At 35.5% G+C, this 72,089-nt stretch overlaps 1 protein-coding gene across 4 annotated transcripts; it reads right to left on the bottom strand.

Moving 5' to 3' along the window:
- Nucleotides 1–31,206: 31,206 nt before the first annotated feature.
- On the bottom strand, nucleotides 31,207–51,030 carry LOC100916967 (adenosine deaminase domain-containing protein 1-like). 4 transcript variants are annotated; one of them, XM_031939228.1, is made up of 6 exons: nucleotides 50,894–51,030; nucleotides 49,548–49,732; nucleotides 46,295–46,483; nucleotides 41,905–42,072; nucleotides 40,708–40,766; nucleotides 31,207–33,002 (listed from the first exon to the last, which is right to left on the bottom strand). In XM_031939228.1, exons 1-6 carry the CDS (start codon nucleotides 50,992–50,994, stop codon nucleotides 32,895–32,897), a joined length of 810 nt encoding a protein of 269 aa, XP_031795088.1. In that variant the 5' UTR covers nucleotides 50,995–51,030; the 3' UTR covers nucleotides 31,207–32,894. The 4 variants fall into 4 exon arrangements, with proteins under 4 accessions (XP_031795088.1, XP_031795094.1, XP_031795095.1 ...); XM_031939234.1 differs by having other exon boundaries at nucleotides 31,208–33,002; nucleotides 50,830–50,897; XM_031939235.1 differs by lacking the exon at nucleotides 40,708–40,766 and having other exon boundaries at nucleotides 31,212–33,002.
- Nucleotides 51,031–72,089: the final 21,059 nt, after the last annotated feature.

Genomic DNA, 72,089 nt, shown 5'->3' with positions numbered 1-72,089 from the left:
TGAGGTGGATGGAAATGAAAGTGTATACATCTGGGGTTAGGAAAAGAAGTTTGTAGGAAAGAACTAAAAGTGAAAATGTCTTCATTGACAGATGAATGCTTAAACAATTTAGTACATGAATGTAATGGAACTGCACTGTAAGAAACATTAAAAAGTCAGAGAAATATAGAAAGACATGAACTAATGCAAAGACAAATTATGACCATGACAAAGCAAATGGAAAAACTCTTAATTTTTTAATTATGATGGCCAAACGTGACCTGAAAAAAAAATTTTTTAATGCTTTTCCTTTCCTTCTTTGCAGAAGTGAAGGAATATTGCATACAATGTTGGACAAAGATCATGTGGTTTTCCTGAATTGTTTTCTTCTTCTTTTCTTACTTTTTTGTTATTGCTGCTGTTTTGCAAGTACTGGCTCCCTGGCATAGAAAAGGGGGGAAGAATTTATTGAGAAATGAAAGTGATGTAAAAATAAGCAATGCCAGTAAAAATAAAAATAACAAGGAAATCCATATGATTGGAAGAAAGAGCATTATGAAATGAAAGTGATGTAAAAACATTTTTTTAAAAAATTTAATGCACTAAAATGAAGCAACCAAAACTGAACATAATGTTCCAGATGTTGTCTTACCAAGGTAAACTACAAATGGAACTATCAGCTTGATCTGAATATTAAGATCATAGTTTTCACTGCAATAGCTATTTTGGTCATTATATCATACTGTTGAATGTATAAACTACTAGAATTCCAAAGTGGCTTTTTGTTTTATTTTTATTTTTACATAAACTGCTTTCTAATTCATACATATGAGGAAAAGAAGAGGCAAAAAAGTATTGCAGATACCTCTAATGAAGAGGTATCTTATGAAATTCTGGAATACAGTAGATGTATTTCTGATATTTTACTTAATGGTACTACCTCCCTCTGGTGGGTAATCACTGAAATGAGGTTCATATGGAAAATAAGTGACAAATGGTTTGTTTGCCCTTCAGGTATTTTGAAAATGGCAAACTTTCCTTTTTAGGTTTGCTAAGTGGGTTGGGGCTAGACGTTGGGGGTGGGGAAAGGCATCAAGAAACAAAACAAGAAAGCATAACACTGGTCATCAGAAAAATTATCAATACAGTGAGGCAAGAGTGGACTTGGAAAAAAAGAAAAATTATCAATACAGTGAGGCAGGAGTGGACTTGGAAAAAAAACCCAACAATATTTTAGAGTTTCAAAAATATCACTTTTAGTTCCTTTTGGTTCTATGAGATTAGTTTCTCTTGTACTTTTAAAAAATATTTCTATTAAAATTATTTGTGAAGCATATTTATAAACTTGGATAGAAAACCCAAATCCTAATATTTAAAGGGATAAAAGGGAACAAAACATGGATTTTAGTTTAAAAGGTTGAAATTCTATATACCCTATGGCTGTCATACTATAAATGTGTTCTTTTTCTAAAAGAAGTGGGGTATGGGAAATGTGAAATATTAAACAAAAGCAATTCCATCAGTGAGCTGTGCTACAGATCATATTTCACTAAACACAAGGGATTTATTAGTTGAGCTCAGTCTCGTCCCAAATTGTTGGTTAGAGACATTTTACCAGTCAACACATAGGAGGCTCATTTGAGACAAACCAAAAAAGGAACTTAATGAACACCATGTTTCCTCCTACAAATATACCCTCTTCTGTCAGTTTTACTCTGCTTTTCATGTCTTCTAGTCTTTTTGATTGAGTTAACATAATCCTACTGAAAATAGAAACATTGTACACGCTTTACTATCATTTATTAAATCAATCCCTCCTCTAGTAAGTGCTATATCAGCCCTTTAGCAGGGCAACTATATAGATTTCCAAAAATAGTACTTCTTCCCATTCTTCCTGACACTTAACCCTCACTCTGCTCTCATTGATCTTAAAACTCAGACCTCATCATGTCATTATACTTACTCAATAAATTCAAGTAGCTCCCTATTACCTCCAGGATAATAAAATTCTCTATTTGAGGTTCAAAGCCCTTCATCTTTCCAGAGTTTTTAAATTTAGACAAACTACTGCCCTACCCCCTAACATCTGCCATCACCACCACTACTACTTGATGATCCTGTAACACAGTCTTCTTTCCTGTTCCTCAAACAAGACACTCTATTCTCACTCTATTTGACCAGCTATGGTGAAAATTCCAAGGTTGGAATAGTCTTCCTCCTCATCTCTACTTCTTGGCTTCCTTTGAATCACTAATAAAATCTCACCTTCTACATAAAGAATTTCCCATTATCTTTCAATGTTACTGCCGTCACTCTGTGGATTATTTATCCTGTATTGTTGCTTGTTAAATAGAAAAATTAAAAATTCACAATATGAAAATAGAAACTTAGTAGAATTTTGCCAAATTGTTCCATGATGTTTTTAAGTATTCTCATACTCTATGAATTCACTTAAAGCAAGAGTTACCGTTTCAATTGATCAAGGATGGACAGAAGCAGCTATATCCAAAGAAAGAACACTGGGAAATGAATGTAAACTGCTTGCATTTTCGTTTTTCTTCCCAGGTTATTTTTACCTTCTGAATCCAATTCTTTCTGTGCAACAAGAGAACTGTTCGGTTCTGCACACATATATTGTATCTAGGATACATTGTGACATATTTAACTTGTACAGGACTGCTTGCCATCTGGGGGAGGGGGTGAAGGAAGGGAGGGGAAAAGTTGGAACAGAAGTGAGTGCAAGGGATAATGTAAAAAAAAAAAAAAAAATTTACCCAGGCATGGGCTCTGTCAATAAAAAGTTATAATAAATAAATAAATAAATAAGCAAGAGTTAATTTCTTCATATGTAAAATGAGGCTGCTGGATTAAATGATCTCCAAGGTCCTTTTAGGCTATGGTTCTGAACTATGTGCATCTTTCTCTTCAAAGAAATAATCATTTCCTCAAAAAGATAAGACATTATTTTGATGAGGTTAACTTCCAAATTTTGATAACAAGATCTTCTGCTGGGAATGGAAATATATTACCTTTTACCTTGCCAGTAATGAGGGCTGTTAGAAAATGTCTATCACCAGCATATGAGCAACCACTTTCAGATTTGCTTTTCTCCCCCTGCCCCATATTGACAGGATGAGTTAGAGCAGAAAATGAGAGATGATGAGAAATAGAGAAAAGTGGGAAAAATAGAAATCAAAGGAGTGTCATCTCTATACCCATCTCTTTGGTTAATCTTGGCATCTCTGGGATTGATCCTACTGAAGTGATATAATTTTAAATGCATCAGAAGTGTATCTACCACAAAAAAGTCTTTCTGAAATTCCTACACTAGTTCTTTTCTGGACTGAATTTAACAGAGACACAAAGGGCCTCTGTTAAAATAAAAATGTAGTTAAAAATTTATTGTGTTAAGTATATTTGTTTGATTCAGTATTGATAGGGTAAATCACATACCTGAGAATAACCACATTGTATGCTAAGCTCATTTGATCCTCACACATTCTATTTAGGTTCAAAGTTCCATATCTGCTTTGTGGCTATATTCTTGAATATAGTCAGAAATTACCCCAAAAGGCAAATGCCCTCTATCTCTAATTGGCTCATTTTCCCCATGGACTTGCTTTTCCTCTGAATTACAAACTCCCATGCTTTCAAGATTCAATATTTCACTAGTATTGGTCATGTAATTTATTAGCATCCTTAGATAATATAGAAAACAAAATAGACAGTAAACAGACAAATGGTAAAATGGCAGAATCCAGGCAGAAACCCAGCTGAACTCTTAGAACATTCCCCTCCAAATCACTTTAAATTAACTCCTTAAATTTTGAAATAGCAGAGCCCATAAAAGGGCAGAGTGAGATATTTCTAGCTTAAGACAACTTAAGAGGTCAGCAGAAGAATTAGGATAGATCTGGGCTGGAGCACAGAGCAGGGCAACAACAGTAACTGTGGAGGGCCTTGGAAACATCTGCATTAGTGGAAGCAGTAGCTTTGAGCACTCTCAGCCCCGAGACAGTAAGGGCCAGAAAATAAATTACAGGGGACCCTTTTATGGCACTGGGAGCATCTGGCACTGGTGCTGATTGGCAACTCATCTGTTGCTGATTGGCCCATTACAATTCTGGGTCACAGAGAGGATCACCATCATTAGTGGCTATAAAGGAACAGGGTCCTGCCTGAGTAAAGTCCAGAGTACAGACCAGGAGAGTGATTACACCTCTCTTCAGATCATACCACCTTGGAAGCACTAAAAACTTGCAGTCCTTTAGAACTAACTCTAAAAACAGCAGCACAAAAAAAGCCTTAAGTTTGGAATAGTGCTTCCCCATCCACAGGTGAACAGAACCCAACTTTAACATGAAAAGTGGGCAAATAACAACAATAAAAAACTTAACCATAAAAAGTTATTATGATGGCAAGGAAGACCAAGGCATGAACCCAGAAGGTGACAATATGAAAATAGCTAAACAAAAGCCTTAAAGAAAAATGGTAATTGGATTCAATCCCAATAAAAATTACTGGAACAGTTAAAAAAAGAGAGAGAAAGATTAGTAGTAGAAAGAAAATTGAGAAAGGAAATTAAAATGATGCAAAAAAAATTATATATAGCTACATATTAAATGGGCAAACAGTGTTATCACCTAGCTACAATATCATGTTAGCTTCATAACTGGCCAGACGGATAATTGCTGGGGATATAAATAAAAGCAAAATCTGTTAATTAATTGTCCGCCACTTTTTTGTCCTTATTTATCAAGGAGTCTGAGTAACTAGCTTTACAGATAATTTTCTTTATAGCGCCTCATCATTCCCTGGGGCATTATTTTATAAACAGGAAGGTTGTACAGTCTTTCAACTATTTGGTATGGAGTCGTTTTCCACTGGTTAACTGGCTTTTGTTTCTCTGAATACCAAAATATCTCAAGAAATCTGTCACTATACTATAGATCAATATAGTTGGACATAATTAGTGGCATTTTTCTCTGTTAGATCTCTTCTTTGCTGAAATCATGACTAGTTGATAGGCCATTTGTTCCCTCTCAATGAAGACATTTACATCCTCTCCATTAACTGTGACTCAAAAGTGCAACTCAATAAGATGTGGTTGTCACCCAAATTTAAAAGAACAAAGAACAATTTAAAAGAATGATATCATTCTTAGTAGATTTTATGTTTGTCAGAAATATTTCATGTTGCATACACAGATTTCTTTTTCAGTCTCAGTGATCTTAGCATGTTCATTATTACACAACTGAGATGTTTATCTGTGGATTTCTGCAAGAATATAAGGAAGTTCTAGTCAGATGTTAAAGCTAACATGTCCTTGTGTATACTATGCTCAAAGTCTTTTCCTGGGTCAGAATGTATGCTGGTTGGGAATCCAATATATGAAAAAATATTTTTCCCATAACATTTTAGCAAATTAAGGCTTTCTGGTTCCTGTTTGGGTAGGTCTATATAAATAAAACTAGAATGATCAGTCACTACTAACATGTGACATAGGTTCTTCTACAAGTAAAAATTCCATGTAGATGACTTTCAAAGTTTTTGTTAGTATTTAGTCTCCAAATATTCACAAGAATTGTTAGTATTTTTCTTTGAACACAGCAAACCAAAAGTATCACAATTTTCTTAAGTTTTCAAATATCTGTTTTCATCACATCTTTTCAAAAGCTCAATTCACATAAAATAGCATCTAGACTAAAAAGCTGTTTTGTATAACAGCATTTCTGTACGATGGTCTTTCAAATGTCATGTAAGAGAATTAAAAAATACAATAACAACATAAACAATATCCTCTATTTAAAATATGAAATACAACTACAGATTACATCAGTTCGATTAACTGATTTCCAAAATATCCTATGTGAAAATCATTAGTCTTATTATCATTGACATTTTAAACCCACTTAAATTTATAGAAATTATGTTTAATTAAAGAAATAATAGCAATGTAATGTTTAGCAAATGCCAGTCACTGTGTTAAGGGATGTGGGGAAACTGGAACACTAATATATTGTTGGTGGAGTTGTGAACTGATTCAACCATTCTGGAACTATATCCAAAAGTTATCAAAATATGCCTACTCTTTGATCCAACAGTGTTTTTCCTGGGCTTGTATCCTAAAGAGATCATAAAGGAGGGAAAGGTACATACATGCAAAAATGTTTGTGGCAGCCTTTCTTGTAGTGGCAAGAAAATGGAAACTGAGTAGAAGCCCATCAGTAGAAAATGGATGAATAAGTTATGATATGTGAATGTTATGTAATCTTATTGTTCTATAAGAAATGATTAGCACGATGATTTTGGAAAGGCCTGGAGAGACTTAAATGAATTGATGATAAATGAAGAGAATAGAACCATGAAATCATTGTACATGGTAACAACAACATTATACAATGATTAATTCTGATGGACATGGCTCATTTCGACAGAGATGATTCAGACCAGTTCCAATGGTCTTAGGATGAAGAGAACCATCTACATCCAGAGAGAGGACTATGGGAACTGAGCGTGGATCACAACAAACTATTTTCACTCTTTTTGTTTTTTCTTGCATTTTGTTTTTCTCATTTTTTTTCCTTTTTGATCTGATTTTTCTTGTACATCATGATAATTATAGAAATACATATAGAAGAACTGCACATGTTTAACATATATTGGATTACTTCCCATGTGGTAAGGGGATGGGGGGAAGAAGGAAGAAATTTGGAACAAAAGGTTTTGCAAGAGTCGATGTTGAAAAACTACCCATGCATATGTTTTGAAAATAAAAAGCTTTAATAAAAGAATATAAATCATTTCCCAATTGACAAATGGTCAAAGAGAATATGAACAGATAATTTTCAGATGAAGAAATTAAAGCCATTATAGAAATATGAAAAATGCTTGGGGCAGCTAGATGGCTCAGTGGATAGGGTGCTGGCCCTTTAGTCAGAAGGACCTGAGTTCAAATTCTGCCTCAGATACTTAATACTTCCTAGTTGTATGACCCTGGGTAAGTCACTTAACTTCAATTGCCTCAGGAAAAAAAATTGCTCTAAATCACTATTGATTACAGAATTGCACATTAAAATAACTGTGAGGTACCACCTCATACCCCTCAGATTGACTAAGATGACAGGAAAAGATAATGATAAATGTTGAAGGGGATGTGGAAAAACTGGGGTACCAATGCATTGTTGGAGTTGTAAAATGATCCTAGCATCTGAAATTATACCCAAAGGGCTATAAACCTGTGTATACCTTTTGATCAAGCAATGCCATTATTGGTCTATATCCTAAGGAAATCATAAAAGAGGGAAATGGACCCACATGTACAAAAATGTTTGTAACAGCTCTTTTTGTGGTAGCAAAAAAATGGAAAAGGATTGAGTGCCCATCAGCTGGGGAATGGTTGATTATAGAAAGTCCTGGAAAGATTAAGTGAACTAATACTGAGAACTACTGTACACAATACATTGTGCATAAATACAGCAAGAATACGCAATGATCAACTATGAAAAGCTTCATCCTTCTCAGCAGTTCAGCAATACAAAGCAATCCCAATAGACTTTGGACATAAAATAGCCTCTGCATCCAGAAAAAGAACTTAAACTGAATGTAAATCAACACATGCTATGTTCACTTCTTTCTGACACAATGCAAAATAATAGTTTTCCTATAGTTTACATAGACACAAACAGACAAAATGATAAGACAGACAAGTAAAATAATTCTATTTTTCTTAAGGGAACCCAACTTACAAAAGGCTTTTTGCTTGGTGGCTTTAAGTAGCCATTTATTAAAAAAAACAAACAAAAAACAAAACAGCCTGAGTTTTTAATTTTCTTCCAGCTTTTTTTATTTTATTTGGATCAAAAGAACCCCAAGTTGGCAGTGATAAGGGTTTGAGTCAATTTCTGCCAATTACTTAGTTACCTGCAGTTTTGGAACCCACAATGTAGACTTAGAAATATCAGGACTAGATTGCTAATGTATACAGTGAGCTGCTGAATAGATGGAATGGCAATTATTAACTGGTTTCCTAGAGCTATTAATACCTATGGTTTAAGTCAAAGAGCTTTTAGAGCTGTAGAATGAGGACAGCCATAAGACTAAACAAACAATTGTAGCCATCGGAGTCATAGAATGGCTTTTAGCTCTCCGAACAGAGCTCTTATCTATAGTTTCTTCCAAATGAGTCACTTCCTAAGGCCTTTGCTAGTTTCTCCAACAAAGTTTTGCTCAACAAAAGCAGACTCAACCAAAAGAGATGAGAATCTGGGATTGGAGTTGGGGAAGGAGACTCATCACACAATCATCTGACAAAGACAGAACAAAAGAAGTACCCAAGATCAGTTTCTTTAGTCATAGGCAATAATCACAAATCCATAATCCAATCCCACTTTTGACACCAACTGCTTAACTAGCAACTCAATTGAGGTACAGTGTCTGCCTGAAATAAGGGAATGAAGGCATAGTTCAAGTGCAAAGCCAGAAGCATTTATTGGGTGAATATACTCAATTTAAATATGTAGAGAACAGGAGAATCTAGCCTGCAGTTCTGAAGCTTAGGGTTTAGGAAATGGTTTATATGGTTTTACACATACACACACATACACACACACACAGGAGGAGACAGAGAATAGAAAGACTAGAATGTAGCATACTTAGAACCAGGATCTTTGTGTAAACTTTTTGTTTAGTAATAGTATTTGTTTGAGCCTATGTCTGCTGGAAAACGTGAGGTGTTCTAGGATCACCCAGTTGATACCACAAAGGACTACTGGTATGGCAAATTCGAGCAACACTCATTTTGCCCCTTGACTGATTGATTTTGATTCCCAAGTCATTTTGGCATATCCTGGATAATAAACTCAAGCAAATCAAAGTGATTAGTAAACATTATTTATCCCCCTTCTAAAGTCCTTTTGACAATGGATTGATATATTAATATAACCAATACCATCCCTTTATGGACCAGACTAATTTTCCTTGAACATTATTAAAACCATCCTCAAGCCTTTTTTGTCAGAGTACTAAGGCTCAAACTATATAGATTCCTGGTGGTCTAAATACTGGTTAGTTCATGAAAAACCCATGGTTCCTCCTTCAAACTTGACACATACTTCTGATGGGCACCCCAGCTTCCAGAGAAACTGAGGCAGAGGAATTATTATGAGTTAAATTACTGTTATATCTTAATACCCTTTCTATGAGTAATATACTTTTATATCTGTTTCTTTTCTTTTTCTTTTACTGTGAGATTATCTTTGGATATTTTAGTTTCAATCCTGATTCCAAACCACTAGACCAGCCTGTGTTAGACTTCAATTCCAATCCAGTTCAATTCAAACACTTGGAGGGAACAGCTATTGAATCTCCTTTAATTCTTTTCTTCTCCAGCCTCAACACCTTTAGTTCCTGCAACTGATCCTTTTGTGGTTTGTTCTCCATCCTGGTTGCATTATGCTATAGACACATGCCAGCTTCTGTATTTTTTGCTAAAATGTAGCACTCAGAATTAAACACAGTATTCCATATGTGCCCTAAAAAGAGCACAGAACAGCAGAATCACTACATCCCTCTTTCTGGATATTATGCCTCGTGATATAGTCTAAAGTATTACTTTAAAAAAAAACTGCTTTATCTCTTTTTTTCCTATTTTTTTAAAAATTCATTTTATCTTTAACTTATAGAATAAAACAAGCATTTCTATAACATAGTACATAATTTAAAAAGATACATGAAACTGAAATTTTATTGTGTAAAATTTGTTACTCCTTTTAAATAAAAAAGCTATCATATAAATTTCTTTTCCTTTTTTTTTCCTTACCCCTCCTCCCCAAATGGCTATCATTAGACACAAATATGATATCTGTATGTAAAAAATTATTCTACACATACCTCTATTTTATCAGTTCTTTCTCTAGATGTCAATAGGGTCTTTCTTCATATGTTCTTTATTTTTAATTTGTGTGTTTATAATAGTCAAAATGACTTAGTTATTCAAAGTCATTCTTAAAACAATATTGCTGTTACTGTATACAGTATTCTCTTGGTACCACTCATTTCACTCTTCACCATTTCATTCAAATTTTTCTGTATCTTCCTAAGACCACTGAGCTCAAAACTTCTTATACAACAGCAGTATTTCATCACAACCGTATACCATAACCTGTTCAGCCATTCCCCACTTGGAGATCCCTGAAATTTCCAAGTCTTTGTCACCACAGATATCTGCTATAAATATCCTATTAATATTCAAAGTTATAATTACTATTTGTGAATTTCCTTCCATTTTATTTTTACTGTTTTTTCTCAGCCTCTTTTTACCTTACCCTTGTTACTTTATCTTCTCTCTCCACCTTCCCATTCCACATCCCACCTCTCCCACCACCCTTCCAATCACACTCTACACAGCTCTCTAAAAGTTCCCCTACTCTGTCTCCCAATTTTCTCATCTCTCTACCTGATCAGAAGATTTCTACATCCTTCCAGATACCAGAAGAGAGCAAAATTCCATCATTATCAGCTTTCCATCCTCACTTGCTTCCTCTGTATTAGTTCTTCCTTTTGTGCCCCATTTTTATAACATAATTGTTCCTTTTTACCTTTTCCTACCCACTTCTGTTTTTTAGTATCACCCTACCATACAAAATTCAGCTCCAACCTTTCAATCTTTTGCTCTTTGAAATACAATGTTCCAAAACCTGTGGTCTTTGAGATTTGAAACTGTTGGGTCCTGAAATCTTCTGCAGCATTTAAATCATGTGTTTTGTTTTGTTTTGTTGTTGCTTGTGATATTTTCTCCTTAACCTGGGAATTTTCAAACTGGGCTATGACATTTCTCTAATGGAGACTGGATGTCTTTCAAGGAGTGAACAGTAGATATTTTTTCTATTTCTATTTTATTCTCTTGTTCTAAAACTTCAGGGCAATTTTCCTTAATACTTTCTTGTAATATTACATCTAGATTATTTTCTATCATAATTTTTAAGTAGTCTTGACGATTCTTGTGTTGTCTTTCCTTAATTTTTTCTGAGATGTTTCAGATTTCTCTTCTATTTTTTTCTAGTTTTATTATTTCTTGATGACATATAATGTCACTTATTCCTCATGTGCAGTTCTACTTTTCAAGGAATTATTTTTTTCCTTAAAATTTTGTATCTCCTTACCACTACACATCTGTCAGATTGGCCAGAATGACAAGGAAAGAAAGTGCACAATATTGAAGGGGATGTGGGAAAACAGGGACACTGTTACATTGTTGGTGGAATTGTGAATACATCCAGTCATTCTGGAGAGCAATTTGGAACTATGCTCAAAAAGTTATCAAACTGTGCATACCCTTTGATGCAGCAGTGTTACTACTGGACTTATATCTCAAAGAGATTTTAAAGAAGGGAAAGGGGCCTGTATGTGCACAAATGTTTGTGGCAGCCCTCTTTGTAGTGGCCAAAAACTGGAAACTGAGGGGATGCCCATCAATTGGAGAATGGCTGAAAAATTGTGGTATATGAATATTATGGAATATTATTGTTCTGTAAGAAATGACCAGCAGGATGATTTCAGAAAGGCTTGGAGAGACTTACATGAACTGATCATGAGTGAAATGAGCAGGACCAGGTCATTATACACTTCAACAACAATACTATATCATGATCAATTCTAATGGACCTGGCCCTCTTCAACAATGAGATGAACCAAATCAGCTCCAATAGAGCAGTAGTGAATTGAAACAGCTATAACCAGTAAAAGAACTAACTCTGGGAGATGACTATGAACCACTACATAGAATTCCCAATCCCTCTACCCTTGTCCGCCTGCATTTTTGATTTCCTTCACAGGCTAATAGTACACTATTCCAAAGTTTGATTCTTTTTGAACAGCAAAATAACTGTTTGGACATATATACTAATATTGTATTTAATTTATACTCTAACATATTTAACATGTATTGGTCAACCTGCCATCTGGGGGAGAGGGTGGGGGGAAGGAAGGGAAAAATTGGAACAAAAGATTTGGCAATTGTCAATGCTGTAAAATTACCCATGCATATAACTTGTAAATAAAAAGCTATAATAATAATAATAATAAAAGATTTTGTATCTCTTTTTCCAATTGGTTAACTTTCTTTCCATAATTTTCTTGGGTTGCTTTTACTTTTCCCTCTACCCCCACATCCAATTTTTCCTCAATCTCTCTTATTAGATTTTTACATTTCTTTTTAAACTCTTCCAAGAACTCTTTTGGGATTTGTGATTACTGTGGTTGGACGTTATGAGAAGAAGGTGGAATAGATCAGAAATTTTCAGTCTCTCCAGATATCCTCCACAAGCAGACAGAAAATTATGAACAAATGAATGTAGACTAGCAAAAATTAAGGGGCAAAGCAGTTATCCACATAAGACAACATGAGATGACCTCAGAAAAGACAAGATTTCAGAGGGCTGAAGTTTGATCTGAGTGAAGTATATATATATCTCTAGACTGACTCCAGTAGGCCCTGAGGGCAACTCTTTGGGGAAGTAGACTAACCTCAATTTTCACCTTATTCACAGCCTCAAGAAATTTTACCTCATAATTTACCTCATAAACTTCCACCTAAGGAACAATAAATGACTGAATGGGGAAAGACACACACACACACACACACACACACACACACACACACACACACAGTGTTTCTGGAAGCCAGGCTTAGTAGTACTGACAAGTGATCCTGAGCTGTGGCTGTGGGCCAGGAATAAGCACATGCTCAGTAAGGATAGTACTCATAGGAAACAAGAACATTTTCAAGGCAGTGGAGTTGAGGTCCCTAATTGTGACTTTAAAGGGATGAAAGGAACCCCTGAGGCTGATAGGGTTACAATTCAGAAATTAACAGTAAGGGAGGACCTGAGGTCTAGGACAACATTAATCAGAACTCAGCATTAAAACCTGGTTATAATAATAAGCTGCTAAAAATAAAATTAAACAAAATAAAAATATGAGGTTAAAAAAAGCCACTCATACCCCCAAAATATCAAATGATCACAAGACCCAAAAGAATTCTTATCATATTTCACAGCTGAGGCTGCGGTTCACTAAAAATCATTGATATTTTTTAATAGAAACTACTGTCTCCCACTTTTCACTTATGAAGTTGATCTTGGAGCCAAATATAGATTTTTATAACTATATTAAATTTTATCTTATATATTAAAGATATGTGGATACAAAAAGAAGCATAAGTCAATCCCTTTGTCAAGGGGTTTATATTCTAAAGGAAAAAGGTTATATGCATAAAAGCTATAATGAGAATAAGATGTCTTACCTTATGAGGCTGTTGAGCTCTTATTAAATCTATATTCATGCATCCAATATTTTGTGCCAACAAAACTTCTTGATATTTCCCAATTTGCCAACTTCACAAACATGGTATCTAATCATTTATTCACATCACTGCTAAATTTTTTCACTGTCATAAGGACCAAGGAAAAATAAACTTCTGAAACATTTCACCGGTTACTTGTTCCCAAGTCCATATTGATCTAATTATGATTACTCTGAGTTTGATAAGACTTAATCCAACTTTTGTCATAGCTTGAAAGATTTTGTTAAATTCCTTGCTTTGATATTTATAGCATCCCTCTAGGCCACTAGCCCATTTAGATCACAATCCCAGCTTGCATGATTTTTGTCAATGTCTTCCCATAAGCATTTCTTTCTTTCTTTTGACAATTCAAAGATACCACTGAAAGAAGTTTGCTTCAGTTTTCTCATCTGTAAAATAAGCTGGAGAAGGAAATAGCAAGCCGCTCTAGTATCTCTACCAAGAAAACCCTAAATAGGGTCCTGAAAAGTCAATATTACTAATAACAACTGAACATTTTATATATAAATGTGTGTATACATACAAATAAATACATTTTAAAAAACTGTCACATGACTCTACAGCCCATTAATCTTCTTCAGCTAAGGATATGTTCTACTCAATCAAGTGGTAAACACACCATTGCATTTATATCATGGTATAGTTATCTCTATTATGGGAGAAATATCTTCTCTCTAGAGTTTATGTGGTAATTGTTACTAAATATGTATTTACCACAATGCAGAAATTATAGAGGTAAAAAAATATGCTCAAAAATAGGTTCAGGACTCACAGAAAATCTAAATCATCATGAAAATTCTAACAAGGCTTCTTACAGGCAAAACTACATCAGAGTAACAGAAATAATTACTTTATATTTTATAATCTTATACATTTCTCTCAGGTTAAAAAAGTTAAAAGAAGATAGATCTATAATTCAATATTTCCTTCAATTCCATAAAAGATGAATAAACTTAGACAAAAAGTCATAATTTCACACATTCCCTAAGGAAACAAAACTCATAAAATAAACTTTTAGGTAAACTAAGTAAAGTTCCAGAATAAACTACATATTGAGGGTTCATAAATAACTTGATTGAGAAGAAAAATTTGCATGTCTCCAAGGAGTCGGGGTCTGTTAAGATTCTTCCTCTGACTTCTTATCTAAGGAATGTTTAAGGCTCTAAAGTAAATTTTTCACATCCCCTAAAATAGGTCAGGTGAGGTTAATGTTTAGATAGATGTCTGGTTAACAAAAATCTGCAGAAATAATTGCCCTGAGTCCAAATTAATAAGAGGAAATCAAAAATTCCCTTAAAACCTCTAAAACTAGATCTCTGACTCTAGACTCTAAAATGAAGGAATGCAATTGTGTGAACAACTTGTCCTCCTTTCCAAAGGGAAAAGCCCAGCTGGCCATACTTCATTTTCTTCCCAGTAGTGCTTCTGATTTTCTGAATTTCAACACCATGCCTCAGCTGCAGTCTCACCCTGGAAACTCCCTAAATGCCTTATAATCCTGGAACATCAGCCATTCCTGTGACTTTCTCATAATGGAACATTCATCCCCCTTGCAGAATACATTCTCCTGCTGCTAACTTTCTCCTGGGGCCTCCAATTCAGGGAAAGGCCCAGACTGGCCATCCTTTTGGTTATGCTTCTGACTTTCTGGACTTTGACACTATATCCCCAGATGGATACTTTCATCTTATTCTCATTATAGCTTTTATGCATATAACCTTTCTCCTTTATAATATAAAACCCTTGAGAAAGGGATTGACTTAATGCTTATTTTTGCATCCACATGGCAGGTAGTTAATTTTTATTGAATGAATATAAATGTTTGCTGCCTGCTTGCCTACCTGTAAATACTGTATTGCTAGTGACTGATATGCCTATAAACATCTTCTGAAGGTGCAAGACTCCTACCTGCTATTTTAATTCCTATGTTACACCAAAGATATAGTAACACCATTATTATATCTTTAACAGGAAATGGAATATCAGGAATTAACAAGTGACAACCTATGAAGAATCTGTGAGGGGACTAAGTATAACAATGAATCTGGAATTTAACATGATATTGAGAAAGACCAAAAACAGAAGGAAAAAAAAAAAGGACCAAAAGTCTCATTCCTGAGAAACTAAGAAATTTATCTGTCAACAAGAAAGTCTGTAAATATCTTGAGGAAGAAAAAATTATGAATTCAAAAAATCTTGAGAATATACTTGAGTAGATAGGCCTACTGGAAGACCTGAGTTGCTAACTGATGGAATGTGGAGAAATCAGTAGTTGCAGTAATGGTTAGAAGTGGCCTACTGACCTTTTTAACCTAATTAAATTGGTTGCCTGGAAAGGAGTTCTAATCTCTATGGTTTGTTTTTTTTAGCCTAGAGGACTCAGTAGCTGAACAGTAAAGATGCTCCCTCTGGGTTCAGGCTTCCCCTTTGTCTGAATTGGGACCCTCTTCAATACTAAACAAAGTTATTAGGTCTCTATACATAACAGGAGTTTGAAAACTGAGACTGTAACAACCTTACAACCAGAAGGGAGAAATTAATCATGTCACAGCCTGCAACACACAGACAGAAAGAAAGAAAAGTATTTCAATAGATTAGCAACAAAAGTAAGACTACCAACTGAGCCAGCAATTGGTGGCACAGAGGCAACAGGTAAAAAGAAAAAGAAAAAAAGGGGCTCTGAGCTACAGCAGAGATAGGAAAGTTCAAGAAAGGTAGCCAGTATCTATTGGTATTTCAGAGCAGAAGGCTCTCATCATCAATTGAATCAACCTCTTCAAGTTCTGAAGGAAATTCCAAAAAAGACTTGTTTTTTCTCCAACTTCTGCTCCCAATATCTGTTCATTAATGAATATTATAGCACATTATTGCTTCTTTATCCAAATATTCTTATTAACCTAAATTTTGTCTCAACCATAAAGAAAAGGGTTAGACAAAAGTAAAAATAAATTTAAAATACGGTAGAATCCTAACCCCTGCCTAAATGTTAGAAACTTTATTAACGGAGAGCTCTAAGCAGACTAAGCACTTAATATATATGCCATAAAACATCAGAAGAAGGGATTTCATATACCTAAGAGACCACTATATTGTTCCTAGGTTAAAAATGAATTGATTATTATAATGTCTCTTTCTCTTTCTTTTTTTCTTTCTGCTTCTCTTTTTCTCAAGCTGCTTTTTCTGATTCTTCCCTTCCTCTCCTTATCTTGACTAAACTGGATATGCACCTGCCATTCATGGACCATTCTCAATGCTGATCAAGGCAGAAGTTTTTATCTTGATAGTTATCCCTTCTTAAGCACCCTTTTGGCCCACTGGTCCTATATATCAACATAATAGTGTGGAACTTAGTGTGGACACTGATCATTTTTAGCATTACTAGAGTACAGCACTTAACAGAGCTCAGAACTCCAGATTCAAATAATCTACCAGCATCAAGTTCCCCAATAACAAGTATTAAAGGTGAGTATCACTAGACATAATCTTTATCTCCTTGAAGCAAGACCTTTTATAGAATTCTTTGCTGATTGTGAAGCAAGTCAGGCTTCTTCATCAAATACCTACCATTGAGCTTCTTATTTTCCTGTAATGATTACATTTTGAACAACTTAAAATGTCTTTTTAAAAACTCACAATAATAATTTTTTTCAGTCTCTAGGTGTCTCTTTATAGTTACAATATATACATCTTGATTTCTATATGCATACATGTAAGACATAATACAAACTACTTTATTCCTCCCCTGTTACACACAGAAATGGTCACATCTTTTCAAAGAAAAAAAATAGTAATACTATATACTAAGTACAAGTATGCCAGAAACAATTTTATTGATTTTTTTCATTATTATTATTCAAGCATTATTCTGGTCAAGGAGAAAACGACAAAACTGGCAAAGTTCCCATATATCCTTGAATATGTCTCTTCAATATAAGACATTCTGAAGTAAATTATTCTTGAACAAGGACATTTTACAACATGATAAAACATTATTACTCAAGGTAAGGTAAAAGTTAACACAGCACTTCAACAGAACAACTTTCATTTAATCTTGGAGAACCATTTCTCTAAAACCATGTAATCCTCTATGACCTCTTCACTAAAAAGCAGTTTTTTTTTTTTTTTTTCAGTTGGCCAGAAGTGAACTCAAGAGATTTTTCAGTGTGACCATTACCTAAATGAGGTCAAGGCATTGAGAAAAAGCCTACTACTCTTCAGTACTGTCAAATACTGTTAGTATTGTTGTTGTCGTTATATCTAAGCCCGTTGTTACCTATTCATTATCCTAATTACTTCAGGGGAAAAGCACTTCTTGGGGTCAACAATGAGAGGGGAGTAGGATATTGTTTCAGAATTGAAAGACTGAAAAAGTTTTTTCTTTAAGATTAGTACAATCAGGATAGGGTAATTTTAAAAATCTTTCTTAATATTTCTTAAAAAAGAATTGACATCTGCTTCTATATGCTATATCTGACCACTACCCACAATTGTTCCACTTTCTGAATCAGATACTCTGAACTTCTATCTGAGTATAACCTTCTATCATTCTATTTCTCTCTAGCCTTCACACCTCCTAAGCCTAAACTTTGCTCTTATTGTAACATCTCTATCCCTCAGTACTTTCCTAAGCCATTATCATTACTCCACTGTACTCCTTTCCCAATCTTGGACTTACAAATAACCAATTCAATTTCACATTAAGTATCTCACCTTTTGGTTGTATTGCCACTTACCTCTTAATCACCTGCAGCCCTAATTATCCCCACTATCCACTTTCCCTGGTGCTACTAACACATCACAGAATGAGTAAACCACAAGTTATTATTATTCAACTTCAATTATCCTTATAGAAGCACAGTAATACTTTAATATTTTCCTAATCAAATCCTTATTTTATTTCTTACAAAGTTTCCCTCTCTCCCTTACTCCCATTCATTTTCTTAGTTGAAAAATTTGCCTCTGAGGTCCTTTGCCTTTAGCTCCTCTTTTTTTTATCTCTTGACTAGTATGTCCAAAACAAAACTCATTATCTTCTCTACTAAATCCAGCTCCACTCCTACGTTACACATTTTTAAGCAAATTTTAAATTCTGAACTCAAGAAATAAAACAAGCATTTCCACAACAAAGTAAATAGGAAAAATAAAAAAAAAAAAACTTGCTTTCCCTGTTAAATAAAGTTCCTATGTTTATTTTAGCAGATATGCTCCTCGGGATTTTATATTGTGTAGATTTTAAGGGGGATATTTCTTAATATCTCTTTTTGCAGGATTTTACTGGTAATATATTGGAATACTGGTGATTTATGTGGATTTGCTATTATAGACTACTACTTGCCAAAATTATTTTTTCAGCTAACTTTAAGTTGAGTCTTTAGGATTTTCCAAGTTTATCATCATTTCTGCAACAAAAGGATAGTTTTGTTATCTTATTTCCCATGCTGATTCCATTTATTTTTCTTTTCTTATTGCTAATGCTAGGATTTCAAATTTAATATTAATAACAGTAATCTTTGTTTCATACCTAATCATACTAGGAAGGCTTCTAACTTATCCCTATTATAAATAATATTGATGATTTTAGGTAAATATGTTTATCAATTTAAGGAAAAATACATTTATACTTATATTTTCAAGTGTTTTTAATAAAAATTAGTGTTATGCTTTATCAAAAGCTTTTCCTGCATTTGCTGCTATAATCCTATGATTTTTATTATTTTTATTATTGATATGATCAATTATGCTAATTGTTTTCCTTATATTAAATAATTCTTGCATTCCTGATATCCAATTTCATCATAATTTATAATCTTTGTAACATATTGTTGTAATCTCTCAGCTAGAATTTTATTTGGGATTTTTGTATCCATATTCATCAACAAATTTCCATTAATTTTCTTTACTCTTCCTGGTTTAGGCATTAATATTTCATATTAATTCATAAAAGAAGTTTATTTCATAAAAGAAGTTTGGTTGGTGTCCTTTCTTTATTGTTCTAAATATAATAATAATATATATTACTGAAATTAGATGGTCCTTAAATATTTGACAGAATTCACTTTTAAATCCATCTGGTCCTGATACATTTTTCTTAGGAAGCTCATTTCCAATTTCTTTTTTCTAAAATAGGTCTATTTGAACATTCTATTTTCTCTTTTGCTAAGTATTCTTCCATTTAACTTAAATTGTTAAATTTATTGACACATAATTAAACAAAATAATGCTTTATAATTGCTTTGATGTCATCTTTGTTAGTGACATATTAACCCTTTTCATTTTCAATACAAGTTTTGATTTTCTTCTTCTTTAACAATCATATTAACCAATAGTTTATCCATTTTATTATATTTTAATAAAACCAATTCCTATTTGTACTTATTAATTCTATATTTTTCTTACACTCAATTTTATTAATTTCACCTTTAATTTTTAGGATTTCCAATTTAGTGTTTAGTTGGGAGTTTTTAGTTTGTTCTTTTTTCTAATTTTTTAAATTGTATACCCAATTCCTTGGTCTGCTCTTTCTCTATTTTATTGATATAAACATTTTAGAGATATAAATATTGCTCTAATTACTGCTTTTGCTGTTTCCCATAAATTTTAATATGTTGTTTCATTACCGTTTCTGTGATTTGTTTCTTAGCCCACTTATTCTTTAACATTAGACTTTTTTACTGTCCAGATAATTTTTATTCTATTTCCATTATCCTTTAATAATTTTTATTGCATTGTCTGAAAAGGATACATTTAATATTTCTCCTTTTCTTCTTTTAACTATAAAATTTTTATGGTCTAATGTACAAACAATCTTTGTAAAAAGTACTGTCTACCACTTAGAAAAAAAGGTATGTTCCTTTCTATTCCCATTCAATCCTCCCCACATATTTATGATATTTAGGTTATCTAAAATTCTATTCACTCCCTTGACTTCTTTTTTATTTTTTTGAATTTATCTAATTCTAAGAGGAAAATGAAGAAAAAATACTATTATAGTATTAATATCTATTTTCACCTATAATTCATTTAACTTTTCTTTTAAAAATTTAGATGCTAGGGGAAGATTGAAGATCGTGAAGAAAGGACAGGGACTCACCTGAGCTCTTCCCCAACCCCCTCCAAACAACTTTAAATAATGCCCCAAATAAATTCTGGAGCAGCATAACTCACTAAAGAACAGGGTAAAACAATTTTCTACCCTAAGACAACTTAGAACTTTGGCAGGAAAAGTCTTTGGTACTGGGGTGAGAGTGAAATACAAGCCGTAGGGGTGCCTGAACAGTGTCAGTTTCTGGGCTTCTCAGTCCACAAATTGTAAGGAAGTCAGACAACTAATCAGAAAGAGATTACAAGGATCTCTTTATTAGCACCAGAGCAAGAATTCTGTTGCATTGCCTATACTTAGAGCTGGGTCACATCTTCTCATGTTCCAGGATGAGGAGAACCACTAGCTTGCAGGGGAGTTGAGATTTTGGGTACAGGTCCAAGGCAGAAAAAATTATTTATGCTCACTCACAGAACAGAGCACAGGCCAAGGAACTAATAAACACATCTCTCCCTAGATCATACCACCTTGGAAGAATCAAAAACTTACAAATCTCTAGAATTATTTCTGAAAAGAATTTCACAAAAATCCTGAACCTTGGGATAGTGCCTCCTCCATTCCAGAAGCAGAGCCCCACTTTAACTTAAGAGCTAAAAATTAAAAAAAAAAAAGGTGTTAGAAAAATGAGCAAACGGCAGAAGATGTTGAGTATAGAATGTTACTATTGTGACAAGGATGAGCAAAACACAAACTTAGAAGACATCCTAGTCAAAGTCCTATATCTAAAGTTGCAAAGAAAAATACAAATTGATCTCGGGACATGAAAGAATTCTAAAAGGATTTTAAAAATCAAATAAGAGAGGTAGAGGAAAAAATGGGAAGATAAATTAGAGTGATGGAAGAAAATCAAGAAGAAAAAAAAGTCAGCAGCATGATAAAGGAGGTATAAGAAAACACTGCCAGCATTTTAAAAATCAGGATAGACCAAATGGTAAAAGAAACCCAAAAATGCAATAAAGAGAGAACTGAGAAGCAGAATTGGCCAAATATAAAGAAAGATATAAAAATTCACTGAAGAGAAAAACTCCTTAAAAAAAGCAGAATTGGGCAAGTGGAAACTAATGACTTTATGAAACATCAAGAAATAAAACAAAATCAAAAGGATAAAAACAGAAAAAAATGTGAAATATTCATTGGAAAAATAACTGACCTAGAAAATAGATCCAGGAAACTGTGCAGATATTCTAGAACCAGAAAACAAAATAAAAATTGATAAATGATCAAAGGATATGAAGAGGCAGTTTATAAACAAAGAAGTCAAAACTATCTATAGTCATATAATAATGTTCTAAATTATTACTGATTTGAGAAATGCAAAATAAAACCACTCTGAGCTACCACCCCACGCCTATCAGATTGACTAATATGTCAGAAAGGAAAATGACAAATCTTGGAGAAAATGTGAGAAGATTAATGTACTGTTGATGAAATTCTATACTGATTTAATCATTCTATAAAATAATTTGGAATTATGCACAAAAATCTATAAAACAAAGTATATCCTTTGATGAAGCAATATCTGTAATAGCTGAAAGAGACTTAAAAAAAATAAAAAAGAACTCATATATATTTATTGCAGCTCTTTTATTGTTGGCAAAGAGTTGGAAATTGAGGCAACATCCATCAGCTTGGAAATGAATTAACAAATTATTGTATATGATTGTGGAATATTATTGTGCTATAAGAAATGATGAGCAGGATGCTCTCAAAAAAACCTGGAAAGACTTACATGAGGTGAGGCAAAGTAAAATAGCAGAACTAGGGGAATATTGTAGACAATAGCAGCAATACAGTATGATGTTTTAATTCTAAATTACTTAGCTATTCTCAACAATACAGTAATCCAAGGCTAGTTCTGAAAAACTTGTGATAGAAAATGTTATTAATCTCCTAAGAAAGAACTGATGGAGTCTGAATGCAGATTGAAGACTACTTTTTCTTAACTTTTATTTTTTCTAGGAGTTTGTCTACATTTTCTTTCACAGCATGACTAACATGAAAATATGCTTTACACAACTGCACATGTGTAACTTTTATCAAATCATTTGTCTTCTCAATGAGGCAGGGGCAGGAGAGTGTAAATGGGAGAAACAAATGTTATGGGGCAGCTGGAAGGCTCAGTGAACAGAGAACCCTGAAGTCAGGAGGGCCTAAATTCCAATCTGGCCTCAGACACTTAACATTTCCTAGCTGTATGACCCCAGGCAAGTGACTTAACCTCAATTGCCTCGAGGTGGGGGGGGGGGGGGGGGGGGGGGGGGGGGGGGGGGGGGGGGGGGGGGGGGAAGGAGGGTTGAAATTGCTTTTACATATAATTGAAAAAAATATTCGATTTAGCTTTAAAAATTTAGATGCAATAGTATTTAATGTATATAGATTTAGTATTGATATTGCTTCATTGTCTATGGTATCTTTTTTCATAATGTAGTTTCATTTAAATCTATTTTAGCTTAACTTTGCCTGAGATCATGATTGCTCCCCTTGCTTTTTTTTTTTTTTTATGTCGGTTGAACCTTCAAAACAAACTTGAGCCTCTTACTATTGGTTGTTTTTTGTTAGTAGTTTATTAGACATCAGTTTCCTCTAACTAAATAATTCATATGTAGAATGTACTTAACATTTATGGATAACCAGTATACATTTATTGGAGAAGAAAATGGCAAAGCACTCCAATCTATTTGCCAAGAAAATTCCAAATGGGGTTATAAAGAATTGGACACAAATAAAATGACTTAACAATAGTCCACATTTATAACAGAAATTAATCGTATGTTTCAGATCCTATCCTTTCTTTTTAGAAATTTTCTTCTCCATCTCCATAAACTTAACACACATAAAAACTATAAACATTTCCTTATATAAAGATGAAAAGAGAATGAGAATACCATGTGTCATGAATCAAAAATGGTGGAAAACTCCTCTTATGAGGTGTGTTGTTTAATATTCAATTAGTCTACTAAGCAGGTGCAAAAGCAATTTTGTAGGGGTCACAGGTAGTGGGGAACCATGGGCGAGATATGTCGCCCATGTTTAGTCCAGTGGAACTCTGCTGACATGTCTGGTTTAGCTCATCATCACCCCTAAGGGCATCTTGGCTTTCCTGAGAAGTCATGGAGACTGACAACCTGGGTTGTAATTAAAGCAGAATTATACTAAATATGGCTCAACTGCCATGTGGGAAGCTAGCAAATCACCATTCAGAAACTGGTAGCCATGCCAGAACTTAGTATTTCTAAGAGCGAAAAAGAAGGCGTAGCCAATATATACAAAATAATAACAGAAACTGTTTAGAAGAAAAAGTCTAAAGTAGAAATCTCAAAAATTGTACTTCCAATAGGAATACATAGAATAAATAAGAGCTAAATGAGTAAAACAATCATGAACCAAATAATAAAAGTCTACAATTAGACAGAAAAAAAGGAATTAGCAAAATTTCAAAAATAGGGAAAGGGATAACAAACAGATGGGAAAGTTTAAGAATGAGAGAAAGAAAGCAGGTAGAAACAGGATTGCTTTAAAATAGCTTAAATTAAAATAACTGAAGAGACTCAATGCTTTGTTTCCAAAAGAGGGAAATTTTTTTTCATTCAGAAAAAGAAAATTATTAGAGACAAATTGTGGACATTAGAAACCACTTCATAAATCTAATAATTTCCAATGCAAATGGATCAAAAATTCAAAGAAAAATAGCGACAGATTGGATAAGAAAATAAAACCTCACAATCTGTTGCTTGTAAGAAGCACATTTCAAAAACAAGCACATACACAGAAAAAATTTACTATGTGTCAAACCAATCCACTATAACAAAATTTGTAATCATGCTATTAGACAAAACAAAAACAAACATTCAAAACAAACAAAAAAAAAAACTGGGATAAAGAAACTAAATTATGTTCAAAGAAACTTTAAACAATAAACCAACTCAATATTAAACTTACATGGTCCAAATATTTTAGCCTCTAAATTCATTAAAAAAAAAAATACAACCATGAACCAAGCTACAAGAAGACATACAAAGTATTACAATAGTAGGAAGAGATTTCAATGTCCCTCTCTCCATTTTGGATAAGTCTAACAAAGTTACAAATGAAAAGGAAAATACAATGAGGAAACTAGATTTACGATATATGGCATCATCTAAATGAATTGCTAAAGAATATAATTATATGTATGTATAATTATACATACATACACACACTATTTTCTCAACATTCTTAGAGCCTTTTCAAAAACTGCCCAAGAGTTAGCACAAAAATATTGCAAACAAATGTAAAATGGGAAAAACAGGATATATACAAATATAATATTTATAAAAATAAATATATATATATATACATACAAATACATCCATATAAATAATAAGTGGTTCAAAGAACAAATCATAAAAACAAGAAAAGTATAAAGATTTAAATAACATATCCAAAACTTTAGATTGTAGCTAAAGCAATTCTTAGAATAAAAATCATACTTTATCAAAATAGAAAGGTAGAGGATTGAAGGATTCACAATTAGAAAGCCAGCAAATAAACAAACCTAAAATAAGCACAAAAGAGAAGCAATTAAAAATTAGAAGACAAACAAACTAAAAAAAAGAAATGATTAAGTTAAAAGTTTTTGGATTTTTTAGAAGACATAAAATTGATTTTAAAACTTTAGCTAATATGATTAAGAAGGTCAAAAACAACAACCACCACCCACAATTTAACAAAATATCAAAACAGCAGGGTGAAATCACAACAAAACCAGAATAAAAATAACTACAACCCATTATGCCCAGTTAAATGCTAACAAAACTGAAAGTGCCAAAGAAACAGAAAATACCAAGAGGGAAAAACAGACACACAGAGAGAGATGGAGAGAACATGTATATGACCAGATAGAGCTCTAAATGACCCAATCTCAGAAAAGTAAGTATTATCTAATTGTAAAGAGAATACCAACAACAACAACCAAAAAAAAAAAAATCTTGATGGATTCACAGGGAAATTTTATCTAATTTTTAAAGAATAATTAGTATTTATACAAGTCCTTCCCAAAAGACTCAAAACTATCTTGGGCCAAAACCAAACATAACATACAGTGAAATACCTACACACACACACACACACACACACACTCATTTAAAAAATGGATACTCCTTACTCTCTGAGCAAGCAGTGCCATTACTAGGTCATTATCCCAAAGAAATCATAAAGGAGGGAATAGGACCCACATGTGCAAAAATGTTTGTAGCAGCAACTCTATTTGTGGAAACAAAGAACTGGAAAATGAGTAGATACTCATCATTTGGGGAATGGCTGAACAAGTTGTGGTATATGAAGGTAATGGAATATTGTTGTTCTATAAAAAATGATGAACAAGTTGACTTTAGAAAGGCTAGGAAAGATTTACATGAACTGATGCTGAGCAAAACAAGCAGAACCAGGAATACATTGTACACAGTAACAGCAAGAATGCACAATGATCAACTATGAAAAACTTGGTTCTTCTCAGTGGTTCAGTGATCCAAAGCAATCCCAATACACTTTGGATGGAAAATGACATCTGCATCCAGAAAAAGAACTAAGGCAACTGAATGTAAATCAACACATGCTATGTTCATTTTTTTTTTTTCTGGTTTTTTATCTCTCCCATGATTTTTTCCTTTTGCTCTAATTTTTTTTCTCTCAATATGATTCATAAGGCAATGTGTATTAAAAAAAATTTTTTTCCAAAAACAAAAAGAAAAAAAATAGATGCTCCTTTTCCGCATTTCTATTAGTGTCAGATACGTTAAAAGTTACATTGAGATAAGAAACATATTTAGAAGTAATAACATTAGACATTAAAAGAGTAAAATGTTATTTGATAATATATCCAACTGTTTCATAGTAAAAACTGATATAATACCTGAGTTCAATAAAATTAGTCACTAAATTAACTGATAAAAATCATTAACATTATTACCTACTGACTTTTTTCTTTCTGACAGAGCTTCTTCAAGTCTAAAATGAAAGGCTTAAGCTAGAAAGCTCTAAAGCCCCAGATCTCTTAACTAAATAGTTAATTCTTAACATCCATCAGGTAAGTGAAGAGCCTAAAATAACAAGGCATTCAAGAGACTAGGTATCAGCTTGTAATCAGTTACCATCAATAAACATGGAACAAGCATTGTGATGGGCACTAGGAAAATTAGAAATTACTCTGGGTGCCTTTAAGTTCTAAATAAAATCCTACCTTTTGTAGAAAGCCTTTCTCCAACCTGCCTTAGTTCTAATACTTTCTCTCTGTAATTATTTCCTATTTATATATAGCTTGTTTGTACATATTTGTTTTTTTTCTCCTTCATAAAAATTGTCAGTTCTATAAAAGTAGGTACTATCGTTTGCTTCTTTTTGTATTCCCAAGTTAATACAGTGTCTGATACACTGTAGGCACTCAATAAATATTTACTGATTGATTTAAATAGGATTAAGTGGCTTCAAATAAGAAAGGAAAGTTAGAGTTTAGAAAAGGGAACATGACAACTATAAAAATCCACAAAAAGCATTTAAGAAGTGCAAACAATACTGAAATTCAAGAGTGGATGTGGAAAACAGGGCAAAGGGGAAAAGATTCAGGGAACAGTTCCTGGAATTGATCAAGCACTTTTAAAGATTATTTATTCATCAATTTGTAAAGTGATATTTGAGTGAGGCTCTCAATGTAGGTTAAGACTCCAACAGAAAAGGCGACAGTAAGAAGACAGAACACAATGGAAACAAGGAGGTAGAATGCATGTTCCAAAAAAGGAGACAACCAATTTAAGAAAAAACAGAAGAAGAAAAAAAATCTGTGAAATAAGGCTGGAAACATGGAATGATGCCAAACTGTGTAGTCTAAACTTCAAAACAAAATTTAGAACTTCACTTAGAGAGCTGAAAGAACCAACTAACTCCCATGTTGTGAAGAGCATCCATTTTGTGATTTAAAGTTATATTTTCTTGTAATGTTTGTTCATATCATTTTAGGGAAATATTACAAAAGATTCTGTTACAACTTGTAATTAGTTCAATGTTGTCATACTTTGGCCATTCAGAAAGATTAAACACCCTTGTTGCTCTGGATCATATAATTTAATTTGCTCCTTATCACTGATTTTATGGAAGCTTTATTATCTTTCAGTGTCCCTGTGCCTAGTGAAGAATCTTAGATCTGATTTGTTATGCAACTGCATGCTTTGCTAATAAATTGATTTATTCAAATTGCTATTGTCATTTAGTCATTTCTCTTTGTGACTCCAGGAACCATAATTGTTCATGAGTTGTTTTTGTTTTTTCTTTTGTTTTGTTTTTTGGCAAAGATACTAGAATGGTTTGCCATTTCTGTCTCCAGTGGATCCTCTTGTCAGGCAAACAGATTAACCAACTTACCCAGAGGTACACAGCTAAGAAGTGTCTAAGGCTGGATTTGAATACAGGTCTTCCTGATTTCAGGCCCAATGCTCTCTCAACTAAGCCAGAAGCTACCTTCCCTGATTCCTTAGTCTCAATCAATTTCACTGAGAGGCCAAACAAAATAACTTTTTAGAGAAACCTCTCCAATGCTCCAGTCAATTTTTCACTGAGGGAATTCTCCATGGTAGATGGCTCTACCAGAGGTAGCAGATCAATCTTGATCTCAATTCTTCCAAGTTAAGGTAAGCTTCCACACTGTTGGAAAAGTACCCTTAAGAAAATAATGGGATCTAGTAGTAGCAATTTTGGCCCAAAAGAAGTTCCCAGTTCAATCAGGAATGACAAAAAGTGTGCTATTAAGCTATGTGAAATTTGGCCTAAAACTGCAAATAATTCGGTTATTAAATTATTCTGGCCTTAACTCAGCAACTTTTACTAATCATGTAAGAAAGAAATTGAGACCGGTCATTGAATAACTCCATCCTCGTACTGTTCTATCTTCTCCCTTTTTAACTTCTCTCCCACATCTTCTGCTCTTCCTAATCTTACTCTCCTTCTAGCATAATTAAGAGATTTAATTTCTTTTGAACAAGAGGAACTGGCTATGGGCATCTTCTCCAGGAAAGATTTATACATGATGTAACCCAGCTGGAAAATATGGAACTCTTTTATCAACTTTTTAGTCCCTCTTTTTAGTCTCTGTATGGAAAAGAAATTGTCTTAAATTTGATGAAAACCCTTTGGCTGTTATAACCCAATTTCAAGTAATGTTTAAAGGTTATCTATAAGCCTAACTGGGGAGACATGATTGACTTAATGGAAAACTTGCTTTCGCAAATTTTGAGAAAAGAACTACCATTCTAGAGGCCACAAATAGACATGCCCCAACTCAAACCATTCCTCCCAGGCTGGGGGTTGGAGGGGAATCTTCCCAATTGGACTTTATAGGACCTACATTGGAACCCTAACAATTCAGCCAATTATTACAAGCTAGAAAATCCTTCATTAGGGAAATGTAGGTATATATTGTCTGCCCTGAAAATTGGAACAAATTCAAAGAAACTTTTCAAAAGGAAAATGAAATCCATATGAAGATAGACTCACTCAATCTACAAGATATTAGGGTCATTAATTCTGCCTTTGTTAATCAAAACCAGTCCCAATCAGAGACATAGTATTCCAATAAGAACTAAAGGTATGGCCAAGCTTAAAAATATATGAAGGAAGAAACAAATAAAATGCAAAATCTAAAGCAAAAATGCAGATTATTCTCAATTTTGATCAGGGAACATAATGCATGTTTTTATTGTCACAAAAAGGGTCATCTTGTCAAAGAATGCAGAAAGAAGTAAGACTTAAAAAAGAATAAGGGAAACTGTGGAAGGACTGAATGAAGATCTGCAACATGAGAGTTTGGGAAGGGAGTGAAGTGAGGTTAGAGAAGGGATAATGAATTTTTTTTAATTGTTTCTAATGGAATATGTCCTAGGTGATAAATGATTTTAAAAATATGGTCTATCACAAAGGGCTGAAAGTTCATGCATATCCTTTGACCTAAAAATACAACTAATAGGTACGAATACCAAAAGAAATTAAAAAAAAAAAAGGACTTATATATGTACAAAAAATATTTATAGCAGCACTCTTCTCAGGGCAAAAAAAATTGGAAATTGAGGGGATGCCTATCAATTGGGAAATGACTGAATAAATTGTGGCAGATGATTTTGAGGAATATTATTGTTCTATGGGAAATGATGAGCAGTTTACTCTCAGAAAAACCTGGAAAGTCTTCCATGAATTCAAGCAAAGTGAAATATACCATGTTCACAATAATAGTAATGTTCTGGGATGATCAGCTATAAATGCTTTTGCTATTCTCAAAGTACAATGATCCACAATTACTCTGAAGCACTTATGATAAAAAATCCTACACTAAAATAATAAATACTAAGTAAAATAAATAATCCATACTCAGAGAGGGAATTGATTGTGTCTGAATACAGATGAAAAATATGCTTTAAACTCTCTCTTTTTTTACTCTGTTTTTCTTAAGGGTTCTTTTTTTCTTTTTTAGGGTGGGAGATCTGTTTTCTTTCACAATATGATTTTCATTGAAATATTTTGCATAACTTCATGGGTGGCTTGGGCTAGGGATAAGGGAACCCAAAAGTTTTAAATATATATATATATATATATAATATATATATATATATAATGTTTCAAAAGTGGGAGGAAATATTAAATAAATAAAATTTAATTTTTTTTTGTTTTTCCCAAACCTATCTTCTTTTCCTAGCTATCCTAGTCTTTGCCTCTTCCCACACTGGTTTATCATGTTGCTCTTAAAATTAGAGACATACTGGATGGTTCTTTATTAGATCTTGGAGCTTCTAGTTTTAACAAGAAAACCAGATACTAACTATATGACTAGTGGGACTTTAGTCTCTAATAAAAGTCCCCAAATGTCCCTAAATTGACTCCTTATATGGTAATTATTGGTCTTCTTATGCCTTAAATCTCCTAAGAATTTGTTAGGCTGAGATCTCTGCAAACTAAGAGTCACTATTTTATGATCTCCTAATAGATCCCTTGCATTATACTTCACTGAAGATTCCCTCTCCTTGCTTCTTATTTTGACTTAAAATGCCCATCAAAAACCTTAAAGATGACCCATCTTATATTCCTGACTCTCTGTGGGCTGCCTTATCCTCAGATGATAGGATTATTAGTATCTGTTATTCCCATCATCATTAGAACCAAAGGAGAACTATTATCATCTGTTCCCCAGTTTCCCTTATTAAGGGGCCCTCTTGAAGATATTTCACCCAATAACTGTTTTAAAGATCAGGGTATTATTTATTACATGTAAATTCCCTTGTAAGATTTCTATTCTTCCTAACCTAAACCAGATCCTGATGATAAATCACTATATAGGATTTGCAAATCATTAATGCTTCTGCTATACACAAATATCCAGGAGTTTCAAAACCAGCCATTATTTCTTCTATTCTTTATGATTCTACCTGTTTTACAGTGATAGAGTTGTATTCAGTTTTCTTTTTGTTCAGTTGTTTCAGTCATATCTGACTCTTCATGAACTATTTGGGGTTTTCTTCTACTGATTTGCTATTCATTCTTCACTTCATTTTAAAAATGAGGAAAGACAGGGTAAAGTGTTTTGCATAGGATCACAAAGTTAGTATTCAAGGCCAAATCTCAACTCAGCTCTTCCTGAGTCTAGATCTGGTGCTCTTTACACTATCCCACCTAGCTATCCTTCCATAATTCTACTGAATTAGAAGCTCAGTATCTGTCTACCATCACCTAGAAAAACTTACAATGAACAGACTCATATGCCTCAAGAATACACACACACACACACACACACAAAATAACCCTATTCTCTCAAGTATTTTGACTTCTATTGTTTCAAATATTCTTCTTTGGAATAGTCCAGTATTTAAAGTACTTAGTATTGAGACCAACCAAGATGAACAGCTATCATCTTCTTCAGCTTCATCACAGAGGCCATCAAAGATTTAGTGGTGCCTTTCCAGGTAGTATTTTGTCTGTTTGCACTTAATCTTTTTTTTCCAAAGCACTTACAAGCACTTCAACAATTGTCTATTCCTATGTCCAAAAAATATTGTATGCTACCTTGGGAGAAGTGGATAATGTCAACAGTAGATTGCTTCCTTTGATGAGATTATTGACCTTTAAGCCTTCTTAAAGACAAAATTCCAGAGCCCTTACCCTTTTAACTACATCTTATTGTCCTTACTGAACTCAAGAAAGCCCTACTATCAGCTTCAGTGCTGGAACTCCCAGATTACAGGAAACCTTTCTTCCTTTTTGTAAATGAACACAAAGGGTTTACTTCTGGCATTCTAACTCAAATATTTGAACTCTTCTCTCTTACATGCCTTTTAAACATTTGTAAATTGAGTTTATATGCATGCCCAAAACTGGCCATTATAAAATTTGTCTTGTTGTAAACTAACTTGCTGGGTTGAAGCATTTCCTGGTCCTGTAGCTACAGCTAACTTTGTTGCTAAATTTTTCTGGAGAAGATTGCACATTAGCACATATGGATCTAGAGGAGAGGTCTCATTGCACAGATTCCATGCTCTCTGAAATTTATTTTTTTTCTTGGGATAACTCCTAAACTTAGTACTTCTTATCACTCCCAGAGTTTAGGTCAGATCAAGCATATGAACAAAGAAATTAACATCCTTATTGATAAATTATGTTCTAAAACTCACTTAAAGTGACCTGAATTACTTCCCTCTAATTTATTTTATCTGCAAAGCAGAACAAAGTGGGAATTACAGCTCCCTCCTTTTGAATGTCATTTGGTCACCCTATCATAAAAGTAAAATGTTCTCTAAAATCAATATATCATTGCTGGGGAGGATACATGTTGTTCATATATATAGGAATTACAAAATAGATGAAAGGAACTTCATGAAATAAAAACTGCAGATTTAGACCAGATCTCTTCATTTCCATGATATGATTTCCATGCTGGAGATAACATTCATATCAAGAATTTCCAGCAAAAGTCAAGCTGCCTGAGAAATCCCATTCCTAGTATTGTTGACCACCTCAGCTGCAATCAAGATCACAGATAAAGACTATTGGATACATCATGCCCATGTAAAATCTGCTCCTTACTGTTTCATGTGAGAGCCATGTATCTAAAAATGCTTTTGCTTTGTTATATCTTAATACTATGATCTGATGTTTCTCCTTCCCCAGTTAATTCTGCAGATGAGAACTCTAGATCAAAAAATCTAAACAGTAATTCTGGAAATGAAAAAATAGCCAACCATGGGGAAACAGATACTTCTTACTCTATTATTTGGTTTGTGCCTCATAATTATACTTATCATATGTTTTGAACCTCTTATATGTCCTCACTACTATTTAATTCTCATGGTATTACCAGTTGCTCTTTCCATTCGATTCCATTACTTGAAAGAAGACTGGAAAGACTTTAACACAATTAGTAAGCTTCATGGTGAAGCAGGACATGCTTTATATCATCTTAAAGCAATTGGGCCGCATGGATGCTGGATATGCCACCATATTTATCAAAGTGAACCTGATCCTTGGGAGGCTTTCCCCGTTATTCCAAATGATCCTCTGTAAGGAGACAAGACAATTCCAAAGGATTTAATTGGACCCTTTGTATCTTTTATATTGGCTTTAGGTTATTTATAGAATCCCAAGAACACTACAAATGATTCTAAACCAAGGTCAATCACTTTTCCCCACTTTTATCATGATCATTTAATTATAAAAAAAAAGAGGGAGAAACTATAATTCTCCACAAAATTAGAACAATCTCATTAATAGTAAGTACCCTGCTTTTAAATTTTATTTTCTGTATTGTCAGAAACAGAACCCCAAATAATTCATTGAACTTGAGGACTGTTCATGAGTGCACACAATGTCTTCCTTTCCCAAATAATGGAGGTAAGGAAGCATTTATCTGTGCCAGAGCCAGCATTTACAACAAAATAGAAAAGGTAGATTACAAACCTAAATATATCAGTTCCACAAATCTTATTTATTACTCCAGTATTACTAGCTATGATTGGAATAAAAATATCCCACACCCATTCCCTGTAAATCTCCCCCCTCCCCCCTTTAAATTTCACATGGGGGATTGAGGGTTTAGAATTCTTTGTTTTATGTCTACAGAAAAGGAACTTGTTACACCATTCTTCCCCCAGGCTGGTTTGGGACATGTAGGATTGTTTATTCCCTCCACTATCCATTTTCAATAATTCTAAAGGACTGGAGGATACATTTCACTAAAAATTTAAAAGTATAAGGTAGATGCATAAGCACCAAAGGCAAGAAAATAAGGATGTATATACATAAGAAACCCTGTAAAACAAAACAAAACATACACACATAGTCCAGGTTTTAAATCTCTCTAATCTATAATTCCCATACATTGGAGTTGCTATCAAGTAAGCAGCCAGAAATCTTCCCCCTGAGATTGAGAAGCTAGTCACAGCCATAAGTAAGTGCATTACTTCCTTCCAAACTGAAGTAGATTATTAAATGGTCTGACAAAATTGTATGGTCTTAAATTGTTTTATAGCTTTACATAACTATGTTATGATCAATCAGTTGTGTTGTTTCTACATTAACTAATGAAGAGAGATTGTAACAGTCTCCATAAAACCCAACTGGTTATATCAGAAATACAACTGCCTAAATAAGAAGGGCATACTCATAGTGAGATTTCTTAACCTGTTTTTTTTTTTTTTTTACTCTACTCTTGGTTACAAAGAACAGACATATTAACTATCATATTCAAATGGATTCTTATTATCCTCATAATTATCCTCTGGATTTGTGTTAGATGTTGTATTACTTATTGTACTAAAGCCTGCTCAAAGCTAATTCCTAATAATCTAATATTGGTTCAAATATTGAACTGAATATATAATGAACCTCATGTAATCCGCATTGGAGAAATGATCTATGGAGGAAAAGGTTCCCCATGGACCAAAGGGAACATTAAAGGAACCAAACCAACTCCATTTTGTGAGCAACATCTATTTTGTGACTTAAAATTCTATATTCCTGTAAAAGCTCAGTTCATATGATTTCAGGGAAATAACTGCAAAGGGTTCTGGTACAACTTGTGGTCAGTACCCCTTGATTCTGTCACATATTGTTCAAAGAAAAAAAATGCCCTTGTTGCTCAAGATCATCTAATTTAATTGTTCCTCACTACTGACTATAAGAATGCTATGTTATCTATCATTCACAGGGTCCTTGTATCTACTGAAGAACCTTAGTTCTGATTTGTTATGCAACTATATGCCTTGCTAATAAATCAATTTTCTTGGATTAAAATCCCTCAATCTTGATCAATTTCACTCTCAACAGAATCAAAGAGCTTTAAGCAAAAAGTCATGGATTTAGAGAGAAAGGGCGAAGTCCTCTGATCAAACAGGAAAAAAATGAAGGCAAGGACTTGCCCAATGTGGCATAATAGTAAGCAGAGCTTAGCAGAACTCAGAAATGACCATTGATCCTTGGAATCCAACTCCACTTGCTTCTCTTGATCACATGACTCTTTTGAAGACTGCTATAATGTCCTTCTCTCAAATACAGGGACTCCAGTCTTTTTATCACCTGGGTGCCCCTCTTCTGGACATTCTCCAGCTAATGTATATCCTTCCTCCCCTGTAATATATAGAACTGAACACAACTGCACAGAGATGTGCTGGAGGCTCATGGAAGAGACCAGTCTAAGAAAGTCAAGGATTTACACTGGTAACCAATGACATCCCAAGGCCTAACCTGATTAGGTACAGAGCCTTCAAAGCTAGACAGAAGAGTTCTGGCTGTCATCAGAAGTAAAGGGGAGTCCTTCAAGGCTCAGGAGCAAGGAAGTCCCAGGTAAAAGTGGAAAGTAGGAGGGGCTGATAAAAGAGAGGGCAGATTGAAGAAGATGGGGATCAGAAGCAAAATAGTGATGAAGAGGGAAAGGCTGAAAGGAGAAAGAAAAGTAGAATTTGGAAAAAATAGATGGTAGTAAATATAGTTAGTAATCTTAATTGTGAATGTGATTGGGACGAACTCTTCCATAAAATGGAAGTGATAGCAGAGGGACCAAAATCCTACAATGTACTGTTTTCAAGAAACACATCTGAAGCAGAGAGATACACAAAGAATTTAAAAAAACAAAACAAAAAAAGGCTTGAGTAGAAGATATTATGCTTTAGCTGAAGTTAAAAAAAAAAAAAAGGCAGGAGTGCTGAGGTCAGAATCAGCAAAAGTAAAAAAGATATCTGATTAAAAGAAATGAGGAACATCCAAATTTGTAGACGAAAAGTTAAGGAAATTGCAAGAAAAAATAAACAACAATAGAAATAGGAAAAAATGATTGGGGATAGAAGGGGAATATACCTTTTTCTTAGCAGTACATAATAGCTGCACAAAAACTAATAATTTATTAGAACATAAAAATCTCACAATCAAATGCAGAAAGGCAGAAATAGTAAATGCATCCTTTCAGATGGTAATAGAATAAAAATTATATGAAATAAAGGACCATTGAAAAAATAGAGCAAAAATTAATTGTAAACTAAATAATCTAATCCTAAAGAAGAAATGGGTCAAACAACAAAATATAGAAACAACTGATAATTTCATTCAAGGGAATGACAATAATGAAATAACATACCAAAACTTAAGGGATGTAATCAAAGCAGTTCTTAAGGGGAAATTTACATCTCTAAGTGCTTACATGAATAAAATAAAGAGGAGAGAAATGAACCAGACAAGCAACTAAAAAGTTAGAAAAAGAACAAATTAGAAATACTCGATTAAATATCAAATTAGAAATTCCAAATATCAAAAGAGATATTAATAAAATTGAAAGAACACTATTAAACTAAGAAATAAAACTAAGAATTGGTTTTATGAAAAAAAAATTAACTTTTGGTTAATTTAATTAGAAAAAGGAAAAAACCAAATTACTAATATAAAAATGAAAATGGTGAATTTCCCACTAATGAAGAGGTAATTAAAATAATAGTTAGGAGCTATTTTTCCCAATTTCATGCCAACAAATCTGACAGTCTAAGTAAAAGGATGAATATTTACAAAAATATAGATTGGCCAGATCAACAGAAGAGGAAATAAAATACTTAGTCCCATTTTAGAAAAAGATAATGAATAAGTTGTCAATGAACTCCCTAAGAAAAAATCTCCAACACCAGATCGATTTACAAGTGAATTCTACCAAACAGTTTTAAGAACAATTAATTCCAATATTATATAAACTATTTGGAAAAATAGGGGAAGAGGGAGCCCTACTAAATTCCTTTTATGACACAAAAATGGTGCTAATATCTAAGCCAAGAAAAGCCAAAACAGAAAAAGACAATTATACATTAATTTTCCTAATGAAGATTTATGTAAAAATATTAAATAAAATATTAGCAAAAAGATTAAAGCAATTTATCACCAGGATAATACACTATGAACAAGTGGGATTTATACCAAGAAGGCAGGGCTGGTTCAATACAAGGAAAACTATTGGCAAAACTGACCACATCAGTAGCAAAACTAAAAAAATCAAATGATTATCTCAATAGATGCAGAATAAAAACATTAGAGAACATAGGAATAAATGGTGTTTTACTTAAAATGATAATAGCATCTATCTAATAACATCAGCAAGCACATTATGTAATGGGAATAAGCCAGAAACATTTCTAGGTTGCCCATTATCACCATTATTATTCAATATTGTACTAGAAATATACTACAGCAGTAAGAGAAGAAAAAGAAAATGAAGGATTAGAATAGATAATGAGGAAATAAAACTACTGCTCTTTGCAGGTATTATGATGATATACTTAGAATCCTAAGAGAATCCTAGAGAATCAGCTAAGAAACTACTAGATCAGAAATAATTAACAACTTTAGCAAAGTTGCAGGATGTAACATTAATCCACAGAAATCATTAGCATTTTTATGTCACCAACAAAGCTCAGCTGAAGATATACAAAAAGAAATCCCATTTAAAATGACTATAGACAATATACTGGGAGCCTCCCAAAACAAACCCAGCAACTATCATATATGCAATTACAAAACACTTTTCACACAAATAAAATTATTATCTAAACAACTGTCAGAATATCAATTGCTCATGGGTAGGTCAAGCTAATATAACAAAAAATAACAATTCTACCTAAATTAATCTACTTATTCAGTGCCATACCATTCAAAATACCAAAAATTACTTGATAAAGCTAGAAAAAATAGTAATGAAATTGATCTGGAAGAACAAAAGTTAGGAATATCAAAGGAATTAATGAAAAATAAATGCAAAGGAAGGTAACCTAGCCATATCACAACTAAAACTATATTATAAATCAGCAATCATCAAAATCATTTGATATTGGCTAAGAAATACAGAAATGGATCAGCAGAATAGGAAGAGACACAATAATCAATGACTATAATAATCTCCAAGACTCCAGCTCCTGGAATAAGAAGTCACTATTTGGCAAAAATTTATGAGAAAACTGGAAAATAGTATAGCAGAAACTAGGTATTGGTCAACATTTAACACCCTCTACGAAGATAAAGTTGAAATGGGCTCATGATTTAGACATAAAGGGTTGTACTATAAGCAAATTCAGAGAAGAAGGGATAGTTTACTTGTCAGATCTTTGAAGAAGGTAGGAATTTATGTCCAAATTAGAACTAAAGATCATTACAAAATGCAGAATGGATAATTTTGGTTATATTAATTTTAAAAGTTTTTGCACAAATAAAACCAATGCAGCTAAGATTAGAAGGGAAGCAAAAAGCCGGGGGGGGGGGGGGGGGGGGGGGGGGGGGGGGGGGGGGAGGAGGATTTTACAGTCAGTGTTTCTGATATAATTCTAATTTTTAAAATATATAAAGAACTGAGTCAGATTTATAAGGATACACGCCATTCCCCAATTGACGGTCAAAGGATATAAACAATTTTTAGATGAAGAAATTAAGACAATTTCTCATCATGTGAAAAAAAAATGCTCTAAATCATCAATTAGAGAAATACAAATTAAGACAACACTGAGGTGGTACTACACACATTGGCTAAGATGACAAAAGAAGATAAGGATAAAAAAGAAGGGATGTACGAAAACTGGGATACTAATGCATCGTTGGAAGAGTTGCAAAATGATCCAACCATTCTGGAGAGCAATTTGAAACTATGCTCAAAGGGCTATAAAACTGTGCACATCCTTTGAGCTAGCAGTGCCACTACTGGGCCTGTGTTCCAGAAAGGTCATAAAAGAGGGGAAAAGTCCCATATGTACAAAAATGTTTATGGCAGCCCTTTTTATAGTGGCAAGGAAATGGAAACTGAGTGGATGCTCATCAGTTGGAGAATAGCTGATTAAGTTAAGGTATATGAATGTAATGGAATATTATTGTTCTATAAGTGATTTCAAAAAAGCCTGCAAAAACTTACATGAATTGATGCTGAGTGAAGTGAGCAGAATCAAGAGAACATTGTACACAGTAACAAGATTATGTAATGATCAACTGTGATAGACTTGGCTCTTCTCAAAGATGTGGTGATTTGAGGCAATTCCAATCTACTTGGGATAGAAAATGCCATCCACATCCAGAGAGAGAACTAAGGAGACTGGACAGGGATAAAGGCATGTTTTTTTTATTTGTCTATTAATCATGATTTTTTTCCCCCTTTTGGTCTTATTTTTTTTGCACAATATGAAAAATATGGAAATATGTTTAAAAGAATTGCACATATTTAATCTATATCAGATTGCTTGCTATATGGGGGAAGAAGAGATAAGGGAAGAAGGGGAAAAAATTGGAACATAAAGTGTTACAAAAATGAATGTTGAAAACTATCTTTACATATATTTTTTTTAAAAAAAAATACTATTTTAAAAAATTTTAAATAGAAAACAAAAAAAAACAAAAAAGAAAGAAATAGGCTTAGTTAGGGAGCTTCGTACACATACTACAGAATGTACATAGTTGGAGCTGGCTATCATATTCATTAGAGATCTGAGATAAGAATAGGGCTCTCTTGCACCACCTTATTGATGCCATGGTAATCTGAGGGATTTCTTTATCAGGTATACTTCTGGCAAATTTAGGCCTATGTAGATGAAAGCCTAGATTAAGATGATAGCAACAGAAATAAAAGGGATTTTAGAAGAACCGATTTTCTCCACATAAGATTAACTGTTTCCCCCCCTTCCTCCTACTCAATAAATGCCAGTGGCTCCCTATTATATCCAGGAACAAATACAGTCTTTACTTATCATTCAAAGTTCTTCATAGTCTGGCTCCTTTCTACTGTTCCCGTCTTCCTCAACTTTACTCCATTTCATATGCCTGCACCACTGGCCTTTTTGCTGTTCCTCACATTAGAACCTGTCTCCATACATATCCCCTTCTACCCCCAGACCAAGAGTGCCTGCCTTGATATCCTCTCCTCAGAATCCCTGGCTCCCTTAAGACTCAGCAGCAAATCCAGAGATTTCCCATCCCATTCCACATCTCCTCTCTTAGGTACTTGCATCTGCTATTTTTACACACATTACTTCTCCTCACTAAAATGTAACCTCCTTGAGGGCAAGAGTATTTGTTTTTCTTAGTATATTTAGCATTTAGCATAGGGCTTGGTCCATAGTAACTACTTAATAAAGGACAATTACTTAATTGGAAGCAACATGAAAATGGCCTGGAAATGGAAGTGCACTTGTTAAAAGACTATTAGCCACCTTCCCAACTCTTTTGCAGAGTTCCAAGGATACAGAACATTACATATGTCTGATTTTTTTTTCAGTGTATTGCTAAGTTTTGGGGGGAAAAAAAAGCTTAAGTTCCTCTTCCCTTTGGCAATAGTTTTGTTTTGGCTTATAAAACTAACATATGAACATCATTAATTGAACTTCTCATATATAACTTCCATAGAATGAAATAATCCTCAGTGTCTGCTACCCAAAAATTCATCAGATCCAGGATCAAAAAATCAAATTTTGGAATCCTTTATATCAGGCTGGAAAGGTAGCTTTGATCCTGGTCTACTATGAAACTACCACAGCTGCCATTCAATGACCAGTCTCAATGAGTGTTGGCCACAAAGAAAAGAAATTTTTGGTCACCTCAAATCTTGAAAGCTTATCTACCAAATCAGAGAAATATCTTTCTTAGCAGGTTCTTGACTCAACACAAATATATACCTTTGAAACAAGTTTGTACATGTAATATTTCTTTAGGAGGCAGAGCTGGTACCAAACAAGAATATAAAGACTTTCCTATCATAATGTACCTTGGAAACATAATTTGATTCAGCTGAAATGATGGGTTCTGCTAGGATGAGAAGAGGACCTATTGAAAGAAATAAGTTAGGAAACATAAAGCCCTTGAAATGTTAAAGGTGGTTGCTTTATGTTTTTTGGTAACATGGTAGTATATAAACTATCATGGCAAAAATATGTTCTATGAAAAAAATCAGTATTTCAAAAAGATCAGAAAACTAAAACTATTTTCTTTTTTTATAATTTGCAGTTTATTAATTTATAGTTTATATAATTTGCAATTTATTAATCATTAAAATATCTACATACACATGATAAATAGTAATACAAGTAAATGTTCATTTATTACAGCCAGTCTTGGGTGGGGAACAACAACTAGGCCTATTTTGCAGCTAATTCAGGTTTGTTTGTTTTTTTCCACACAGTTTTTGGTGCATCTTACAGCCAAAGCTTTCTTGTTGTTTCACTACAATTTCTAGTTCTCGAGTGTTGTTCCTCATAGCTCATGATGTCACCATTTTGGAGAATCAGGTCAAAATAGGCCAGGTCAACACGGAATCAATTCAGGAAAGAGAAAACATAGTTGTTTTGGAAGTTCTGTCTAGAAGGACTTGAAGCCAAAATAGTTAAGCCTGGAGAGCTATAATTATAAGAAAGAGAGAGGAAGTAACTATGGTAATACCTGCTACTCTGATTTTCATTCTGACTAACAATATAATCCATGCATATATACTCAAGGGATACCTGTATTGAAAAATAAGTTCTTAAAGGAAGAATTTTCAAGGGATATTTAGCTAGAAAAATAAGTTCTTAAAGGAGGGAAATGAGGGAAGATATCCTGACTAAACAATCCCAAAGAGTCTTCTGAAGAAACCCACAGAGCTATATAGGAAACAATATGATGAGCTCAAATTTTTTGTTAAGGAAAAAAAAAAAAAAAAAAAAAAAAAAGAATATTTAAACAAGTTTGAATATAAAAAAAGATTATCATGAACCAATAATAATGACAGAATAGGAATAAGCTTCATTGAGAAATTCCTCATTACAGTTCCCTACATCAATGAAGTAACAGGCCCAGTCCCTATTTATGTATTTATCAACTGGGCGGGCAGGGGGGGAAGAGAGGGTAGGGAGGGAAGAGGGAAGGAGAAAGTATGAGAAAGAGAGGAAGGGAGAGAACTATACTATTCAATGACCAGCACACTCACCTGAGCTTTCTACATTCCTTGATTCAGGATCATCCAACTGCAAAAGCTCATCAAGGGCTAGCTTGGCTGCATTGGATCTAGATTCTTTTTTATTTTGTCCCAGTCCAGTTTTATATTGAATACCGTTCACCACAGCACAGAAGGCAAAATAAGGACCCATAACATTCCCTGGAAGAAGTACCCAAGGACATTAGTATAAGTTTTAAACTGTGAATACAATTACCAGAATCTGGTCAAATGAGTCAAATGAAAGAAAATGTAATTGATATAAAAAATAACTAACAATTAATTTTTCCTACTTAGAAAAATTCTTCTAAAATAAGATGATAGCATTAAATTCATATCACTGTTAAAATTTTTTTTTCAATAAATATGTAACACAGATGGGATTATTTTTAGTCTATTATCTTCCTTTACTTGAAATCATAGATTCTCAGTCAGAAGAAACCTCAAAAGCCATTTAGTCCAATTTGTTCCTGAATGAGAATCCCCTTGACATCATCTCCAGGAAATGACTATACAGGCTTTGCTTCAAGACTTGCAGGGAAGGGAAACTCCCTAATTCCCAAGACAGACCCAAATTCAGCTAAATTTAACTCTTATTTGGCTAAATGTTTAGAGTGTGTTAACTGTGTAAATCAAAAGGTCAAAGTCTTGGTATTCAAATTTCAAAAATTCTTCCTATACATGTCTCCAACCCTAGGTTTTGTTGCTTTGGATGCCATGTCATTTGAAGTTACCAACACCATCTGGCCTTCCCAATTTGTTCACAAAGTTTTTCAATGTCTGAACACATGAAATCAGTCCAGTGGCAAGATATAAATCACGACAAATGTAAATAGCCCCAGATGCAGTGGAAGAAGTTGGTCTTTTTAAGCTAAGGTCTTTCCTAAGTCTGTTTCACTGAGGCAACACCTATTCAGTGATTCAGGCTATATAAGAAATGAGGCAAAGGCCTCTTTTACTTAATAAACAAATGAATGAACTAATAAATTAAAAAATATGGAAGGGCAAGACCCTTAGAATTTCTGGCCAAAACAAAACAAAATTCTATCTACATTAACTCTCAGCCATAACAGCCCAAACAATGACCAAGTGAGGCTTGAGCTGGGACCTATTATTGGCCAATCAATGAAAGCTAAAGTGAATTAGGGACAAGGTATGTTATGGTCCTTAAAAAAAAACAAATCTACCCCATAAACCCCATAAAATCTTTCAAGAGTTCATCCACCAAAATACATATTCCTTTGGGCAGAGCACCCACAGGTAAAGGTATAAAACCCTATATTGTTGTTTGTCCTTCATTTTTGAAAAGGACCCATGATACCAGGGAAGTGATGCCATGAAACGCAAGTAAATTGGATTTAAGTGAGGATGGAACATGAATTATTTCCATTCTAAAGGAGAAGTTGGTACAAGATAATCTTCAGAATCCTAAATCATCAAAGGTCATAAAGTAGGTGAAAAATGACAAAAGATAAAGAAGTTAAAAATGGAGGCAAGAGATGAGCCACTTCAAGAAAGAACAAGTCATTGATATTTGGATTCAGAGATGGATTCTGGGAATGGTTTTATTATGTTTTGATGATATTAAAAGAAAAAAAAAGTGGGATGAATACACTAAGAAGGAAAAGAAAAACAACTTAACTCATAGAACTGGGACATACAAGTCAAAGGTGACAGACAGGATCCCTCTCCCCTCCTCACCACTGAGGCACATTTTAAGACAGTGGGAGGAGAGAACCCCTGCAAAAAGGGGGTAGCTGATGCAAACTTTCATTGGTCCCTCAGATCCCTCCCCATCATGTGAGATTCTTTGTGACAATTTTCTGTCCCAGAACCAGATAGATGAAGAACAACTCATTCTTTATTGCATAATTTGACTACATCTCAATTAGACTTGTTTCTTGATCCCATTAATGAAATATACTTAATAAAATTCACAATTCTTGGTCTTCTAGTAGCCATTGTCAAGCCATCCCTGCATTCAAAGATTCTCTTTTTATTGGCATCCATTCAAAACCAAAAGGCCAACACATCAAGGCCTGCTAAATACCCCAAAGGAGTTAATTCTTTCTGATCTGGTGCAATAAAGCACTCCTGTGCAAAATATCACTTAAGGCGGTTCTCTTATTGAATGGCTGGAAGCTTTCCACAATCCACTTGCTTACACAGGTAAATGTCATCTTCATAGTTTTCCTTAAGAAGCTCCCTCAGAGACCAGCAAGCGAGCAGTCCTTCTGTGTTCTGCAGAGAGGCATGTTCCCACAGAATTTGAGCCTGGAGAGAATCCCTGTGGCATGTTAACTTATCCACTGATCTGGAGTCAATTTCCCATCACATATACCATAGCTGCACCAAGCATATTAGTCCTGGGCTTAAATTCAGCCTACCAACCCCTCCCATTATTTCTACTCTCCCTGACTCCCAGGTGTGTGTGTGTATGCACATACAGATGTACATATACATGTATGTATATGTGTATATGTGTGTAAATATATAAGTATATATGTGGAGAGAGAGAGAGAGAGAGAGAGAGAGAGAGAGATTGAGAGAGTTTCCTCCAGCACCTTGTGGGAAGGGTTTTTCCGGGTTTTGTCTTTGTATGTCTGGGAACAAAGTAGGTGCCTAATAAAAATTTGCTCAATGAATGACAAAAGGAAAATGAAATTAAAGAACTGACAAGTGTTACTATGTCATGTGTTTTCCTTAGAAGATACCAATAATTCAAATGCTGCTTTTTTTTTTTAATCAAGTTCCCAGATGTTGCTAAAACAAGTGATCATAATTAAGCTTCTTTCCAAACTTATCCAAACCTGTATCCCATGATTATTTCCTGCACTAGAGTAATGGTCCAAATATCTAGGATCCATGTATAGATGTCTCCTGTAAAAGTGGAAAGATTTTATACCCAAAAAAACAAGCACTTTATTCTAATAATGCATAAATTATAAGGTTTAGCACCAGATTCCCTCCCAGAGACTAAAAAGGCTAAAACCAAAACTGCAGCAAAAGGATGTCAAACTTAGCTGCAATACAATGATCTGAAACAGTTCCAAAGGACTCAATGAAAAATGCTATCTACTTCCAGAGAAAGAGTTGATGGGAGTCTAAATGCAAATCAAAGCATTTTTTTTTAACTTTATTTTTGTTGGAGACGTTTTGTTTTAATTTGGTTTGGTTTTTGGTCTCTGTTTTCTTCCACAACATGAATAATATATTAAACATGTTTTTTATGACTGTATATGTATAACCTGTATCAAATTGCTTGCCTTCTGAATGAGCAGGGAGAGAAAAGAGGATAGAAGAAATCTGGAAACTCAAAACTTTTAAAAAATAAACATTAAATATATTTTTGCCATGTTTAAAATATATTTGATTACTTGCCATCCAGGAAGAGAGGTGGGGAAAAGAGGGAAAATTGGAACAAAAGTTTTGCAAGGGTTAATGTTGAAATTATCCATGCATATGTTTTGAAAATTTAAAAGCTAATTAAAAAATTATAGTACAGAGCAGAAAAAATAAAATAAATGTTAAATGTTGCTTTTATGTATAATTTATATATATATATGTATATATACACATATACACACATATATATGTGTATATATACATATATATATATATATATATATATATATATATATATATATATATATATATATATATATATATCTTTTTTTTTAGCTGAGGCAATTGGGGTTAAGTGACTTGTCCAGGGTCACACAGCTAGGACATGTTAAGTGTCTGAGGCCAGATTTGAACTTAGGTCTTCCTAACTTCAGGGTTAATGCTCTATCTACTGTGTTCACCTAGCTGTCCCTAATAATATTTTTAAATGTTAAAATAAACAATTTTTTAAAAAGAACGTCAAAACTGCCTAATGCCATTTGTCAGAGCCTTCTGCCTAACCAAGGCCATTATATTCAATACCAATAGTACAAATATTAGTAATACAAAAAGCCATCACCCCAGGAAAGAAACCCAAGAAATTACTTATTTAGCAACTGCCTTGGTAAGTAGTGTAAGTCACCCCCCATCCCCAATCTATTCCAGTAACCAGAGCTACTGACAACCCAAAAAAAGAACACTCTAGTCACCAGTCTTTGACTCTGCCAGTGGTTCAATCAATGGAAAGAACCTTAAGAATAGACTTTCCCCAAGGTTCTGTCATCCCCAAGAAACTTGGGGCCTGTTCCTCTGACTTAAAGATAAAAATTCCCCCATGTTTCATGTTTCCCCATCTGCCCATTACAAAAGGAGCTCTTTGTCTTGCTTTTCTACTTGTATCCCTCCTGTCTACCTCAGCATTTAAAAAGCAATTCCTAAATAAATTCATTCATTCTTTCCAAGTATCACAAGTATAGACAACCTTAATATTAACACTTGCCTGTTGTTACAGTTTCCTTAAGGTCAAGTTGTACACGCTGCATTTGTGCAAACTGATGCAGGGCTGACACTGGATTTATTTCCCCACGTTTGTACTTCATAATGAATTCTTTGGGAATCTTCTTTGGAGGAAGAACAGTATTTGGATTAGGGAGGACTACTTTGGAAAGCAGTGGTTCTGGAAAGTTACCTAAAAAACAAACAACAGCTTCAAGTAAGTTTTAAAAAAGACAAGGCAAAATAAAAGACACAATGCCCTCCCCTCAAGACTTCTTTTCTTCCAGTCCCAAAACCAATGATGACATTAGTCACAGATTTAAATATATAAAATCTAATCACATGTGCTCTGACAGTTTAGATTCTATACCAGTAAACTATTCAGGTACTTTAAGCACAATCTATGAAAATATTTAATACCAAGAAAGGTAATGAAAAATTCCAAAATAACCTCACTTATTAAAGTTACAGAATTTTATAGCTGGAAGAGAATTGGTAGTCTAGTTCAAAACATAAACTGTGAGTTGCAACCCACACTGAATGTGTGGGGGGAGGGAGATCACACACACAAAAATAAAATTCGCTACAGTAAAAGATTTCTCAATACAACAACCAAAAATTAATTAAAAATCAAACACATAACAAATCTGAGGTGTTTCTGGCATCACTTGCCCATGATGCATTGCCCAACTTCATTGCAGCCTTGATTCTGAACACACAACATTCACACTGCATATGCACAAACACTGCCAGAACCTTGGCTCAGATTCAAGAGAGGAACACATAAAAATTTCTTGGGCAAAAAGGAATTGTGAATGGAAAAAATTTAAGAAGTCTTGTTCTAGTCCATCTACCATAGTTTACAGATGTGGAAAGGGGAATTCAGTGATTTCACCCACAAAATGGAAATTCTTCTTCTACTTCAAGGTATGCACTATAAAATATCAGACAGATATTATTTCTAGCCCCTCTTCAAACTTTCATTTCTATCTCCTTTAATCTGATTTCATCAGATTAGATCAGATCAGATCAGATAAAGGGGTAAGGCAGTACCCCTTTATATATGTGTATGAGGGAATCAAAAAATCTCAAGACATTCAACATCTCATGAGGTCAGTGGGCAGCACTGGCTCAGAAGGCTAGCCTAGACAGAGCCATGAAAAAGGGGTCAGCCTCAGTTTCCTCATCCATAAAATTAAGGGATCAGTCCCTTCCAGCTCAATTTCTACAATCCTATGGCCAAAAGACAATCTAGTACAGCATGGAAATGACCCAAGAATCTTCTCTACAATCTCATTAACCATTCCTGGTCTAGCCTCTTCTTCAAATACTTTGAAGGAATAGTGTCTGACATAAAAAAGACCCTAACACTTTTGAAAAACTTTAAATGACATTTTTTTCCCTTATGTCATTTGTTCATTTTCAGAAACCTATCTTTGAAGGCTTCTCCACAATCCAAAATTCCAATGATAGATTCCTGAAATCCAGAACTTTGCCTGTCCCTAAAGGGGCATATAATATAGGAAAGTAGTAGAACAATGAGGAAAGTAAGAATAGCAATACTTTGGCCACTTTCTACTAGTTCCCTTCCTGTCACATGAGGGTGATAAATAGACTAGGCACTCCTGGATGCATTGTATGTACAGGCTTCCCTAGGCTACACAAGTATATGGAACTACCCTGGTACAAAGGAAAAAAGACATCCCTAGATCAAATCAGGCATCCCTAGATCAAACCAAGAATAATCACTAGTCATGGCACACAATGAGCTTTCCAATCTATTAACATTCCCAAATCTTTCTAACAATGAACTTTTCTTTAGCCACAACTCCCCCATTTTGTACTAGGATCCTACCCCCCCTCCCCACCAAGTATAAATATATGTTTATTTGTATATGTATATATGTGTGTGTGATATATATATGCATATATGTATATGTAATTTCATCTTATTAAATTCAGTTCAATGTTCTATCCTGTTGAGAACTTTTGAGGTACTAAATCAATTATCTGTTGCAAAAGTGTCAAACTATTGCTGAAACCAAATGAAAATGAAATGATAAAATATTTAACAAAAGAAATAAGCATCCATGAAATACAGATACTGTGGTTTTCTAAATTGATCATGAGACTTCCAGACATCTTTATTCTATTTGAATTTGATTTGCCTAATCCAAGGCTTTTTGTCCAAGCTTCATACCTTCACACTATATAAATTACAATTACATATGGCAGGTCTTCAATCTAGTCAGTTAAAAAAAAAAAAAAAAAAAAAGGCACATATGCATAGCACAGGCCAAGCCTGTGACATTCCACCACTAAGTTCTTTAGGGTTGGTCAGGTCTGATTCCCTACACCCCCAAAGAATTTTACTATCATTTGGTCTCTTTTTTCCATCTTGTTCATAAGGATAGAATGAGAATCTTTGTCAAATGAAATCTACATAGATTCCAACTATCACTTTTTGTTCTTCAACCATGATAGTAGGAACTATCATGTTATCTGGCAGACCTCTTTTTGATGAAGCAATATTGGCTTTCAGTGACAATGGCTTCTTTTTCTAATTACTAAAAGTACTCATATCATAGAATCATAGAGCTAGAACTGGAAAAAAACTTAAAGGTCACTTAATCTGATCCTATGAGGAAACTGAGGCCCAGAAATTTAACTCATACAAATAGGAAGCATCTAGGGTAGATGTGAACCGAAGTCCTCTGAAGCTCCAGTTCTTTCCACTATGTAATGCTGTTGCTGAAGGCACAGAAAGACCAACTTAAGGGGATTCACATTGGTGACCATAAATGCCATCTCAAGATTTAACCTGATTGGGAAGAGCCTTTAAATCTACAGAAGATTTCAGGTTTCTGGAAACCCAGAAGGCTTTTAGGCAAAGAAATAATCATGGAATTGGAGCTTTTAAAAAGATCAATTAGACATCTGAGTGTACTGAATTACATACCATGAAAAGAAAGGAGAAAAGACTAAAGATACCAAGAACTAGCATATAGAAAACTCAGGAGCGAACAAGGATCCAACAGTGGGGCTAGTATTTGTTCAAAGAAGCTAGTCGGAGCTTATTATGATACGAGAGGGTAAATTTCTTTTATTAACATTTTAACATCCATAAGTCTAGGAGAAGGGACAAGGACCTGCACTGTAATGTTGATAGCAAGATATGGAGGAAGAGAATATCTTTCAAAGAAACATAACAAATATTAGCAAGTTTGAAAGAACCAGATAATACTGTAAATAACTACCTGTGACTTGTGTAACCTTAGAAGCTAAATTTGACACACTGTAATTCTCTGATGATGAATATCCTGGAGGAGGATTCACTGTTGTTGAAGAAGGTTTAACTGGCAGGTTCTTTTTCAACATCTGAGCAAAGCTAGGAACCCGGGGACTCTGAAACCAATCATTGTTACCAGACATTTTCTTGGGCCTAGAAGTCATGAAAAAGTCAGGATTAAAAAAACCAAAAACAAACAAACAAACAAACAGAAAAAAGTTTGCCAACTAAACAAGAACGATCCAATAAACATTTATTAATCTCCTACTAGATGCCAAGCACTATGCTTTGCAAAACTATAAACTTAAAATTTGAATATAGCAACATTTAAAGAACATCTAAAAGTTTATGGGCTTTACAAATAAATAAAAACCCCTGAAGCAGTTATCATTTCCATTCCAGTGGACCCAAAAGCTAATCAGTGTCAATGATTCCCTCCATCGTTGCTGATTGCAACACATTCATTACTGCTTAATTACTGGGTGATTATTGCCCAAAACTTATCAACTAATCCTTTCTGGAGGAAGAAAGTTGCCCAATACCAAGTCCAGGATCACACATGGAGCCAGTACAAAATGTGGTATCCACTGAACTGCATGAGCGCTCTTTAGGAAATACTAGGACCTTTTTGCATCTGAAAACTTTTAACTACAATGGAAGAGTAAAGTGAGAAGGGTCTTGGACCCGAGTACCTGGGTTCAAGTGTGACCTGACACACGAGGCACTTCATTAATGCTTTTTCTACCTAAAACTGACAAGCAAATTAGATAGATCCCGGGGGAAGGGGGTCTTTTCTCTCTTCGAGAAATCTGGGCTCCAGGCTCCACCTGTGACCTTTTTATCAGGGAGCTTTAAGTGGAAACTCAGAGAACCAAGTCCGGCCGGTGATTCTCCGGAGCCTTCGCCTCTCCATGCTGTTTTAGTACACAGTAGGCGCTTCATAAATGCTCTCCCTTCCAACCTCCCGGAGCTCGGAGCAATCCGGCTTTTGCATTATCCTTTTCCCGGAAGCCCGCCCGTCCGCAACCTCTCTGGCTGCAAATTCCCTCTACCTCCTACCCCTCCCGTCTGCGCCCTCAGCCCAGCCTCCCCCTGGAAGGCACACAGTCTGTCTCCTTCGTTGGGAAAGCCCGCTGGAGGCCTCGGGTCGGGCTCTGGGGATCGGTTTCCCCGCTGTCAGAGAAGGATCCGGACCCCCACAGGAGTGGGCCAGGGCGGTCCAGAAGGGGTGACAGAAGCGGGATTCGAACCCAGGGCCCGGATCTCCCTCGGCGTACAAGACGCTCCCGTCCCCGCCGGCCGGCTCCGCCTTGCCTCGGAGCCGCCGCCTCCTCCGCCTCCATCGCCGCAGCCGCCGCTGTCCCAGACCAGAGTGGAAGGTAGGTCGAAGTAAGCCCTGGGGCGCGAGGCCGCATCTTTCAAATAGGCGGCCGCCTCCTGAGGGGCCTGGCCGTTCTCGCGCCGGCTCGCCCAATCACCAACCGCTTCAAGCCCGCTTCGGCCCGCCCCCCGCCGCCATCGAAGCCAACCAGGCTTCAAGCGCTCTAGATTTTGCCCCGCCCCGCGCGGTCGGCACGTGGGCGCACTGCAGGGTGTGGCGGTGTTCTCTTCGGGCTGTATCCCCGCGGACTCGGGCATCCTGCGGCGCTCCTGGGAGCGCGAAGTGCGAGGTAGCAGGTCCTGCTGCCAGGTCCCTCAGTTATCAGACACCTCGTAAACGTGAATGAAACCAGGCAGAAAAAAAAAAAAAAAAAAAAAAAAAAAGGGCAAAACCCTGATCTCGAGGATTATCTCGGAAAGATAATCAATCTCTATTTATTAAGCACCTGCTTGTGCTAGTCCTTAGGGATTCTAGAAAAGCTAAAGGTAATCCCTGCCTTCAGGGAACTTTCAGTCTCTTACTTAAACTGGATTGAGATCCTCCTCAAAGTCCAGCCCAGTCAGGAATCGGAATCCAAGGATGATTTCGTTGATTGATAGGACCTGGAAGTGAACAGGGGTCAGCGTCTGCTTTGCAATTAAGAGAGTAGAATTCCCTGCAGCTCTGAGAGCTGAAGACAGAGGCAGAATCACGTCTAATGGAAACAACATAAAAACAATTAGTGTGCGGCAGCTAGTTAGCCCAGTGGATAGAGCACTAGTCCTAAAATCAGGAGGACCTGAGATCAAAGCTGGTCTCAGACACTTAACACTAACTGGCTGTGGCAAATTATTTAACCCCAATTGCCTCAAGGGGGAAAAAAAAACCCTATATGTGTACAAAAGGCTCTATAAAGGATCAATTGGAGACAGAAAAGGCACTAAAATTAAGGGGCATTGGGAAAGAATTCTTCAGACCATTAGACTTAACTGATACTTGAAGGGAGCAAGATAAGCCAGAGGCAGAAATGAAGAGGAAGAGTATTCTAGGCAGAGAACAGTCTGGACACTAGAGATAACAGAAAACTAGGAATTAAGAGCCAGGCTTCATCCATGTACATCACTAGTATCCACAAAGGCTGCCACCTCGTCCCCACAGATGTTTACCTCTAATTTTAATGCCCTATATAATCAGGGATGGCTTGCCAGCATCCCCACCTGCTAAAATGCTAAACCTTGTTTCTCCTTGTTATTCCTGAGGGGAAGAGCTTTTCAAAACATGGCCACATTCAGCTTTACCAATGGCTAACCATCTATATTTCTGTTTCAGGAACAAAAAGAATCATCATGCTTTCAGTCAGAATTCTTGTTGTTCTTGAATTTTTCCAATCCTTTATGGAAATGTTGCTTTTTAATCTCTTCTCACAGTGCAAGTACCCATATCCAAAGCATCCAGTTCTGCACTTCTCCTTTCGTTCCTTTCTTTCTCAAAGCAGCCCCAATGTAATTGCATGACCTGGACCAACTGTCCCAAAAAAAGATGAGAAACGAAAAGACAAAGGGGGATGAACAGGAATGCTCCATCCAAACCAAAGACTCAATGATGGGTGCTTTTGCAAACCAGAGGGACCTCATTTGTTTAATGGGGAAAGAGAGACTGACCTGGTATTGGGATAGAGTTGAAAACAGAAACTTGAGTGGTTCAGGAAGGAAAGTTGCTTTTCCTATGTCCTATGCCACAAGCTCTCTGGTAAGAGACAGGAGGGGCTGTGGAATTGAAGAGAAAAGAGTGGTGGGTTGCAAAAAGTTTCAAAAAAACATGAATATTCTGGTAGAGAGGTGTGGTTTGTGAGTGATATAGAGTTTCTGGAAGGATTATATGCTATCATATAAGACATCTGCTAAATGGCTAGTCCCCTCACAAGATGACAATCACTGTGTACTGCTAACTACATTTGCAGACTTAAAAAGCCTGCAAAAGAGCTAAAGTTAAGATGCTGATTTATGAAAGTCTTTGGTACTGAGAATCAAGTTCCAGAAGGCCAGCTGTGAAAAGACAATGCATGGGGCTTTCAATGAGTGGCCATATCCTGGGAGCTGAAGAGAGCTACTGGGAACAGAGAGAAGAAGCTAATAGCAAATAGTAACTACTGATACAAAGTGAGACTTGCCAAGGAAGAGAATCATGTCACAAACAAAGGAGTTCTAGAAAAGAGAGAAATTTTAGATCTCACCTTTGTAATGCCAGAGAAACTGAGCAAGACAGAGATTAGAGAGTATTTAATAATTTATTAAATGGAGAGATATACTGGGACCAATGGATCCATATTTGGTCCCAGAGCTGAATGAGACTATTGTCTCCAAGAATCCAGCCAATAATAATCAGAGTTCTCAATGACATATATACACGTGGCTCAGACGCAGAGGGTAGACTGAGGCAGGGAGGGAGTCAAGGTACTGAAAGCAGGAATGGTTTTCTGACAGGTTGGGGTGAGCCTCTGGAGAGGGGATAACATAATCAGGGGAGGCACCCGGGACATGGGGAAAGGCATTTTGATAAGACAGTATCTGATATTCTAATAGCTTGGGATGGGGAGAGGCATTCTGATATTCTAAAACATAAGATCTTTTATCCTTATCAAGTATTCTGATAAAGAGGGAAGGGAGGTTTTACAGTACTAAGAAGCAGGGAAATCTAGGCAGGACCGAGTCAGGATAATTAGGGAAACTGAGTCAGAACAATAAGAGAACTGTGGCATAACACCTTTATTGGAACCCCATCTAAGAGAAGTACTGTAAGTTGTGGAGACTATGTATTCTTCTAAAATGAGGGATACTGACTGTGGGTAATAGTGACCTTGTTTTAATATTCTGGGAACTGGAAAGTGATCCTTTCGGTGTCCATTTGTTATAAATAAAACTGAATTAAGTGAGCTGTGAAAGCTGTCTCACAAGATGGAGACAGTGTTGTAAAAATTGAATGAAGGTCAGCTGTGCCCCAGGGCCAGGTTTCTTTCTCCAGAGATCCATAGATTTACAAGGAGTGGGACTTTTTCTTTGAAAGGCTAAATTACAGCTACATTGACACAAACTCTTATATAGGGTAATTTAGTAATCCTAAAGATGTGATTGGGTTAGAAGCTTTTCCTTTCTTGGTTAGGGAGGTGTCCCTGGCTGACCTGAATTCTTCTGGAGTTTGTGCTCGTGCCCCTACATCTTTGACACGGGCCCTCTCCCCAGCATTTCTGGCATAGAGAGTGAGACACTACTGGGCCAGAGACCTGTAGCCGGACACCTGGGTCCAAATTTCTCTGACTCTCTTCCCCCAGAGTTTTAGAGTCTATCAATTTCTTAAAGCCCCGGGGTCGGATTTGAAAGGGCAATTTTCTGCTACTTTAAATTTTGGAGTTGAGTGTAAGCATTGGAATTCTGATTCTGAAATTGTAGGAGATAATTACTATTAACTCATGCAACTAAAATTGTGAACTTGTTTATTCTGGTATAAGAATTTAGAAATGTGTGCATTGATATTAAGTTATTGTTACTAAAAAATTTATATCTGTATTTGATTTGATTTTAAATAAAAAATTTTGATTCTCTGGTTACTTCCCTAAAGAAATCACAAGTTTATATCTCCTAATTAGATGAAATATATTTAAGCTACTATGTTGCTTGCTAAATTGTATAGTGGGTAATTTGTAAAACTTGTATGAGCTGTGCTTTAACATTCTGTCAGCCTGTAATGCTGGAGAAACTGAGCAAGATAGACATTAGAGAACAATTTAATAGTTTATTAAATGGAGAGATTTACTGGGACCAAATGGATCCATGGTTTGGTCCTAGGGCTGAATGAGACTATCGTCTCAAAGAATCCAGCCCTGAATGTCAGATACAAGATTCTTTTATAGGGTTACAAGCCCGATGACATAATGGGGGAGGTACCTGGATGGGGATGACCTAATTGGGGGAGGAACCTAGGATGAGGATGACATAATGGAGGCAGGCACCTAGGATGACATAATGAAGGGAGTAGAGAGGCTCCTAATATGCTAATGATGTCTAAAATGGATAAAGACCTTTATTCCATCAAACATTAATAGGGAATAAGTATAGCCAAAAGTCTAAGATATAAGACCTTTATCCTACCAAACATTAAAAGGAAATGGTTATAACCTGAGGCAGAGTAACTGAATAGGACAATTAGGGAAACTGGGTCAGGACATTAAAAGAGAACAGTGGCACAACAATCCCAGCTGGATATGTGGCATAAATTTTGTGAAATTTGATTCAAGGTTATTAGAATATTAATCGTTTTTTTTTTTACTGGTAGAAATTTTTTAAAATTTAAGCATTTTATTTTCAAAACACAGGATAATACACAGATAATTTGACAACATTGACCCTTGCATAGCCTTGTGTTTCAAATTTTCTCCTCCTCCTCATCCCCTCCCCTAGATGGCAAGCAATCCAATATACGTTAAACATGTTAAAATATATGTTAAATCTAATATGTATAAACATATTTATACAATGTTCCTATATAATTCTTGTCTGTTAATTGGGCCTCATCTCTCCTTTCCTAACTGCTTGTTGGAAGAGAGACACTCTTGCAAGATCATAATAAAATTTCTTTCTGCTTTTACCTTGAGAAATCTCCTTAATTTACTTCATTTATCTGAGCCGGTGGTCTATGTCCCACATAAAACTTTTAAGTTTTTATCTTTGTGAGCTCCTAAGATACCCACTCTTGGAGAGTGGGAAATCAGCAGATTCTGATTTCCCAGTCATTTGAGAGGTATCAGGTATAAAATATACCTTTTTGTTGGATGGTGTCTGACACAGAAGATGTACTAGAATTTCAGATATCCTAATTTTAGGACTAGCATTAGTAATAAGGCTTAGGGACTAAATATATGACTTCGTTAGTTAACTCCCGAATGAAGAAACTCTATCAATGCAGGTTTGTATCTTTTCTGAATTATAATCTTAGAGAGTTTTCTAGAGCACTAAGAGAGGAAAAGATCTGCCTAGAGCATCCTGGCAGTCAAAAGGTGTTAAAGGTAGAACTAAACCTCTACCTTCCTATCACCAAGGCTAGGTCTTACTGCTTCTTCAAATCTAGGCATATGACCTAGAGTAAGCTCAGATTGCAAAAACAGGAAATTTCTGCTCTAAACTCCCATTCTGTCTTTGGAAACTTTGCTTCTTATTCATATCCCCTCATTTACAAGATTAAAGAATTTACTTTTTCCCTAAATACCTGTGCTGAATCTCAATTGTCATAATATGAATTGAGAGTAAATGAATTAATCTACCTCTGGCTCTTAAGAAACAGCCACACCCACATCCAACTTAACTAAAAATGGGAGCACATATATTTTCAATGTATCTGTGGTCTCCTCAACATAGGTGTAACTCATCCTGCAATGCAAATTAAAACCCACCTTTGCCTTCTCAGCCTGTGCAACTCCATCCATTTCCTCCTGTAAATCTGGGAATCAGGTTCCACCCAGCATGTTGAGGGCTTTCTTCTAGTTCTCTTGGCTTTGTCAACTAGAGCAAGTGGATTTTCCATGGGGTACAGCACTTACTATATGCCAGACATTGCACAAAAACCTAGGGAAAAGGGAAGTATAAAACAGTGTCTCCCTTCAAAGAATTTATAATCTAATGAGGAAGCAGGACATGATGAATGTTCTGATGTGCTATGATGAAGTTCTATAGTCAGGGTGGGAAATAATGTGAAATAAGTAAAAGTTTCAAGATTTATTTCAGGTTGCTAAATGATGACTTTCTAGCAATGATAAAGTCCAGAAAAGCAGCCATGGTAAACAATTTGGTGAATTCCTTGTATGTTCTACTTAAATGGTGGAAGATCAGGCACTAGCTCCCAGTTATGCTTCCATATCTCCGCCAGAAGCCCTAGGAGCAGGTAATGTTGAAGAACAATGTGTTTCATAGTAGATTTCATCTTGCAAAATGATGAATTTCTGGAGATGATGACATTCAGATGAAGAATTTAGCATAAAGCATCACTGGAAAAACATTGTTTCTAAAAATTTGAGATTTAGCTACCAGAAAAAAACTTGGGATTGTTGAAAGCACTATACATTGTAGTCTTGATCTATTTGTGTGTGTATGTGTATGTTTTCCTATATTGAAGTACGGTTGAATCCTTTTAAATAAAAATACTATGCTTTATTTTGGCACAGGCAGGACCAGTGCCTCTATTAAAAAAAAAAAAAAGGAAGAGTTGGAGCTCAAAACTTTGACTGCTTAGCACCATATCTGGCTCAGCCAAGAGGTCATGATAATGTGTTAGACTCAGGTTTTTTTTTTGGCTCACTCACCATGTTTGTGTAGATGAAGTTATCCCAATGAGTCGCTATACCCAACTAAGCCAATAGATGGCACTCAATGGTTGAGCCATCTCACTCCCAAGTGAATGCCATTTTTTGTGAGCTTTTCCTAATGCTTTTCTCGGTTAATCTTACAAGAAAATGATTTCATCCTATCATAATTCATAACCAATTTTACTCATACTCCCATTCCCAAAAGATTCCAATCTTCTTCCCTATTCAAGTGACTGAGAGGATTACTTTTTATTCACATTGATTAAATGGGCTCTTTCTTGTAGGAACATGAGATTTTCAAACTCAAGGATTGGTCAACCCAGTCCTCCTCTGAAATATTAATTCCTCATCCTAATTTTTCTGCACCTGATCTTGTTAAAGAATAACCCAAGATATTATCAACTGCAAATCTATATCTACATCTTTCTGCTTAGGACCTATAGCAGTGCACTTAACCTGCCTTCTGACAGGACTTGTGGAGATTGCTACTTGTGGTTTTTGTGACTTGACAACATCTTTCTAGCCACCAGATAGATAAAGTTGTTATAGCACAATGGAAAGTGCTCCTTTTAGAATTTTAATCCTAACTCTGCTGCTTACAATCTTTTATGACCTTAGACAAGTAAATCTACCTCCCTGGACATCAATTTCTCAATCTGAAAATTGTCAGATTTGAATTAGATAGCTTCTGAAGCAGAAGTGTCAAACATAAGAGTTTAATTTGTGGAGATCTAGACCAAAATGTATTGAAGAAATATTTAACAAAATAAATAAAAATGAAATTTGTTGTGGAGTCATTTTCAGTCATGTCCAACTCTTCATGGCTTGGGGTTTTCTTGACAAAGATACTGCATTTGTTATTTCCTTCGCTCTCTTATTTTACAGATGAGGAAACATGTAAATGGGGTAAAGTGACTTGTCCAGGATCATACAGCTAGTAAGTATCTGAGGACAGATTTGAATTCAGGAAGATGAACCTTCTGACTTCGATCCAACACTCTATTGTGCCATCTAGATTCCCTAAAAAGTCAATAGGATATGGACAATGTGAACATGTGGGTTTCTAAGCTGCAGGAATCCTTTCTTATGGTTTAGTGGCCCCATTTCTATTTAAGGTTAACATCACTGCTATAAGGTAGATTCTAGCTATAGCTCTAAGTTTGTTATAATGAAGAAACTGACCAAAAAGAGTCCAGTCCGAAAACATGTTCAGGGGCTTTGCCAGGTACCAAAAAAAATGAATGTTTGATGAGTCTGACTCTGAAAGAGTCATGATGATATGAGACTGATTTCCCTAGAGCATGAGCAGATATTGTGAGACTGTTTCCTTACTGAGAATGGCTCACTACTCCCTAAATTTGGGAGGAGAGTGAAAGCTTTTGAAGATGTCTCTTGAACCAGAACTGAATCTGTATACAAGATGCACTAACTGGCTGAAATGGACTTTTGTTGTTCTGGTGATAAATGAGGCAGGCAAGGACTAATACAATTCCCCAGGTAGTAAAGGGCAGGTAGTGTTAGAAGTTAGGATACAAACAAATCATGAGTGTCTGGTAGGACTTTTTATCCTGTTCCTCTTTCATTCTTTCCCATGCGTGTGTGATTGAATTCCAGAGATGGAATAGAGTAGACTCTCACCGCAGACAAGACGCTCACAATTTAAAAGTATATACAAATAAATGTGTCTCTTACAATCTATGCTTGATCTTGGTATACTTGTACAGTCCAGCTAGTCTTCTTATTTTTCTTTTCTTTTCCTTCCTTCTATAATGGAGATCACGAGGTCAGAATCCAAATGTGGTGATATCACTATGTCACTGTGATCAGTGGTGAGAAGAATCTGCATATAAAAATCTTTACAGATTTTTTTCCCATTTTTGTTTGCAGTTCTCCTTCCAATTTCCATTCTAAAATGCCTTCCTCAGTCACCCTATATTTTTAGAGCTGAAGGGACCCTAACAATTTATCTAATGCAAACCATTCATTAATTGATAGAAAACTTAAACCTAAAGAAGTTCCCATTAACATATGTAACAAAAACAGTAGAACCAGTATCTGAGTCTAGGTCTTCTAGACTTGGAGTTGTAGACTTGGAGTCTTCTGACTCCAAGACCAGAACTCTTTCTATATAAACTCTATCCTCTCTTTTCCAAAATTATAACCTTAAAAAATGGAAGAATTGCTTTTTTCAAATTTTTATTACCAATTCTTCATTTTGCCCCTAGGTTGACAGTACTTCATTAGTCCCTATCTTTCTTTCAGTTCCTGATCTAACTTTATCATAATCCAGTCCACATCTCTTTCTACTTTATCCATTTGAAATTGATACAATGGGAACTGTGTCCCCCTGATCTTTGGGGAGTAGATGGACCTGGGTTGGAGAAATCCTAAATCTCAATCCCTCCTGACCTTTAGGAGCATCTCCACTCTCCTACCTGATTCCCTGGGGAAATTCCCACAATAATCTCCGCCTATAAATTCATTTAGAGATCTTGGCCTGGGGCATAATCACCACCTTTTATTGATTTGAAAATTAGCCCCTAATTGCTCCCTAGCCCCAAACCATAGAAAACTGATAAAAGTCAAGATTATGTACCCAAACCTTTGCTAATTCCTATCAGGAACTGGCCCACTGGGTAGCTTCTCTGTATAATAAACCCATTTTTTGCAAAAACCTTGTGCCTGGAGATGAGGACTGTGAATTCTTTCCCAAAAAACCCATGGCACTGGTCTCTGAACCCCCCTTGCTATTAGGATATCTCTTACCCCTCAACAAAATAATTCTGCAGTTGGTTTTCTTGTCAAGATTTCTTTGAATTGATTTTTCCTTCCACTGAATTTTTTTACTCAAGTTTTACACAAACTTAAAAACGAGTTTAAATGCTAAACTGAAGTCAAATGTGAGCTGGCAAAGGCTTTTTCTTTACAAATACTAACCAGTGAAAAACTTCCTGACAGAAACTAAATTAAATGAATTATGAAAAATTGCATATTTCCATCACTGTTATCTTTGCTTCCTGGTCCTCTTCTAATTCTTGAAAAGGAAACCCAAGAAATTGGTTCTTCCTGAACAAACAAAAGGAATAAACTAGATGACCTTTAAGATTTCCTACTTCTCTAAATCTGTGATCCTAGGAACAAACCATTTGGGTAGACTGAGAAGTTAGAGAAGTTGGTGACATAGTGAACAGGGCTGGGAATCAGGAAGATTAATTTTTCTGAATTCAAATCTAGTCTCAGACACTTCCTAATTGTATGATCTTAGACAAGTCACTTTACCATATTAGCCTTTGTTTATTCATGTGTAAAAGGAGCTAAAGAAGGAAACAGCAAACCACTCCAGTATCCTTGACAAGAAAACCCCAAATGAAAAAATGAAGAGTCAGATATAACTGTATAACAAAACAAGACAAACAACAACAAAAAGAGAAATTAAGGTCTTCTGTGTTCTGTACAAAGATGAAGGAAAAAGAGAGCCATTTACAACTTTATCAATCTATGATAAACAGATCTCAAGCACCTTTGAGATCACAAGCAGGCTAGATAAGAATGAATAATGAGTTTGACAGAATTCTTTTGATGCTCAGAAACTAGAAACTAGAAAAAAATTCTAGTTTGGGTTGTTGGTTTTTTTTTCCAATATATGATTTGTCCTTCTTCCCTCTAGGGAAAAGGGACCAATTTAATATACCTTTATTAGTCTATCACTTGACAATGCTAATCTTTCGAATTTCAGAGTAAGATTCTTTTTTTTTTTTTTAATAACTTTTTATTGACAGAACCCATGCCAGGGTAATTTTTTACAGCATTATCTCTTGCACTTACTTCTGTTCTGATTTTTCCCCTCCCTCCCTCCACCCTCTCCCCCAGATGGCAAGCAGTCCTATACATGTTAAATAGGTTACAGTAGATCTTGGATACAATACATGTGTGCAGAACCAAACAGTTCTCTTGTTGCTCAGGGAGAATTGGATTCAGAAGGTAAAAATAACCCGGGAAGAAGAACAAAAATGCAAGCAGTTTACATTCATTTCCTAGTGTTCTTTCTTTGGGTGTAGCTGCTTCTGATCATCTTTGATCAATTGAAACAAAGTTAGATCTTCTCTTTGTTGAAGAATTCCACTTCCATCAGAATACATTCTCATACAGTATCGTTGTTGAGGTATATAATGATCTCCTGCTTCTGCTCATTTCAACTCAGCATCAGTTCATGTAAGTCTCGCCAATCCTCTCTGTATTTGTCCTGCTGGTCATTTCTTACAGAACAATAATATTCCATAACATTCATATACCACAATTTACAGAGTAAGATTCTTTAAAAGACTACTCAGCATTGCAAACCAGGATAAAGCTATTTGTTGTCCTTTTCTGGACAAAGATACTAAAATGGTTTGCCATTTCCTTCTCCACTTCATTTTATAGATGAAGAAAACTGAGGCAAAGAGGTTTAAGTCCAGAGTCACACAGCAAGTAAATGTGTAAAACCAGATTTGAACTCGGGAAGATGAGTGCCTGACTAGTGTCCTATCTATTGTGCCACCTAGATGCCCTAGAATAAAGCTGTACTAAGGCAAAAATGACTAACATTCCAAAAGGGAGCATGTCTTTACAGAAAGAATTCCAACTAGGAAAAAAAATTCAAAATTATCATCTAGAAATGTAATCACCAAAGAAAGTAAGGGCTGCATACTCAGGCAGTATGGGGGTGCCAGAGAATAATCAAAGTGCTTATGCAGTAGACCAGAGGGTGGGAATACCAGTCAAATCCAGTGGTACCTAGAGTAAGCCCATATTGGTTTAAGAGAGTCCTTTATTAAATTTTAAGTGTGAGCATTACACCTCAGAAATCAAGAGCTTGGCTTATTGTTTTGTTGATTTTTAGACTAATCAAAGTGTTGGAATAAATGTAATGCAACTTAAAACTTAAAAACGTGTTTATAGTTTTTTTTTTTTTTTTTTTTTTTTTACATGGGAAAATACATACTATATATTTAAGATTCACTTCAACAATAGAGTAGCTCAAAAGAAAGATTACCAGATTTAAGGTAAAAATAGTAATTAGGTTATAGAAATGAAGTGCAGAGGAAGAATAAACAGAGGGATTAGAGGGGAGAGGAGGGCTCATAGTTCTGAAAAAGAAAAAGAAAGGAAGGAAGGAAGGAAGGAAGGAAGGAAGGAAGGAAGGAAGGAAAGAAAGAAAGAAAGAAAGAAAGAAAGAAAGAAAGAAAGAAAGAAAGAAAGAAAGAAAGAAAGAAAGAAAGAAAGAAAGAAAGAAAGAAAGAAAGAAAGGATGGGGAAGTTAAGGGTGAAGGAAGAAGACAAGTGAGGGATCCTTGAGGGGTAACAGGAGAGGGGGGAGGATGGGAGGTTAAGTTATAAAATGGCAAATTATGTAGCAGAATTTAATTAGAGTCATCAAGGATAGAAAAGATGTGTGTGTGTGTGTGTGTGTGTGTGTGGGTGTGTGTGTGTGTATGGGGTGGGATGTGGGTGTGTGTGTATGCAAATATATATGTATGTATTCATACATAAATATAATCTCTTCTTAACTATAGATTGCTTGGGGATGGTGGGGGAAGTGAAAGGGATAAAAAAGAATAAAGTAAATAAGGTACACAGCAGAGCACCAAAGAATGACTTAAAAGGAAATAAAGAAAAAATAGACATTCATAAATATAATTTATTCTACTAATATATACACTTTTTTGAACAGATAGTTATGCCACAGTTCTCAATTTCTCCAATTATCCTGACCCAGTTTCTCTGCTTCTCAGTCCTGCAAAACCTCCCCTCCCTCTTTATCAGAATATTTGATAAGGATAAAAAATCTTATGTTTTAGAATATCAGAATGCCTTTCCCCATCCCAAGCTGCTGGAACGTCAGATACTGTCTTATCAAGATGCCTCTCCCCATCTCTGGGGTTCCTCCCCCCATTAGGTCATTCCATCTCCTATGTCATCCCTCTCTCTGGAGGCTCACCCCACCCTGTCAGAGTCCTGTTCCCTCTCTCAGCACCCTGGTTCCGCTCCTGCCTCAGTCTACCCCCTGACTCTCAGCCATGTGTATATAGGTCATTGAGAACTTTTATTGTTGTCTGGATTCTTGGAGACGATAGTCTCATTCAGCCCTGGGACCAAACCATGGATCCATTTGGTCCCAGTAAATCTCTCCCTTTTAAATAAATTATTAAACACTCTCTAATCTCTTTCTTGCCTCAGTTTCTCCAGCATTACATTTTGGGGGTTCCACTGAAATGTTAGAAAATGAGCAGGATTAGAGATAAGAAGACCTTTGGATCTCCGCCTTGGGCTTCAGGGCGCCTGGGGATCTGGGTTCTTTGCTTGGAGAGGCCGGCCCTCTAGATTTTTTTTTCCCAGAGCCTCCGGGAAAGAGCAGTTTCCAGCCAAAACTGTGCCTGAAGCCCAACGGTGGACACTCCATTTCGGCCATGCAAGAGTAAGTCTGGATGTCTTAAGATCTGTTCTTTTCTGTCTGCCTATGCTAGCATCTGGATTCTCAGAATAATGAAATGCTGACGGGCATAAATTCTGAGAGTAGGGTCCTCTGGACACAGGGAACCCTACCTGGGTGTCTAAGACACATCTGGTTCTGTGTGCCAGTTGGCATGAATCTGGGCATTCTAGAGTATAAATCTGGTTGTTGTTGTTGTTGTTTTTAAGACACCATCTGGCTTTAAAAAAAAAAACAAAAACTCCGTTTGGATTCTAGGAAGGAAGACTCTGGAGCTGACAACTTCCCTCAGGGCTATTCTAAAATTTCCATATAGTCCCTCTTCTGTGTGTTATATGTTTTGATTGCCAGTCCTATGTCTGTGTGTTCTGCGTGACTTTTTTGTCCTGTTGGTTCAGAGCTCTGCTAAATTAAGAAATTTGGGAATTGATTAAAATTTGCTTGTGATTTTAAACTTTTTAACCTATTGTACTAATTTGTGAGTAAAAGCAACAAAAAGGCAGACGGTTTTTCCTTGAAGCAGGTTTTCAGAGCCTGCTAGAGTAAAGGGCAATAAAACCTTATCTAATTGAAACTCAGGCTGGAGAAAACATCTGATTAGGAATTTTAGATTGATTCTGAAATTATGGGAAATAATTTTACTGTTGCCTTTGCATGCCAGATTTCTTCTGAGTATTCTTTTGGGCAGTTTTAAATTGTGGGAAATAATTTTCCTGTTGTTTACAGGCTAGATTTAGTTGTCTTTGAATGTAAGATCTTAAGAAGTTATGTTAACTTGCCTGAAAGGGGTCACGTGCCTCTAATTAGGTAAAGAAAGGTCTGACTTTTCTAAAAGCTCCAACACTGGCCAAAGTTGGGGCTTAGGAAAAGTCCATTGGGAATAATGGCCATGTGGGGTCAGAGGGAAATTCATTATTTGAAATATGATAGGAAAAGCAGTTTTATATTACTGAGAATTTAAAGCTGTATTTGATTGGATTTTAAGTTAAAATATAGGTTATTAAAACAAAATGCCAGTAGCTTACCTTGGGAGGTCATGTTTGTATCTCACTTCTTAGATGATATGTTGCTTTCTAGAAGTATTAGGTAATTTGTAAACTATGCTCTGTTGGATATATGTATTAAGTTTTATGAAATTTGGTTTTTAAAGTTTAAAAAAAGTGATTTAAAGACAAAGGACAAGAAAGATTGATTTGCAAAAGCAATAGTTTAAATGAAGCATCTAGTATTCATTTGGGAGTGTTTAAAGCATGTTGGAAAAAGTTTGAGCAAGTAAGCATTGGGAGAAGAGAGATAGAGATGGGATAGGTAGAGATGGGGTGAGAGAAGGAAGAAGAGAGAGAAAAATAGCTTTCCAGAAATGGGGAACAAAAAGGCAAAAATCCCTAGTGAATTTGCCATTTGCCATGGGAAAGGAGATACCCCATGAGGTTGGGGCATGTTTTTAGCTGCCAGATTGGATCTTGAGGGAAATGGCACCCTAAAAAAGGTTAACTGTGAGAAATTGGGGCCGGGAAGCATGGTGGAATAGGGGAAGGGCAACCACGTGAAAAAGGGACAATCTAATCCCCTCCCCCCATTAAGATGGTGGGGTTTTTTTTTTTTTGTTTTTTTTTTTTTTGACAAACTGCAGCTCCTTGCTGGTTCACTGTTTAATTGATATTTTTAAGAATCTTTCAGATTCTTTTCTGTAGAATTGAGTATTCTATATAAGTTTAATTGATTGTATCCTGAGGTTATGCCCATCATTTAAAGGGCTTCTGAAAATAATAGTTTTTCCTTGCTCTTTTGAAAATGTTTCTGTTAAATATGAAAGATAACTTATGAACTTACTGAAACAAATGTATTATTGTTATCAATATGAGGTTATGGTATTTCTAAAAGCTTAATAGTTTTAAGAACCTCTTGGATTCTTTTATGTGGTATTGGATATTCTGTATAGCATATTCTAAGTTTTAATTGATTGTATTGGGTCATCCTGAGGTCATTGAAAGAGCCTCTGAAAATAATATTTTTTTTGTCCTTTTGAAAATGTTTCTGTTATAGACAATATGCAATTTGGAATATTTGTCTATGTATTGGGTATTTTTAAAAGCAAAATTATATGTATAATGTTTACTTATGGAAACATCTATTTAGATATGAAAGAAGTAAACATGCTGAGACAAATTCTTACTGTTATAAATATAAGGTTATGGTAAATATTTGTTTAGGATTTATCTGAAACTTCAGCTAATGGAGTTTGTTATTGGAAGTCAAATTCCTCGGGCTTATAATTAATGCTATTTGGGAGTTTTAAAGCTCCACCCTCTGACAGTTAGTGGGACAATTAACTGGAGTAAAAATGAATTAAAGTTATTTTATCTTGTTTTGCTGAAAGTTAAATTTTAACTGCTTATGTTATGGCTGTGTCCCTGCATTTTTTTCCTCCTGTGACTGATTTCTATGATCAGAGCAATGATCAATAGAAACTGTTAATGCTATTTCCAATCTGGTTATATGTTATACCTTGCTGTTTCCAACCTGGTTATATGTAATCATTATATCCTGAATACTTGGCAAATGAGTATTTACCCTGGTCATCTATCTGTTACTGAATATTTGTGTTTGTGCATATTCAGGTTTTTTAAATTTCTAAATAATGAGAGGACAAAAGCCTAAATGCTGTTTTATCTCTTGGGAAGCTGCTGGCCAATTTATACTGGCCTTGTCATGTTTTGTATCAGTTTGTTCCAACCTTTATTTGTTAGATTTGTGGTTTTTGTTCTAGATTTTGGTCAAATTTGACTTGCTTCTGGAACCTAGATCAGCTTTGATTGTCAGCACGCCAGGCCACACCACATGTATCCTCTGCATGGACTGAGTGTCTCCTGCCAGTGCCCAGCCTGAAGCAGTTTTGAATGACTTCTTCCCTTACCCCTGATGAAATGATATGGGGAATTTAGGAACCCTGATTGAGTCATCTATTTATTACTGTGTGTTTAAAATTTGGGATGGATTTGTTAAAACTCTAACTATTGCTGTATGCTTGAGGGATTTTTTAGGAAACTTACTGTACTAGTCTGTTATGTATAGGAATTTTGATTTACTCTTGGGATTTATATGTGGAATGGTCATTTGATAATTCTTTTCCATGAAAAAAAAAAAGGGGAGGGGAGGAAGGAAACTAGTTGAAACTAGTCAGGAAATTGGGGAAAACTGATGTATTTTTCTTAGGCACTTCTGCCCTGCCTCCTATTTCATTAGTTCAGATTAATTGGAAATTATTTAAACAGTCCTTTTCATTTTTATTCCTTGCTTAAAATTTACTGGACTATGATTTGCTAGTTATGTTTTAACTTTGAAATCCCTTATTCTGCTGGAATTGCTCTGGCAGACTCAGTTTGGGGGATTATTTTTTAGAAATGACCAGAAATCAGACACTGGCAGTGTCCTGGGACTGGCAGTCTCTCAGATCTGTTTCTCCACTCCTGTTACTCCAGTCCCTTTATTAGTATTTCAGCATTTTGATATCTGGCCTCTAATAGTTCAGGGTTGCCTGCCTTGATCTAACTGAATAATTTGCTCAGAAATCTGTTTTCTAGTAGCAGCTCCTGTTCTATTGAGAGGAGACAGGTGGAGCTACTCTAGGCCCCACTTTCCCCACTTTTTCCCCCTTTGGAGTCCCTTACAGACTTGGGGTGCCCTCTTAGGATAGGCAGCACGACTGTCTTGAGCACTGCTACTCCTTGTATAAGCAGAGGCTGAGTTAAAAGCACAAATGACCACAGACCTAACTCACAGTGAACTGTCCATCTCAAATCAGATTCTCTGACTGAGATGCTCCCCAACTGCAGAGGCCTGTGTGTCTCCCTAATTGAGGAATGCTGTTTTTATACTAATAATTCTGGGGCTATTAGTGAGAGACCGGTCCTTGCATGTTGCTAGTTTTAGTTTGGTTTATTGTGGAGGTTTTCCTGGAGGCAGCCTTAGTCTCAGTTGAAATAAATAATTACTCCATTATCGCAGCCTGCTGGTAAAAATGCAAACGTTTATTTCTCCTTCCAAAATAGCCCGGTTAGTTGAGGCCTAACTCTCTGCTTGAGCTCTTGCAGCTTTGTCCTTGGCTTCTGCCTCTGCTTTCTTCAGCCTCCAGCTCAACTCCGACTCGTGGCTTCTCAATCTCCAACTGAGGCGAGTAGGCTTCTGTATCTCCCAGAGTGCTCTGTCTCCAACACCAGTCAAAGTTCCCCAGAACTCTCTCGAGTGGCTCATAGGAACTGAATTTATGCTACTTCTCTGAGAGTGGGATTGTGGAATATCTCCCAGCATGCTCCCTGAAATATCCCAAACATGTGAACTCCATTGAGTTCTTAGATACTTATGAGCTCTCTTAAGGTGTGAACACAAGCATTGTTTCTATCAGTTGTACTTAGTACCTAGTTCAAGTTCTGGCCCCAAAATAACTCTTCTAAGATTAAATTAACTCCAATGGCTTAACACTTTGTAAAGATTCCAACAGTTTATTTGTTTTACATAGGGTTGATAAAAATCATGGTGCTAAGACCTTCTAGAGTAAGGTAATTCAATGATTTAAATAATTCAGAAGAGAGTGTGGAATATTATGCCACAGTTCTCTTTTATTGTCCTGACTCAGTTTCCCTAATTATCCTGACCCAGTCCTGACTCAGTTTCTCTAATTGTTCTGCTTCAGTTTATAATTATCAGCTCAAAGCTCAGTCCTGCAAAACCTCTCCCTCTTTATCAGAATATTTGATAAAGATAAAAGATTTTATGTTTTAGAATATCAGAATGCCTCTCCCCATCCCAAGCTATCGGAATGTCAGATACTGTCTTATCAAGATGCCTCTCCCCATCTCCAGGCTTCCTCCCCCCATTAGGTCATCCCATCTTCTATGTCATCCCTCTCTCCAGAGGCTCATCCCACCCTCTCAGAGTCCCATTCCCACACTCAGCACCGTGACTCTGCCCCTACCTCCTGAGTCTGAACCATGTATATATATATATATATATAGGTCATTGAGAACTCTCATTGTTGGCTGGATTCTTGGAGATGATAATCTCATTCAGCCCTGGGACCAAACCATGGATCCATTTGGTCCCAGCACAATCTCTCCCTTTCAAATAAATTATTAAATACTCTCTAATCTCTATCTTGCCTCAGTTTCTCCAGCATTACCTTTAGTATTTGAAAAGTGAAACAGAGCACAGTGCAAACACCTTTAATTATCTTTATGTAAGAAACAAAATATCTTACCGAGAACACCACTGTCTCACTGATGAATACAGGAAAAATTTATTTTACATTCTTGAAAGAATAGGCTTGCCCCGATTCTGCAAAATGGGAACACACTTACAGAAGCCAGATCAAGCCTTTTTATAGGCTTTAGTTAGTCCTACTTTTTTCTTCTGGATCTTGACCAATCAAGATCCTTTCCAGATTACCATTCTCCCTTATAAGGTATGTAATATATCCAATTTTAAGCAAAATGTGGCCAGAGCAGTTCTTCTTTGAGCTTCCGCTACAGGTTAGATCTCCACTCTTTTAATCCTTCCTTGTCCTTTAGGGAAACTCCCTTTTTCTTATCACATGGCCATTCTTATGGAGAAAGATTACTAGAGGAGAAGAAAGGCAAAGTGGGGAGGGGCTCCCATTCAAATCTAAATCTCCACTCTGAACTATTCTTTGATGTCTTTGTGGGTTTCAATTTTCTAATTTAAATTTCATTCTTCCAAATGTCCATCCATTTCTCACAACTACAACTGCTGATTTCTCAATCTGGACATCCCAATCTTAACCCTCAGTTCCCTCAGGATATCAGTTATCTCTCTTGAGTAATTCTCTTCATGCTTCTGCACAAGATAAGATTAACTTCAATTCTCTCAGGGAATGAATCCCCTAATTCTTGTTCTTTGACCTCTCTTTAACAACCACAGTGAACAATCTCTCCAAGGACAGTTAAACTCTGATTCTCCACACAGAATGGAATGACGATACCTGTCTAAAACTTCATTGCCTCTTAAAATACAGTGATATATTTATGAACTTTCTTATGCTAATACCTTATACAATCTGAAGATTAAGTTATAGACATCAACTCTAAAATAGAATGAGCAGAACCACCAGTTAGTTTACTAATTGTGAGAAATGGACATTTTTTTCCACAGTTATGAAAATTAAACTGAAGAAATGAAACTTAAATTAGAAAACTGAAACCCACAAGGACATCAATGAATAATCAATGGTGGAGTTTATTTTCCCCCCAAAAAAATGTAAACTCTTTGGGGGCAGGGATTGAATTGTGGTGGCTTGAGATTTGAAAACTTTTGTTCTCTTCTCTTAGCCCTCCTCAGTTATCCTTCCCCTTTCTAGATTGGAAGCTTCCTTAGAGGCAAGAATTGGTTATGTAATAAGGGATGGAGAGTCATGTCAAGTAACTTCTGTAACATTTAATTAGTGGGGAATCTGGAGAGGGATTTCTGTTGTGCCAAGATATAGAGACAAGTTGAGAAATATTAATTTTTAATTGGAAAATTTATTAAGTTGAGTGGCCATACGGGATTAATATCCAAATCGCGTGGTCCCAAACAAAAGGACATAGGGTTTGACAGAAACCAGCAAACAGGTTAGTTTGGTTTCTTATCTGACATATTTACAACTGTTTGTTAAGGGAATACATCAAAGATGAGGGCAGGAAGTCTGCAGTTTTCTATGAGAGTTCCACTGCAATTATGCAGGAGATAAGGAGACAAGGGTCTTTTTAGATGTGCAAAAGGGGTTTGGGATTGTTAGGTCATTTTAAATTCTCAAACCCAGTTTTCTTCAGGATTTGGGCTATTGTTCTAACACTTCAGGATAGGAAATAAAATGCTGCCTTTAGAGTTTCAAAGGTGTGTTTATTCACCTAAGCACCTATTCTTGCAAATATGTAAAATAAATCTTTACTGCATTCATCCCTGAGTCAGTGGAATTTCTGGTGTACTCAATGTACTGATGTACACAATGAACATAATCTCTAGGTTCTTTCCAATAAAAAGTTCCAACTTCCTCCTTGTTAATTGTGAGTTCATTAGGATATTCATTTGCTGGCTTGTTAAAAGATTACAATAAAGTTTTGCCCCTTGACTTGAAGATGGTTTGAGCCTATAAATTCATTCCAGATGACTCCCCAGCTTAATGAATTATTGTACCTCATAATATACATATGTGTGTGTATGTCTCCAGCCCTCATTTTTCTCCTAAACTCCAGTCTTGCATCTCCAACTGTCTCAGATGACTCAAAAATCTTCGATTAAAAATGTCTAAAACAAAACACATTATTTTTCCTCCAAAATTCATCTTACTTCCTAACTTTCCTATTTGTGTCAAGGATATCACCATTCTTCCAGTCACCCTGGTTCACAACCTTGAAGTTATCTTTCACTTTTCACTTTAACTAACCAAAACCCCACACACCTGCTCCCTCAAATGACATCCCTATCAAATCACTTGTCAAGTTTTGGCAACCCTAATCTTGAAACATTTCTCATATCTACCCCTTTCTTTCAACTCATATAGCCACCATGTTAATTGTGCCCCTCATCACTTTTCACAGCAATTATATTGTCCCACCAATTGGTGATTTCATATCAAATGTCCTTTGTTCAATTCATCCTCCCTCCACATACAGGTGCCAGATTGATATTCCTAAAGTATAAGTGAGACTATATCATATCCCTGCTCAGTAAATTCCAGTAGACCTTTGTTACCTTTAAAACAAAATAAAAACTCTTGTCTGGGACTCAGTACCAAAAGCCCTTCACAGTTTGACTTCAGACTACTTTTCACAAGTTAATTAAATATCATTCTCCATCATGCAGTCAGCCAAACTACCTTATTTGCTGTTCCATCACCCACCTACATATCTTTGCACAATCTGTCCATCACACCTGGAACATTTTCCCTCTGTATCTCTTCTCTCTTTGACCACTTCAAAGCTCAGCTCCAGGCCATTTCTGATTCTCCAGATATTATGGCTCCTTTTCCCCTCTAGCCCCTACATGGGATGGGTGCTAGACTCCCTCTTCCCCAAATTAACTGATCAGAGACATCTTCAGGTACCAAGAGAAAGCATTTATGTAGTCCCTGCAGGGAGAGGCCCAAGCACACCTAGAATGCATCCCAGCTCCACCTCATGGAGTTTCTCAGGAGTTAAATAGCAAAGACCCAAGCCTTTTCATTGCATATACTAAAAGGAAGTAATCATCCTTGACTAATGGTCACCAATGTTGTCTGCTTTCTGTGGGTCACATCATGTCCTGTAACTTCCTCTCAGTGGCTTAAGGT

The sequence above is a fragment of the Sarcophilus harrisii genome, chromosome 1 (genome assembly GCF_902635505.1).
Source record: "Sarcophilus harrisii chromosome 1, mSarHar1.11, whole genome shotgun sequence".
NCBI lineage: Eukaryota > Metazoa > Chordata > Mammalia > Dasyuromorphia > Dasyuridae > Sarcophilus > Sarcophilus harrisii.
The sequence above is the reverse complement of the archived record's forward strand: the minus strand, read 5'-3'. Positions and strand labels throughout refer to the sequence as shown.

What these genes read in the sequence shown, in the direction of transcription:
- LOC100916967 (XM_031939228.1), bottom strand. Translation starts at nt 50,994, where the DNA reads ATGCGGCCTCGCGCCCCAGGGCTTACTTCGACCTACCTTCCACTCTGG. An exon ending in GAGGAGGCGGCGGCTCCGAG is followed by an intron (nt 49,733 to 50,893) that starts GCAAGGCGGAGC and finishes CATGACTTCTAG; the next exon opens with GCCCAAGAAAATGTCTGGTA. An exon ending in AATCAAATTATGTTTCCAAG is followed by an intron (nt 33,003 to 40,707) that starts GTACATTATGAT and finishes GTCTCCTTACAG; the next exon opens with AGGATCATTTGGAATAACGG.